At 36.4% G+C, this 72,089-nt stretch overlaps 2 protein-coding genes across 3 annotated transcripts; both read right to left on the bottom strand.

Annotated features, from left to right (window-relative positions):
• Window positions 1-16,896: 16,896 nt before the first annotated feature.
• LOC114356004 (leucine-rich repeat-containing protein 24) lies at window positions 16,897-68,817 on the bottom strand. 2 transcript variants are annotated; one of them, XM_028309078.1, is made up of 2 exons: window positions 68,719-68,817; window positions 16,897-19,040 (listed from the first exon to the last, which is right to left on the bottom strand). In XM_028309078.1, exon 2 carries the CDS (start codon window positions 19,005-19,007, stop codon window positions 17,244-17,246), a length of 1,764 nt encoding a protein of 587 aa, XP_028164879.1. In that variant the 5' UTR covers window positions 19,008-19,040; window positions 68,719-68,817; the 3' UTR covers window positions 16,897-17,243. The 2 variants fall into 2 exon arrangements, with proteins under 2 accessions (XP_028164879.1, XP_028164880.1); XM_028309079.1 differs by lacking the exon at window positions 68,719-68,817 and adding an exon at window positions 20,023-20,095.
• On the bottom strand, window positions 37,050-37,850 carry LOC114355971 (non-receptor tyrosine-protein kinase TNK1-like). The gene is made up of 2 exons (XM_028309038.1): window positions 37,704-37,850; window positions 37,050-37,173 (listed from the first exon to the last, which is right to left on the bottom strand). Exons 1-2 carry the CDS (start codon window positions 37,808-37,810, stop codon window positions 37,050-37,052), a joined length of 231 nt encoding a protein of 76 aa, XP_028164839.1. The 5' UTR covers window positions 37,811-37,850.
• Window positions 68,818-72,089: the final 3,272 nt, after the last annotated feature.

Raw genomic sequence — 72,089 nt, 5'->3', positions numbered from 1 at the left:
GTATACAATTTTCATTTAACTTAGAAATACTTTTTCCTACGGATAAGCCTTGCTTTGAAAGTTGACAAATTCTTTTGTAGGCCCCACGTACGAGGGTGCAGTAAAAATTTAACGGCCATAACGCGCTAAGCTTTTTGAGGTTGCCTCTTATATTACCACCGCACTCCTTTAATACCATAACACAAAATCCTGAATTTTGAGTAGTTAGTGTAAGGTAGGTTGGTAGCAATACCTTACGAGTCAAAAGTAACAAAATCTTTAAAAGTATCAAGCTAACAAATAACGAGTTCCTTTCCCGAATTCTGAAATTCTATTTCCTGTGCAGCTTTTCCTTTTTAAGATAATTTATATTGTGTTATTTTCCACCGGTCGTGTGGACGTCTACCCATAAGGTGGACCGACGACATCGTTTAGGTAGAGCAGGAAGGCGCTGGACGCAGGCCGCTACCAACCGGGCAACATGGAAAGCATTGGGGGAGGCCTATGTTCAGCAGTGGACGTCCTATGGCTGAGATGATGATGATGATGATGCTTGTTTTGGCTCTGCGAGATATTGCTGGCTCTTCTGGTTATGCTGTCATGTCAGAAAGCTAAGGGTTAACAATGGCCGGCCGTTATTTCGTGTGAACTGATTTGCCGCGCGTGATTTCACTTAACCCATGAATTTACGGCTGATTGACTCCGGAATCAGGATCAAAGAGTTTATGAGCCGGAGTGGGGCCAAACTCCAAGTTGAAAAGAGTGAACAATTTTATTTATGTTGCTCGTAATAAAAATCTGGCTAAAAAGCTTTCTGAGTCTAAACACTCGCCTATTTGAGTAAGCTTACCCGTTGTATTAAGTGAACGACAAACGCGGCAAAGCACTGATTTGAAAATAGTGGCCTACGACGTCGCCCAATATAATATAGGTACGTCACGTGAAATATTTATTGGTTTTACGTCGCGCGACGCCACGCGCATTACGTCGCGTGGCGTCGCTTTATGTCGCGTTCCGTCCCTTTATGTCGCGTTTCGTCGCTTCATGTCGCGATCCGCCGCTTCATGTCGCGATCCGTCGCTTCATGTCGTGTTCCGTCGCTTCATATCGCGTTCCGTCGCTCATCTAAAATAATGGGTTAGTAGGTACGTACTCAGACACATAAACAATCAAAGATTGATTAACATGCTATTTAATAAATGCTGGTAAGGAAAAAATCAAAACTTACAACTCCATCCTTCAGATGGAGGTTGAATCAATTCAAAATTTATGCAACATACCTAGTTCATAATTCAAATTCAGCAAATCAGTATGCAATTGTAGAATATGCAATAAGCACACAAACTTTAACACAGCAGTTACAAACTATAACCAACTAGGGGTCTTATTAAGCAACGAAAATACTCAAACTCTATCAACAAATGGAATCGCTTTCAATGAGATAGCGATTGGGATAGCGATGGACTTATGATGTCTTCATAAATAACGTTTGAGGATGAACATTGAACAACCATTTAATAGTTCTCACTAAATTCAACTGTCTATTCCACTTCGACAGCTTTTTGTAACATTTTCTCAGGGTTGATTTTTATAACTATCAAAATGCGATCTTTGATAGATTTTGTATAATCAGTAGAGAGTAGAGGGAAGCTAAGATATCACTATAGTTCTTTATAGAAAAAAATATAAACCAAGTTGGTTTTCAAGGCTCGAATATTTTTTTTGAAAATACTTAGGTGTCTTGGAATTTTTGGTGTCGACTAATTGGGATTATGACTGGGTAATGAGATCGAAATTCTATTTAGTCCGTCAGACAGATAATAAGAAAATATTGGACACGTATTTTTCATTTTTTTTCATAATCGAATCATTCCAGTATTATATTGAGTTGATGTCACGCGACATTACAACTCGATTTAGCACTGTTAATATTTAATTATGAAGGAATAAAAAATACGAGTCAAATATTTTCTAATAATTTGTCTGACGAACAAATAATTGAAATGTCATCTAGCCTATTCTTATGATTGCCGAAGATTGACCATTTTTATAAAATATGTTGTTGTATGTTGTCTGCTTGGTATTTTACCCACATACCCGGAACACCGGAACAAAACAATGTTTACGGAACACTGTACAAACAGCTTAGACTGTAACTGAGGTTTGTGAAGTAGGTTTCACTTTACTCACTTCACTCGCTACACTGGAGTATAAATTGACTAATGCCCGTTTTCACCATCAATCCCTAGTTTTTAAGTGACTCCTATGGTAACACTTAACAGGAATTTTAGGGTCACTTAAAAATTAGGGAGAGTAGTGCAGAAATACTTATTCCATCAACATTATTTATACAAAACATCCTAGATTATTACCCCAATGCATCATAAAATAAAGAGATGAAGGGATCGGACTGGCCAACTCCACATCCGAGGGATGCAGGTTCTATCTCCGCCGTCTCTCGACTATTGTGGTGAGCCCACTCGCAACACAAGCATTATTTATCTTGGTACGAGGGGCTAACGGGACTATTAGGAATTTGATTATTCTTAGAAAAAAAAATACTTGGGACAATTAAATAAAAATAAAAAACTCTACAGAATATATCTAAGTGGCAAGCAAGCCTACTCACCGTACCACGATTGCGTTAAAACTATCTCAGTAGTACAATAGGGGGCACCACCGTCCGCCATTTTGCCGGAAACGTGGTCGGGACGCAGCCACATCCTCTCCGCCATTGTCCGCATCTAAGACTGTGTTAAGACGGTATGCTTACTTGGTATAATTTCGTGATGTGTAATCTTTTGATTACCTAAGCCTATGTTATGTTAAGTCGAAGCTCAATTGTTGGGTGAAGCTTTAATGTTGCCTTGACGTTTACAATCTGTGAAGTAAGCCTATTAATTCTGATTTCCGGGTACAGCAACAATACCGTACTCTCGTTTTCACCACTGCATATCCTATAAACAAATTGACCGCTATAAATATCCTTGGACATTTTACACTGCGCCGCTAGCCCCAAACTAAGCAAAGCTTGTACTATGGGTACTAGACAACGGATATAAACATACTTAAATACTTTTTTTTTTTGTAAATACATACTTATTATACATAGAAAACACCCAGTCCAATACAAACAAATATGTTCATGCAAACAAATGTTTGTACTGTGCGGGAATCGAACCCACAACCTCCGGAATAGTAGTCCGATTCGAACCACTACACCAAACGGCCGACTATGGGTGAGAGAACTACCAAACGCTAGTAACTTCATATATCTTTGAGGAACTTCAAGAAGATTTAGGCTGAGTTGTACCACCAGACTTTGACCGTAACGATAAAGATAAAGATAAAGATAAAGATATTTATTTACATAAACATGTGTGAAAACATATTACAAAGCAACATGATTTGGTCTTACAGTTTTAACAGGTGATAGGTAGGTACAACATGTTTTACCAAGATATTGGCATGTAAATGATATGTCAAGTAAGAATGTCAATAATACATTAAAATTCATAATAACAATAGGTACATCTGATAATCTATNCAGTATGATTTTTCCAATTCAATTTCTTGTCAATTTGTACACCTAAAAAACGGATAGAATCTACCTGACTGACTGTATGGTCTTGGTATGATACTATGATATCAGAATGGGTTTCTAGTCTTTGATTAAAGTGCATTATATGCGTTTTGTCAATATTAATTTTCAAGTTATTATTATTTAACCATGCAATTATAGATTTCAAAGATTCATTAATGTCAAATTGATAGGAATTTATGTCATTACAATTAATAGTCACGGTACTGTCGTCAGCAAATAATGTCATTGGTTGATATGTCACAGAGGGTAGATCATTAATATATATTATAAATAACCGATAACCGGTGATTTTTGTATGGACTTTGACAGATTATTGACATTAATTGTTACAGTCAAAGTAAGATAGTGCAATTCGGCCTATGTTTAAGTAGTCAGTCAATCATGAGTTATATCGCGTTTTATGTCACTGTATTTCAATTTATTGAAAGACTAGTGTTCTAATAAATATTTTCTCTTCTTTTCAGATCTCGGCAAGTCATCTTTCAGGTAAGTTTCCTAATGTCTGTTTTCTTTTCACCGATCCATTGATTTTCTGCTGAATAGGTGTCCTCAATAGAAAATTTTTCATGGCTGTTTGCAGTCAGCACATTCCCGAATAATCAAGTCGTCGGTCCATTTGGCACTAATTGGGTAGCCCGCTTATTAGTAGAAAACAAAATTAATTGAAAGAGAAATGAGTCCTCACTCCTCTGTGACACCAAGTAAGTACTTTCTAAAAACAAAATAATTTTAATAACATCGCGTGTATCTAACTCAACTAAGTTGCAAACTAGAATATTATTTACAACAAAATCTAAACATGCAAATACACGGGGACGTAGCAAGTCAGTGGCCGCATCACGATCTTATTCTCGGCCGCGAAACGTTGCCGCAGCCTTATCACCGGCGCCGGTTGTTAGTTTTTATTGGCGAGCACGCTTGTTGGAAGCGATAGTGGGTAAAGAATATACGGGAGGATATCTTGAACGGACCTGCTGCGACTTTGATTATAATACCTTGTTTGGAAATATGTGTAAACGGATTTCAGCTCTGCGAAGTACAGTACATCAACCTTGGTACCAACCAATATGTCCAACCTGTTCAAGTTAACTGAGCACCTGGCAGTTGTAACGTCACATCGACTCTCTGGTACGGATAGGGTGAACGAGGGGAGGTGTGCGGGTGAGTGCGAGGAAGAGACGCACTCCAGCGAGGTACGCAGTTAACTTGACCGGGTTGTTGTAACATAGGCGAGCTATAAATATGAACATTATTATTATGATCCACCATTTATTAATTGCTGCAGCTTCACACTTATTAAAACACACTTTATCCCTTTTCCAACACAACAATTTATGAGTTTTTGGTTCTACCCTGTAAGTTAAAATTGATATTAAGGAGTTCACCGCCAGTTAACTACCAGAGCGGGGAAGCACATACTATTTCCCCGTATGTTTCCACAGTTGCATGGTTATTGCAGCAATATTAAGTCGTAACCACCCACAATACAGCTGTTTAGTGATTTGAATGCGTTAAAACACAATTACAATTGTTAACACGAAGTTAAATTTTAATATTCGATTTAGAACGAAATTGGATGGATGCTGTAGAGCTGCATTACAGCGATATCTACATAGTTATTTTGTAGCTGAAGTAATTTTGTTTCAATTTGAAAAGCCCTGCTAGCTAGTTACACAAATATGAGAGTTCTTCACTTCAAGTTTCTACGTAAATACGAGTACAAAGGTATTTAGATGATTTTATGACTTTATTGCTACATTTATTTTCCAGTTTTTTTTAGCATAAAACATTATATTGGCTTTCTTCATTCTTTCTTGTTACGAGTACTTTACTTTACAGTCGTATATGAGAAATGTTCTTTGAAGCTATTTTTAAAATTGACTCTATCCCACTTTAAAACTTTTTTATTTTGAAACAAAGTTTCAGTTGCGTGCGTTGCATTGTTGCAGGGGTTGTTGCAGGTTGCAGTGTGTGTTTTTAAAATGCCACACCATATCTATCATTTTTATTTTCCAAGAAGTAACACAGTCGGCGTTTATAACAGTTAAAGGCATTCAATAATAGCACCCATTTCCCTTGTTTTATCCAGTTTCCACGGAAAATAATGTATAGTATTTCATAGTCACCACAAAGTAGATATTGGATAGAAATACCGCTCAAGAACGGGTTACTGAGAATCAATATCATAGTTTGATTTGATTGTTATTTCAGTTTCAAATAATATGTGTCCTGCAATTTTAGATATTGAACAATGGTAGAATGAGAATACCATAACCATAATGGTTACGACGATATTTTATAACTTTTTGTTAATCGATATAGAGTCTTTTGGGATCCCGGTAAATACGATATAATACTTTATGGGCCTTATTAATAAAGGTTACACTCTAGTTTGACTCTGGTTTAAATTTTCATTTAGTATGGAAATGTAATTTTAATACAAGGTTCATCCTAGGTGTAACTTTTTATTAATAAGGGGGTATAATTGTACCAGTAGTGAATTCAGTGTCATTAGTTAAAATAGTGTCGCACTACGTCCAATCAATCCGAATTTGTGAAAACACAGTCTGTAATAGGCGTAGAACTATTTTCTAGGTTAGGCACTATCCGATTTGTTTTGTTAGTTTTCTAGATCCTCATAATGATGGATCTGACGTAGCGCAAAACCGTTACGATGAAAAATTACTGACATTATTTACACTATGTTGATATCGTTCCATTTACATAGTCCGTAGAGCCCCTAGGCCCTAGGTTATAACGCAGTTACGTAAAATGTCCGTAAAAGTCCCGATACTAAGCCTAAAAGCCTTTGAATTTTCTTGCGAAACCTTCACACCGGGATATGGAAGGTTATGAAAGTATAAAATTACATGAGAATTTCTTAAATTCTAGGTTAGGTACAAAGAAAATTAATTAAGATTAAAGGCTCTAAACACGGTGTGGTAGCTTTGTGTTGAGGCTAGAGGCATTATTTTGCTTATTTATTAAAATAAATTAAGAATTATGTACTTTATTACAAGCATTGCCTCTCCAACCCGTCTGGTCAGAGCAGAGTGTGGAGTATATGGCAAATTTTTCCAGTTACCTCTGGTAAACTATGTAGTAAGGGTAGTGCTTCAGTAGTAAGACTAAAATGACCTGCCCCCCTAGACAAAGTTACAAAATTGACAGTTGTTGTTCGAAAATCGCTTCTTTCCAGCGATTTTCCTATGTGCATTATTTTGTTTAGCCTCTTAGCCCTTAACCAGGCTAAAAAAAAGTCATTGGTTTTCAACCGTATCTTCACAGCATAAAGTTCAAATTGATGTAGGCTCTATTTAAATAAGACCTGGTTAAGGGTGATGACTTAAGTTTTGAAAACAAATTAGTAGGAGAGATCGAGGTGAGCTGTAACAGAGGAGAGTTGTGACATTGTCGCTTTTGGGACTTATTAACTACTAGCGAGCTCGTAACAGTGCGCGTTTTTTGGTTCAAGTCTCGAGCTAAAACATGCGTGCTGTTGCAAGCTGACTGATTGTTAATAGGTTTCCAAAAATCGACAACGTCACAACTCGCCTGTTACATATAACTTCGGTCTTCCCTAACCATCAGAAATACGCACAAAACTTATATTGATCCCTGTAGAGATCAAAGTGCGTACACTTGACACTTGGCAGAACTACTGGCGTGGATAATTGTGTCAATACTCCCTGAAAAGGAAGAACTAGAGGACTACTTATATTAGATTTGTCAACTTTCATGTCGTCACTTCTTATCCTTGTCCTACATTTTCCTTGAGTACTTATTGAATATTGCTATTGACTAGTTTAGTCGTTCTATTGTTAGTTTTAACACTTAAATATCAAGTTGTCGTATTTAATAGTGACTGAGTTTCTTGCGCTGCTTCTTCTTAGCACTGGCCCATTTATTGTCCCGAAGCAGTGGTAGGGTTAATATTGAGACGTGTAAAAGTGCTTTTTAAAAGCCTATTTGCAAAAATTAATCAGTTTTATGAGTTTTCACAGACCATGCTATTCTGAGTCGCGAGTTTGAATCCCGCTGGATGCAATTTTAATGTGATGAGCTAAGTATAAAAAGTCATCACTAATAATGGACGTATTATGTTAGATGAGTTGAGTTTAGTATATTCTCATTTTTACCTAACTATATTTTTACAAATTCTTTGCAATAAGTCTACTGCAAAGCTATTATCTATTTTTAGAAACTTCTGATAATTATAATGACTAATAATTCTTATCATAATTGTCATTCATCTTAATATCAATTTTCAAAATGTTATCCTTGTTGCATAGGTATCTGGATACCGCAAGATATTTTAGTTTAGAATAAATCGATTTATAAATTCTAACACTAGGCTAATCCGAACCCAGTGGGTTCGATGAATGTTTTAATTTCCCAGTTAACAACTTCCCTGTTAATTGGAATCCCCACAGTTTATTATAAGCTAATAAAACGGTAGGTATGATTTCCCCTGATATTTGATTTCATTACGGAAACAGTGGGCCACGGGTTCTATTCCCCGTTCTAGTTTACGAGCCATTGTCACTATAAATAAGCGGAAAGCGGGGAACTGTGTAAGCGTAGAAGTAGAATTATGGTGTCTTTATACGCCTAGGCGCAGACCATCGATTTTTCGTCGGCCGATAGTTTAGTCGGGCAGTTGATCAGTAGTATGGGCATTTATGGAAGTGCGCACATTACACCGATTTGATTTGGCCGATTCTTCATACAAATTAAAATCGGGCCCAACTATCGGCCAACTAAAAACTTCTGTCTGCGCCTAGTCTAAAACGCTGGGTACGATCTTGATTTGAAAGTATACTGCCACTTATTGTCTTGAAGCAGTGGTAGGGTTAAAATTCTACTGGGACATGTAAAAAGCTCATTATAAAAGCCTACACAACACATTATGAAACAAGAAATGGTCGCAGTTTCAACTCTTGTACCTTATTTTAACTTATTTGCTTAAAAAAGAAATCAAGTTTCTGGCGACACTTATGTAACGTTGTAACTCAGCTGTATGTCAGGCGGCGGTTCAACGCCGGTCACCAAGTTACCTAGTTTTTACCCTTTCTTGCACTTACCTTATCGTGGCTTGAAAGGAATTGTACTTTATTTGCTAGCAGGTTTTTAATTAGATTCCTAGATAAATCAAGGAATTGTACTATATGTATTTACTAGCAGGTTCTAGATACAAGAGATAGACTGTCAAATTTTAATGACCATTTTTTATTTTTTTATTTAATGGCAACCAAATCTCTCTGGGAGGTTTATTTGTACATTTCGAGTGAAAAATTGACATAATTTATCAATAGAACGTGCGTGTTTCAGTTCTATTGATTTTTCATGGATTCCGTGGAGTTAAGTACGCCCGTAAGCAGATTTCAAGACGCCACCGGGTCCAAAGCGGGTTGTTCACACGATAACCCACTCGACACTCGATGCAAATGAGCATTTCAATGGGTATCAAAGAAATAACTCTTGGTTTGACACTTCTACGGTATTTTCTATCACCAGCGAGTTTATGACATATCAGCAACATCAGCTGTTTATTATTTGACTTTATTTAGAACATTGTCTGTTAAGATTTACTTTTGTTATTCTTCGAAGGCATATAATACCAGATTTAATTTAATTTAGTATTGTTTTATCGAATTGTGTTTTCCAATAAAACCTCTTATCTATTTGAGAAAGGGCAAAGTACCCTGAAAAGGTTATGATAAAGTTTTTGAATTTCAATGATGTGGGTTGCTTGAAAAAAAAAACCTTTCAGTGATAAGCCCTCCCTAAATAATTGTGACAGACGAGGCGAAGAAGATCGGCAAAACTTGGAGCGAGATCAAACACATAGCTCAAGACCGAACGCGATGGAGGACTGTTGTGGACGCCCTCTGCCCCATCTAGGGGACATAGGACCATAAGTCAAGTAAAGTCAAAGTAAGTCAAATAATTGTGAAGTTTCAATTTCATATTTTGTTATTTGTCAGTTTTGTGTAGAGTGCACAATGCACATCATCAGGTCATTTAGTCTCCACTGCAGGAGCATTCATCATCATCATCATCATGTTTAGCCACAGGACGTCCACTGCTGAACATAGGCCCCCCCCAATGCTTTCCACGTTGATCGATTGGTAGCGGCCTGCGTCCAGCGCTTCCCTGCTACCTTTACGATGTCGTCGGTCCACCTTGTAGGTGGTGCAGGAGCATTAATCGTCTTTGATTTACCGCAGGATTCGGCCTACAGTCCTATCTGTCTATTATAATAAAAAAAATCTAAAAATTACATATTTTTTATGAATTTCATATTTATTTACAAATCCATACGTACTTAACATCAATCAATTCATATTATTTGGGGACTCACTTCAGGCCAAAGCTACCAAATTTTATCGATACCATAATAAAGAACTGCCAATATATCCTGAGAGTTCCAAAAATCACTTAGCCGTGTGTCTGTATAAAATAAATCTCAAGTCGGATCGTCCATCATTAATTCCTTGCCAAAATAGTACAGACAGTTCATTCCAAACAATGACTATAAACTTAGTATCAACCAACGTTTGGTTAACACGGCTAAGTGTAAGTGTAACCAAAATTTGGTTGATACTAAGTTTATAGTCATTGTTTGGAATGAACTGTCTGTACTATTTTGGCAAGGAATTAATGATGGACGATCCGACTTGAGATTTATTTTATACAGACACACGGCTAAGTGATTTTTGGAACTCTCAGGATATATTGGCAAATGCCGTCCACAGCTGGACAAAGAACTTTTTACCTTCACTACATATATCATAATCAGCTAAACTTAGTAAGTCAGCATTAATTAATATCGTCTGTTGAAGTTTTAAAGATAATGTTTGTGGATTGACGTGCAGATCCAAAATCATTCATTGTATTATTTTGGGAGACAAAAATGAATAGAGTACGAATATGGAATCATTTTAAAACTTGTATTGTCCTCAATGGAAAGCATATACGTTATTTGAGATTAATCAACTCGTAAAAAACCTTGCTTGTAAGTACATTAAATTAATAACCAGTAAGTATTTAAGCTGCTAAATTAAATGGTGGTTAACTTAGATAGTCGTGTAATGGAGTTAATTAGCGATATATGTAGGGTCAAGGAGGCAACAGTGACTCGGTCGGCTACAGTGGCTCAGTCATGTTTCGACCTGAAGGCATAGGAATATATATTTGTCTCTTTTACCGATTCAAAGGTCTTGGTACCCGAACACGTTTAAACCAGTTTGCTCGCCGGTCAAGTGCCGTGCGGAAGGGTGAGGGAATGTTTTTTGTTTTCGCGCCCACTAAATTACATTCTAANCACTTCAGGCCAAAGCTACCAAATTTTATCGATACCATAATAAAGAACTGCCAATATATCCTGAGAGTTCCAAAAATCACTTAGCCGTGTGTCTGTATAAAATAAATCTCAAGTCGGATCGTCCATCATTAATTCCTTGCCAAAATAGAACAGACAGTTCATTCCAAACAAATACTTCTTCTTCGATCAACCAAATGCCGTCCACTGCTGGGCAAAGACTTACCTTACCTTCACTACATCATATTTTATTCAGATAAACTTAAACTACTTAGGTAAAGTAGGTTTAACTTAATAGGTATCGTCTGCTGAATATTGACGAGTTTTTAAGATAATGTTTGTGGATTGACGTGAGATCCAAAATCATTCATTGTATTATTTTGGGAGACAAAAATGAATAGAATACGAATAAAGAATCATTTTAAAACTATTTTGTCCTCAATGGAAAGCATATACGTTATTTGAGATTAATCAACTTGTAAAAAACCTTGCTTGTAAGTACATTAAATTAATAACCAGTAAGTATTTAAGCTGCGAAATTAAATGGTGGTTTACTTAGATAGTCGTGTAATTTAGCGATATTTATGTATTTATTTTAAAATCTGGCTGTTCTATTTGGACTGCGATTAATGCGAACATGCCTAGATCCGGGCCCATTAATCTTGTTGTCAATACAGACTGTCTGAAATAAATTGGCCGGTCCTAGATTATTGCGAACAACTTGCCGAACTTTTGTCAATATGGTGGGGTACTTGAAAGAAACTAGTAATATGAAGTTTAATATAGGCTTATAATAACAAAAAAATATTTCTCATAAGCAGAAAACAATTTAGTCTATTCTATCGTATTTTCATTTTATTTGACAAGCAATTACTATCATAAGGATCGCAGGAAGATTTAATAAATGTTACTGACAACGCCACTCTTGTAGCAAAGTTTTGGGCTAACACTGTATAGGTTTGTTACTCGACAAGAAGAAGAAAAAGTAACATATTTTAAATTAATTCCAATAAATAAAAAACATAATTAACGCTCTTTCTGGCGCAGTGGGTCAAAAATAGCTCTTAGATTGCTGTCCAAACAATGTGACATAGCGCCCAGAATGCTGGCTGCTTTTCTACGATGCACGCTGTATGGCCAAGAAATTCACCAATTTTCACCCATCACTGATGAGTGATAAGCACTGGGCCCCTATGAACCTAGACTCTCGGCCAAAAATCTCAAACATGTAGGCTAGTAGGTACTACTAAAATCCACATTTCTTGAAAGATATTCAAAAATTCAAAATACTATTTATTCTCATGATAAAGAATACTTAAACTAAATTAGTGTTATCAAATTGTTAAGAGTGAACACCTGTAAAATAAAATTGAACTATTAAAATGAAAAGGGTGCCGTAAGGGCCCTTTACACGTCCCTATATTTTCTTGCACTTTGACCAGACGAGAAATAAATCTCTTGCTCCACCGGTTAAGGTGGTTTATGTAAGTCCCGGATCACGAAAGGTTTTAGAGGAAATTCTTTATTTGCCTGAGAAAATGTGGCTTTTATCGAGCAGCCAACGTCAAACCGCATTTGGATAGTAAGTAGTATGCTAATCATCATTATTTCAGCCAAAGGATTTCTACTGCTAAACATAGATTTTTCTCAATGATTTCTGTTTGGTAGCGGCCTGCATGCAGCGCCTTTTTTTTTCTTTTTACCCAGGAAAATGTCCTATCCATACTTACTGCCAGGGGCGGCAGGTTATGTGGGGCTCGAACCCACTAAAAACCTGGTGTGTTACCTCTGCCGAACGACTAAAGCGCCATCCGCGAACGTCCCGCCCTACACGGCGGGACCCACTACGCCCCTACTTAATGGGGGGCATGTAGCGCCTTCCTGCAACCTTTATGATGTCATGTCTGTCCACCTAGTGAGTGGACGTCTCACACTGCGCTTACCGGTACAAGACTTCCATTCTAGAACCTTGCTGCCCCATCAGCCGTCAGTTCTGCGTGCTATGTGCCCTGGCCATGCCTCATTGCCACTTCAGCTTGTTAGTCCGTGAGGTTGTATCAGCGACTTTTGTTCGTTTACGGATCTCCTCATTCGTGGAGTCATAGCATATACCTAATTACGAGTTCGTTAACAGACTGAAATAGTTAAAATGGAACAATATGTTAATTTGAAGATACGAATTCGTATATCGCGTGCGCACAGTCAGCATTAAATAGTTCGTGACACCCAAAATAGCCAATAAGTTCGCAACTCGTCTTTGTTACAATTGGAATAAGGTTGTATTGTTCACTTTTTGGCCACCTTTTAATGCTGACTGTACATACATAGGTGCGTGTGTTGATATGTATGAGTAATGAGGCAACAAAATAGCTTTATAATCTGCATGTTTACGAGTATTTTAGAATAGCTTAATGAACTAAAGGTAACCAACCAAAGCCACAACCAGTCGAGCTAGCATAACAATGGCTGGACTGTCTTGAAGATTAATTTCAGCTTTGAAATTCTAATTCAGCTCCAACTATGGCCAGTTTGTCCAGTAATTTCTAGTTAAATGTAGAGTTAGGCATTATTCGGTTAATCTGAAACGTAAATCTCAAATTGAGATGTTCTCTTGAGCACCGGAAATGTTAATTCACTTAGTTCCGGAATTTAAGTTACAAAGTGAAAAGTAAGTTAGTTTGAATTGAAGTGATAGTGTATCTCGCGAAACTATTTTAATTTAAAGTTATTTTGAAGTTTCAGGTAAAATACTTTCAGATTATTTAGCCTCAAATGTAGAACTAGAAACCACAATGAAGATAATACCTTATAATGTATGTTAGATATGGGAATCATTATATTTTTTCAATTGCAGTAACCATCCCAAAAAACAACCAACATTTTCATAGAGCACGTAACGCTTGTAGTTCTGTTTGCACTCTAAACAAAATCCGTTTCAAATAAATACATGTAAAAGTTATTGCACTAGGTACGTTCTTGCTGTTATAACATAAAAATAAAACATCAAAAAATTAAATCTGGTGCCCAAACTAAAAACTGACACGTTTCGTATGAATTGCAAATAAAACTCAATGTGAAATCAAACGTATCTATTTCTCTGATAATTGACAAGTTGTCAATTTGGCATGGGTATCAAATAAAACGACGATATTCGCAAATATATTTTTTATTTTAACGATATTTGAAAAATCTTTGTGTCGATGCGTTTGAAATGATTGCAAATAAAATTCTGAAGCTTCACTGACTTCCTTTTTTTAGTATCGCTATGTCAGTCTATTCTTTATCTGGTAAGATTTTGGAAACGTCTGCTTTTCCATCACTACCACTTCTCCAGTGAAGGCTGAAAGAAAGAAGAAATGAAATGAGTTCGAAGCTTAGAATCGACTTCCATTCACTGTAAAGCGTTTCATACGCTGACTGTAAAATTCATAATCAGAGGTGGAATTGTGTAAAGCAATCCTAATCATTTGACAGTTCATAACGTACGATTATTCTGTCAAACGCTTTGTTTAACTGACTTTATCGTACGTTATGAACTGTCATATGATTACGAATGCTTTACACAATTCCACCTCAGGGTTTCTAGAAAATATACTAACAGGAATCTGTCTCTAAGATCATTTTGCTTATCTCTATGTGAGAAATAACCAGAATGCAATAATTACACCTACATTACACAGCAATTTCACTCTGGGTATCGCAATCATGAGAGAAACTGGCAGATTTCCACCCGATTCACATAGATTTCTCCTCAATTCCCGCTAAAATAATCCTAGAACACCTTGCGCAATTTCAATTATGCCCCACATTTCTCACCGCCCAATTGTCGTGTAAGCATATAACAAAATCGTGCTGACGTTTCAATTTGTATAAAATAATGTATGTCGTTGCCAGGCGCAGGGCGTCCGAAGGCAAACGTCGCGCGCATACAAAGTGGTGGTAACCAAATTTGGCCCTACTTTGTCGTTTTATACGGGAGTTTGTGCTAGGGTAACAGTTTAGCACTGTCGCACAATTTGGGAAACTATTTCGGATGAAATATGGTTTTCATTTTTTGGGCGATCTTTGTCGGTGGAATGGTTATCTATTTGCATGAAATTACACAAACTGATTGTGATATTGTGTGGATTTTAAAAGGTTTTTGACGGACTGGCTTGGTAGAGTTTATTCCAGGTGCGGTTTACTTATCATCATCGTCATTTCATTCAACGTCCACAACTCAACATAGGCCTCCCCAGGTAAGGTTGCGGGTCCAAATTTCTAATTTCTAATTCACCATGAACCAGAGACGTTAGTGTAAGAATATTCCATCAAAATACTTAAAAGTAATCTGTAAAGCTTCCAACACGAAACAAAAGTTACGATAGTGTGTATATCCTACTATGTAGTGTGATTCGCTTCCCAGTTCCATAATAAAATTATATTTCAAGTTTCACTTTAGTAACTTTAGCTGTTTCTTAACAATCCACTGGACCTGCCAAGTCAAGTCCGGGTCATTTCCTAGCCTGTATCGCGTATGTTCGATTTCTTCCAGCTTTCCGATTGGACGTCCGAGATAATGGCTGTTTGAGACTTCCTTAGAGGAAATACAGGCGATTTCGAACAACGTCAGTGTTGTGATTTATTTATCGATAATGTAATACTTGTCCAAGATAAGTCAATAATATTTACCATCTAAAATACTCCATTACACCCAATTTTTGTTTCGTAGTTCTATGCTTGAATTTAAAATGAATTTTTCCGCCATTTCTTGCCACCGGTTGATATGTCTCGAATAATTTTATGCAATTAATTATGTCCATACTATGTACTTGGGAATTGTAAGTGCCCTAAAGTGGACTAATAAGCACAGCTTATCTATTATTTACTAGCATAGACTACAATTTGAAATGAATGTTCACATAAATACTTCTGATTCTGCAATTTCGTTGTATCAGTTGACTTAAATGTATCATTATGAACTTTCATTCGTTCATTATTGCCAGCCTGTAGATCTTGCCTACAGCTATAGGGGAATAGCGACGGCGAAGAAGAATTCCACTTTTAAACCTGACGGCAGTTACCAGCAATTTTTTTCAATGTGCCTGGGAATCGAACCCACGATCTACATTTCTAAAGTCTGTATCAAGCTACAGTATTCGATAGTAGGTAATAAGTACTTCTTATTCTATCGCAATCGCAAGTGTCAATCTGTCGACTTCCAAACATCACTAAACTAAAATGTTGAAAACCAGATGTTATCCAGAAAACGCCGTATGAACTGGAAAAATAAAACTAGATTTTTCTCGCGATTCGGAAGACCCTTTTGAATGAAACTCCTTACGCCAAATTGCTTTTGATGAAGATTCTTTATAGCGAGTGGCTCACTTCATCTGTAGTGGCCTAGAAACATACCTGTGAGTTTACTGAACTCGACATCTTTGCGAGTTAGTCGAGACTTTTAGAAACTCCATTACTGGATGTAGACCGTCTATTTGAGCTACCAAAGCTGGCAGGCGATTCAAAACCTTATCATAACTAAGTTGCGGTACAATTTAGTAAATAAACGTTTGAGACTGACATGCAGTCACTCGATTGATTAAATTGAATGGATTTTAATCAAGGGCCAATTTTCTTCACTATTAATAACTTTTTATGTATGTGCTATCATCTCAAAATCTTGCTTGTCATTTAGCCAGTGTCAATAGAGAAGCTTTACTTTGTGTGTAAACGTCCATCAAGGCTAATGGACGACATTATATTATTATAGCCATAGTATACTATGACATTTTAGGTAATTATATATTAAGATTAAAATTCTCAATATTATTATGATAATTTCTGTCATCTGTGATAGCCACAGATGTGGTAAAATGTGTGAGGATAACAAAACCACAGATATTGTTGCACTCTTTATTCTCTCATAGATTTTAAAGCAACGATTGTTGATCAAAAATTCTTACAAATAGAACTATGAATAGAGGCGTCAGTAATTAACACTAGTTGTACAATCTTTGTATAACCAACGAAATAATCATAAAACTGTCTAAAACTTCATATAAAAAGAAGCAGTATCAGTAAAGAGAAAAAATTTACAATAAAATTCAACATATTATCGATAGTACAACACAAACATCAGCTTCGTATACATACAAAAATTCAGTCATTGTTTATTTGAATTTAATTTAACGTAAATATTTATCTATAAACTATCTTCACTCGTAACGATAACATAAGCCATTTTTATTTATCTACGAATTGATATGTTAATATAATTCATTGTATTGTACACACGCAAATCATTAGTAATATTAGTAAATCCAAATTTATTTACAATGTCGCTGGTAAAATTAGTATTTACAGAGCAGTAAATTCTGTTGAGAACGTCGACAATGGCATGGGGTTTTCATTGTCTTTTTCAACTCTCTTGGTGTTGTCACCATTGGCACCAGGGAGGGACCAAGTGGAACTACCAGCAGCTGTTATTCGAGGACCCATATTATCGTAAGCTGACTTTAAAAAACAAGTCCTACTTCGTCTAGGGAGGGTTGCTCCACCACCCAACAAGTCTGGATACTCATCGTTGTGCCCAGACACTTGGACTGATATAAAAATATTCCCATACGGAGCGGGCAAGGCAAACTCCGCAGGCGGCGGTGGAAAACTACCAGGGGGACCTTCTATCGTAATTTGAACTGGGTCCATACATCTCTGTGTATCCTCACTCTCCATCGACATAGACCTATCTAGCATTTCGAAACCATACGAAGAACCTAAATCTGCGCTCGTTCTGTCACAACTAGCGGCGAGAGACGTATCAAGTAATTTCTTCTCTTGATCCGTAAAACTTCTGCTTGGTGGCACTCTTCGGCGTCTAGTCTTCCAACAGACACAGGCTGCAATAACGCCCGCGCCCGTCATCGCTAGCATAGAACCGCCTAAAATGAAAAAGGTCGAATAGTTCGGTGCAACTCTAGCAGTCGCAGCTCTCGCTTTAGGTAAAAATATTGTCAAAAACGCTGATGCCTCCCCCACAGCACTCTTGGCACTACATTTCCATTCCCCTGCTAGGTCACTAGTAACATTATTAATAGTCACATTAGCCCATTGAGCACTTTTATTCACGTAATCGTCTCTATACTCATCGAAATGGTCCGTCTGGTACTTATAAATTAGTATATCACTAAATCCATTTGTGGAATTGATAATGACGTCAGTATTGTGGAAAGACCACGTTAGTGTAGGCTTCGGATCTCCGCTTGCAAAGCATCCAAAAGTCACATCAGCTCCTGATTCAGTTCTGATGACGGTTGGACTGGACACTGCCGTTGGAGGACATACCATATCACTGCCTTTAAGCGTTCGCCAAGAAAGCTGGGCTTTCCTCTCGGGGCCTCCGCAAAATACTTCCTCGTTCCCCAGATTGCTACTCAAAAACCATTCGTGAAATTCTCTTAATCTACAATCACAGTACCAAGGGTTATCTGATAACGTTAAAGTTTTCAAAACAGGCAAGTTGAACGTGTTTTGATGAAGATACGCCAACAAGTTTTGATGTACGTGAATGGTCTCCAGAGCTCGTAGGTTTGCGAATGCGAAGGGATGAATAGTGTGGAGTTTACATCTTGATAATTCCAGCTTTTTGAGATGTTGTAACGGAGGAAATTGCTCAGCAACTAAAGTCGTCAATGGATTGTCGTTTAGAACTAGCAGCCTTAATCGGTCGTTCCCTCTAAAGGTGTCAGGTGATAGTTGATACAGTTCGTTTTGGGAGAGGTCCAATTCTATAAGTATGCGCAGTTCTCTGAAAGCATTTGGGTGTAACGATCGTAGGTTCGTCGAACTGAGATTGAGTCGTTGCAAGTTTAATAGTCCCGTGTTGATGAAGGCATCTTGCTCTAATGTCCTTAATTGGTTTCCGTGTAAGTCTAGGACTTGAATATCGGCTGCCAAATGGGGTAGTCGTCGGAGGCCAGCGGTGACGCACGCCGCGGTTTTCTTCCCGGAGGACCATTTGCAGCGGCATTCCTGGATGTTGGCACAGCTCAACCAGTCGCTTCCAGACAGGTTTATCAGCATCAGAACCAGCCAGCATCCGCTCCGGATCGCTCTAATGCCCATTTCATAGCAGGGCTGTGCACTTTATGCGTCTACCTGTAACAAAAAAAAGTGCGGTGAGTTTATAGCATTCTGGGGAGCATCCTGATACGGATTATTCTTTTTATCGAGAATTCCAGATTTTTGTTTCTTGATATGAGACCGAAAAACGTCTATCTATACAAACAAACAGAAGTAAATATTATAGCACAATTACGAGTAGAGTAAAGTTTTTCTGTAGGTTTTCTTTTCTCACTTTTCACAATGATTGACGAGCTTTAGAAAGAAACAATGGAAGCATTTGTTATTTGTTTCCGGTATGCGAAATGCTTTTAATTTCTAAACAATACGTGTTTGTGATATCTATTAAATTTTATGAATTGTATTGTATTATATCGTGTTTAAGTCACGCTGAAGTAGGATTCGTGCCTGAGGCTTTTACTCTTTGATTTGACGTGACGTCCGAGGAACAAATTAGCGAAATCAAAATCAAATATCAAAGATCTTTGGACAGGTCTTTGAACGACGTACTAATTGAACTCAGTGGCGTAGTGTACGAATATCTAACTGACCTATCTGTACGTGGTAATGAAGATCAGACGTTGTTACCGGTTTGTTTAATTACCGGAACACAAAGGGAGACGTCGAGTTTGCTATGACTGGCATTTGTTCAAAGGGATGGCAAAGGTATTAACGTCAGTTAGGTCGCTATATTGGTAGCTTTGGTAATAAACCTTGCATAACAAATGACGTACGTATTGGTTAATGGAGAATGGCTCGGGTGATATTATAGGGTCGGTATTAACGTTATGGCCACATAAACAATATTTAGTTACAATGTGTATGTAATATCGAGTTTATTGCCTTGATTTTATGTAGACTCTAGAATTATTGTGGTAAGTATCTACTTTCTTAATTTTAATGTGATGATGAGTGATTGGCCTATGTTCAGTAGTGGACGTCCTATGGCTGAGATGATGATGATGAGTGATTGGATGGATTGGTGACTCTTTAGAAGCCTTTTATGCCTGTAATTTACCTAAACTTTGTGTAACATTGCTTTGTAGTTGTTGACGATCTCAGAGACTTGAGCACAAAATATGCCAAGAGTATTCCGATCCCGAACACGAGTTTATTACTTACATTTCCAATTTATTCAGATCTTAGGAATAACCGCATATCCAATTGGCAAACAACAATCAGTCAACCTTCCACACTTCATCTAAATAAAGATGAATACGTTTTCATATAACTAAAACCGTCATTACTTCTCTACCCTTTGGCACTCCAAAAGTAATATTATCGCCACGTTCCTAGCTTCATATTTCGGCCGTATTTATAAACGCTACCGAGTCCTGGCCATCAGACGTCTCGTTTCGAGACTGATTGGGGACTCTGACCCGTCCTGATGCTGGAATATTATTAATGCCCAGACCCTAACCGAATTAGGTGCTGGCCGAGTGGCTGATGGCAAAAAGAAAGGCTCTGGGTATAAATGTGGCTTAGTAACGTGATATGAAATTGTGAACATAGTTTTATTTCATTTGATTGAATGATTCTGTATTTATGAAATGTTGTTAGCAAAATTAACCTTTTAGACCTTTCGCCTCAGTGAATTAAATACCAATAGACTTGGTTGTGATCGTTCGTTCGTTTGTTCGTTTCAGCCGAAAGACGTCCACTGCTGGACAAAGGCCTCTCTCAAGGATTTCCACGAAGACCGATCCTGCGCCGCTCGCATCCAGGCACCTCCCGCGACCCTCACCAGATCGTCGGTCCACCTAGTGGGAGGCCTGCTCACGCTACGTCTTCCGGTTGTGATCAAATCTTTAGAAACTTAAAATACATTATGTTAGTTAAGTATGTTAGTATGTACGATTACAGTCGACCTTCATATTAATACATNTACATGGTAAAATAAATCTCGGAGGCGAAAGCAGGATAATATTTTAAGGATGGAACTTTGTACTGTAATTAGCGCTTCATACATCTTCATGTTACGTGATATTAAGAGCTTTAAAGTTTTAACAAAGTTACACAACAAATTAAAAATTAATACAGGTTTCAGGACAAAATGAAGTGCTTTTTAAAGAAGTTAGGTCTTGGAATTCTTGGTTAGTGATGACAATTAACAATGAAATACCAATTAATGCGAGTGTGGCAAAGCACTTTTTTGGATGAGACCCATTTTGATCTTTATTTGATCTGATCTGATAATAATAAATCCTATTCTCTCTAATAAACAACAACAAGCTAAACTTTTTGAACAATCCACAGCGCTTTTCCGACATCAAAGCCATCAAATCTAAGCGAATTTTCACTGAACGATTTCAGCCGCTTCATTAAAGGCGCTTTGACCTGTCCGACTAGGGCAGTGGTTGCCAAACAGTGGTCTAGAACAGGATTAGAATAGAATATAATCTATAATTTCAAAGATTTCATCATCATCATCATATCAGCCACATAACGTCAATTGCTTCCCCAATGATTTCTAGATTGACCGGTTGGTAGCGGTATGCATCCAGCCATCCTGTAACCTATTGGGTAGACGTCTTACGTTGCGTTGAAAGATTTATAAAAGAAAAGTGCTTTCCATTCGTATAGGACGTAGAAAAATAAAAAAGATCAACTGGGTGTCATGTGTGTGATTGACATGCAGAGAAAAGTATTCAATGTTTAGTGCCCATTTTCACCATCAATCCCTAATTTTTAAGTGACCCATTTGAAAACAAAATTCATTTTATGTGTTACCATAGGGATTATTTAAAAAATAGGGATTGATGGTGAAAACGGGAACAGGACTCCTTTAGAACAATATTGTTACTGCAAATTTTATTACGATGACCTTTCGATTAAACATTATCTTATCTCTCTTTATTTTTATATCGTGGTCCCTGCGAATCACAAAGTTGGGAACCACTGTACTACTGGCTAACGGCGGCGGAATATTATTAATGCGCACCCCTTAACCAAATTAGCCTGCGACGAAATTTACCCCCCGTGACAGCTAAAACCACCCGCCAGGTTAATACATACCTACACTAATGAAGTGAGCTGCAGTTTGGTGAATGCAAATTATATTTTGATGCTATCAACGAAGTGGGCGACTAAATTCTGTTAGGTATTAGAGATAATGTGAGTTTATTCAACTTTGTGGTTCCAAAAAGCTGTTTGTGTTTTGTTTTTTGGACTCGAATTATTTCTACTATGTATTCTCTGGTGATAGCTCATGAGTGTCGTAGATTTAATAACCTTCTGTTGGTGTTTCGTTATTATTTTAACTCGAATTATTTAGTAGAAAGTTTGTTAAAAACTTTTGTGTTGCCCTTGCTTGTTTTTAAGCTTTGTGCAATGATTGACATGCCACTTGTACGCCGACGATCACTAAATTCTTGTTCTACGAGATGAATACAAATTCGTATCAAGTGCCTCCCCTAAAATTCAGAACTTTTCTTTTAAATACACAAGGTCATAATAAAATTACACAAAATTTTGTTCTTCCCTTAAGTCGCGATACCGCAATTCACAGTAAGAACCTATCTAACTTTAATGTTTGAGGCAGTTTAATATTTCAACAATTATTAAAACATCTAATTAATAATGCAAATAAATCATTTCGAAATGTTATTCCGGAATTACAAATAGAAATTACCAACGGCTCGGCCACCGCTTCATTATCGTCACCGTGTTTATTAATGCTCTCAAATTCTGTAGATCATTTGCTTTTGCGGTAGTAATTCCGCAAAATTAATATTGGGATTTGTTTAATGGTACAGTTCAAATACAGATGGAATTATACTTCTGTCTTTGACGACTTTAGAAAGAAAGAAAGAAAGAAAGATACATTTATGACAATGGACATCACACAAATACAGGCAATTACTCGTACATAGCCATGACAGTGGCACATAATAATGGAAGAAGAAAAAAAAAACAAGAGCAAACTGAGCAGTGCCACCCATTCACCAACAAGATGCCCACTGCAACGGGACCCCACTCAGCATATTATGCCGTGGCCCACGGTGACGAAGGCCACGGCGCTGGTTTTCAGTGTGCCCCATGCCGAGTGAGGGTCACGGACCATTGGTAAAATAAGTGAAATAGTAAGCTGCATAAAATTGTCTAGATAAACATACATAAATAGTCAGCATATTGAGTTCTATGAAAGTTGTTTAGTCACTTGCAGAATGTGTTCTATTAAATAAGCTTTATTAAATTTCCAAGCTGCAGTTGTGTTCTTTACGTGACTTTTACTTTAGTGCACTAGTAATTTAACAGCTTAATTTAATAAACCTACTCTCAAATGCTATACAGTTTTTTGTTCGCTTTAAAGCCACTGAAAGAAGTAAAGTACAGTAGTATCGTTTTCATGGATCGCAAAATTAGTGATTTCAGTAAAAAACACGTCACTGGATTAATTAAGTTTTAATTAAAGCAAGGAATACGACTGAAAATCTAGTAAGTATCTAGATATCAATAGGGTTTATTTTACAGAAAAACCTATAGGTATTGGAGCAGTATTTAAACAGGCTTCTCATCGTAATATATTTTTCGAACTTATCATCGTACTATATTTTTCAAACTGGGATGATTTTTGTGACAAAAACGATCCTGTTTTATCCAAAGTCTCAAACTATCTCTATACAAAATTTCATAGAAATTGGTTCAATCGTGAAAAGGTTCCTAGACAGACAGACAGAGCTCCCTTCGAATTTTATTTATATTAACACGTCAATATGAATTCGAAGGTAGCTGAGTATAAAAGTATGGATTTATTGACCTGTTAACTCAGTGTCTTCACAAGAGTAATATGAATAATAACTAAAATAGAAAGACACGGATCTTAACTGCTATGCAACAAGCTGACTATTTTAGTTGTTTCTACTTTAGTTGAAATGGAACACGAAAGTTTAAAATCTTATAATATGAATAATGTTATTATAATACTAGATACATAAACCAGCCATAAAAACCAAGATCGTATATCAAATAAGCTTAGTGTCACATAAACTTAGCATTTTCAGCATCAAACTTTAAACATTATTAGTTTTCACAGACACGCTTTATACTGTACTAAAGAGACACAGAATCCTAAAGAATTAGGTACTGCTATTGTGTCCATTCTCAACAATTTAATTTATTTTGCGACGAATTTTCTCACTGCAATTAGCTTCGTGACTCTAGTCTAGTTTAATTTTGTATTTAAATGCAAGTCTTGCCAAATTAAGAATTGCGCTAAGTAGATGAAAGTACAAAATTTGCATACATTACATTCAACAGCAAAATGCTTCAGTGGTCCGACGATTAGATGGTGGAATTTCTCTGGAACCAGGCGTTGTGTAATACACAAGTGCTTCAACATTAACGTAAAAAAGTTAATATATTGTATCTACATTAGAAAATTGGCTTGAATTACATGAATAATAAAAAGAATAACAAATAAAAATTAAAAATTATTAGGTAACGTTTCCTATTTTTGTAATATCTGTCAAACACCCAATTTAAGGTATTAACTGAGTAAAATCAAAATTAAATCTCTGGATAGGTAAGTAAAATCAGAATGAAGAGAAAAAAAACAGGATTTTCTTTGGTAACATAGAGACTGAAAAGCATTTGAATTACTAAAATGTTGTTATTCAAGGCATGGACAAGATTTTACCGCAATGCGATGAGTTTTGACGCATAAAATGTTTTCCGGCCCTGATGTAGCAGTAAATGGAAATATGATATTTATAATATTTGCTCCTTTGGGTTAATTACGAAATTACTAATTTTCCGGATTATTAATTTTAGTAGTAGTCGAATTACCAGTTTAATTAGAGTCAAAAATAATGCTTAACAACTTTAACCGTAACTTCAACGATTACCGGTGTTTTATTAAAGCACCGGTTATCGTTATAGTTATCATTAAAGTGAGGTGGTGCAACTCAGCCTTAGTTTTAACTTATGTTCTTCAAGATATGAATTAATTATAACACGAAAATCCAATCTTTATCTTTACTAAATAAAACAGCTTTGTAAATGCAATGAAAACTAATGACGATTTAGATTTTGATCAAAATTTTCTGTCTTATAACATTTTAGTTGTTCAATCCTCTTGAATGGTACAATTTGGCTAATTTTATTATATCTGCCTTTTGTTATTACAGAGTAGATGTTCTTTAATGTATATTTAATTTGGTTCATTTGATTAAAGAAGAGCAAAAGCTTTGTTCATTATGAAAGTGCTAGTAGAATAAAATTACTATTCTCTATCTTTCTCCAGGTTTTACTGAGATACCGTATTGAAAGCATCATCTAAATAAGTCGACGAATAAATTAATAATAATGACGCGATGTCATTTTTTGGTAAGATGGTAAGATGGCAAAATAATCCTACTAGTCCTATCCTACTAATATTATAAATGCAAAAGTTTGGAAGTCTGGATGTCTGGATGTTTGTTACTCTTTCACGCAAAAACTACTGAACGGATTTCGATGAAACTTTACGGTATTATTGTTTATAACCAAAAATAACATATAGGCTATAATTTATGTCGATCTGTGACAAACTAAATTTCACGCGGGTGAAGCCGCGGGCAAAAGCTATCCTACTAATATTATAAATGCGAAAGTTTGGATGTCTGGATGTTTGTTACTTTTTCACGCAAAAACTACTGAACGGATTTCAATGAAACTTTACAGTATTATTGTTTATAACCCAGAATATCATATATCTAGCTAGGCTATAATTTATGTCGATCTGTGACAAACTAAATTTCACGCGGGTGAAGCCGCGGGCAAAAGCTAGTAATAATTTATATTGATTTTGTTCATACCTTTAAACCCAGTCAAAAGTAGGTGAGTCAACACACGCCGGGTTCGTAACTAGTCAAGAAAATTAGACAAAGGTCGCGAAACTTGACAACTATCCGAGTCGGGATCCTATTAGGCTTACCAAGTTCCGGTATGAAAATTTTGAAGTTTATATGGCCTCACTTTGAAGGGTTACGTTCAAAATGTCTTGACAGGAAATTGTGTCAGTAAGTAACTTTAGTGTTTGATGTGATGTCACGTTATGTTGTTATATTTATAACATATCGATACCTATCTAATCAATATTTATGAGAAAGAATGTTTGTTTATTCGTTCTTAAGTACATTGTTGAGTTAGGCGAAGAGTTAGATTGTAATTGAAACATATCTTTTAGGTACAAAGCTTAAAAAAGAGGACATGAACAGCTAGGGACTGGAATTCAGTGCCTGCTACTGTCTATCCCGAAGACTATAATCCGGGCCTTTTCAAGGCGAGTGTGAATAGGCACTTACAGGGCAGATATGTACCATCCTAGACTGCATCCCACTTAACACCAGGTGCAATTGTTGTCAAATACCTGACTTGTTAAGCATAAAAAATGAGATACTAAATGGGAAATTGTTGAGAAATGAGAAACCAATTATTTCACGTGATGATCAATGACATTATTATTATTATACGTTGATGGTCTTACAGAATAAAATGATGATGACATAAAGAGAATACGAAAAGTCTGCCAAAGTCGTGATTGCCAAAGTTACGTACTAGGTATCTCTAAAACACAATGACAACAGTCTGAATTTTAAATTATGTANTAATACATATACGATGCCGTTTTCTGAACCTGCTAAGGTAACGCTCGTATTCACAAACATTACTATGAGGTCTCACAGTGCGCGTGGACGCACAGGGTGACACACGAACCAATCACAGAGCTCTATTCAACGCTGTGCGTTCGATTTGCTACTACACTTAAGCAAACATCGTTTGTGAATACGGCGTAAGTTGTTTTTAATATTGTTTGCATGATATTTAATTTACGTATCAACTGCGATTTTTAGAAAGATACTGGCTCATGAAATACAAATATTCAGAGTCAAAAACTTCATGATTGATGAAGTCGAGTTCACACGCAATAATTAAACTAATGTAATTAAATAAATCCTCAGTCCTTCAAGCTACTTAACATTTTACTCGTTTATACGATTATAATTATTAATTATTAATTATTTACTTCAGATGTGATAGCGTTCGCGCGTCTGCGGAATTCCATTATCACATTAATCCATTACCATTTATAATGATATCTTGATTCAATCATGAGGAGCATTGTATGTTATAGGCTAACTGAATAGGTTATTGATTAGCACTGAAATAATTAAGGAGCTATCATTGATTACTTGGTTAGGTAACTAAGAGTGAGTTTCTTCCGCCACTGCTTCTCAGCACCAGCCCATATTATGTTGTCCCGAAGTGGTGGTAGGGCAAGCTATATTTGGGACGTGCATTGTGCCCTGGAAAGGGCCTATGTACTGAATAAACTATTTTATTTTAAGGATGGAACTTTGTACTGTAATTAGCGCTTCATACATCTTCATGTTACATGATGTTAAGAGCTTTAAAGTATTAACAATGTTAGATGTACATCAAATTAAAAAATAATACAGTTTTCAGGACTAAAATTAAGTGTTTTTTTTTTTAAGAAGTTAGGTCTTGGATTTCTTGGTTAGTGATTACAATTGAAGTAAAATACCAATTAATTTGAGTGTGGCAAAGCACTTTTTTGGATGATACCCATTTTATTTAATAATAAATCAAATCTCTTCTCTCTAATAAATAACAACAAGCGCTGTGGATTGTTCAAAAGCTAAACCTTTTGAACAATCCACAGCGCTTTTCCGACATCAAAGCCATCAAATCTAAGCGAATTTTCACTGAACGATTTCAGCCGCTTCATTAAAGGCGCTTTGACCTGTCCGACTAAGGCAGTGGTTCCCAAACAGTGGTCTATAATAGGATTAGAATAGAATATAATTTAGAATTTCAAAAAGATCAATTGGGTGTCATGTGTGAGATTGACGAGTAGAGAAAAGTATTCATCAATGAAAATAACAAGATCTTTTCATTGATTGTCCTGGACACCTTCAAAACAATATATTATTGTTACTGCAATTTACGTTTTGATTAAAGGTTATCTTATCTCTCTTTATTTTTGTATCGTGGTCCCTGCGAACCACTAAGAAATTAAAGTGGTCCCTATTCCAGAAAATGTTGGTAACCACTGTACTACTGGCTAGCGGCGGCGGAATATTATTAATGCGCACCCCTTAACCAAATTAGCCTGCGACGAAATTTACCCCCCGTGACAGCTAAAACCACCCGCCAGGTGGGTAGGTACATACCTACACTAATGAAGTGAGCTGCAGTTTGGTGAATGCAAATTATATTTTGATGTTATCAACGAAGTGGGCGACTAAATTCTGTTAGGTTTTAGAGATAATGTGAGTTTATTCAACTTTGTGGTTCCAAAAAGTTGTTTGTGTTTTGTTTTTTGGACTCGAATTATTTCTACTATGTATTCTCTGGTGATAGCTCATGAGTGTCGTAGATTTAATAACCTTCTGTTGGTGTTTCGTTATTATTTTAACTCGAATTATTTAGTAGAAAGTTTGTTAAAAACTTTTGTGTTGCCCTTGCTTGTTTTTAAGCTTTGTGCAATGATTGACATGCCACTTGTACGGCGACGATCACTAAATTATTGTTCTACGAGATGAATACAAATTCGTATCAAGTGCCTCCCCTAAAATTCAGATTTTTTTTTTAAATACACAAGGTTATAATAAAATTACACAAAATTTTGTTCTTCCCTTAAGCCGCGATACCGCAATTCACAGTAAGAACCTACCAAACTTTAATGTTTGAGGCAGTTTAATATTTCAACAATTAATAAAACATCTAATTAATAATGCAAATAAATCATTTCGAAATGTTATTCCGGAATTACAAATAGAAATTACCAACGGCTCGGCCACCGCTTCATTATCGTCACCATGTTTATTAATGCTCTCAAATTCTGTAGATCATTTGCTTTTGCGGTAGTAATTCCGCAAAATTAATATTGGGATTTGTTTAATGGTACAGTTCAAATACAGATGGAATTATAGTTCTGTCTTTAACGTGGAATGCATGTTGGAACGACACGCGGTAAATCGAATTCACCATATTGAGTACTATGAAAGTTGTTGAATCACTACTAACGCCCCTATTCACAAACATTACTGTGACGTCTCACAGTGCGCGTGGACGCACCTGATGCATATGATCAAGACCTCCGTTTTCGTTTGGAAAATGTGAAGAAGCTATTTCGACCGCTTGCAGAATACAGTTAATCTTTATCCGCAGCATAATAAGCTTTATTAAATTTCCTTCCAAGCTGCAGTTGTGTTCTCAACGTGACTTTTAGTTTAGTGCACTAGTAATTTAACAGCTTAATTTAATAAACCTACTCTCAAATGCTATACAGTTTTTTGTTCGCTTTAAAGCCACTGAAAGAAGTAAAGTACAGTAGTATCGTTTTCATGGATCGCAAAATTAGTGATTTCAGTAAAAAACACGTCACTGGATTAATTAAGTTTAATTAAAGCAGAGAATACGACTAGAAAATCTAGTATTAAGGTTTATTTTAGTGAAAACCTTATAGGTATATTATGACCAATATTTAAACAGGCTTCTCATCGTTATATATTTTTTCGAACTTATCATTGTGATATATTTTTCGAACTGGGATGATTTTCGGATAAAAACTATCCTATGTTCTATCCAAAGTCTTAAACTATCTCTTTACAAAATTTCATAGAAATTGGTTCAAGCGTAAAAAGGTTCTAGACAGACAGACAGAGCTCTCTTCGAATTTTATTTTTATTAATACGTCAATATGAATTCGAAGGTAGCTCTAAGTATAAAAGTATGGATTTATTGACCTGTTAACTCAGTGTCTTCACAAGAGTAATATGAATAATATCTAAAATAGAAAGACACGGATCTTAACTGCTATGCAACAAGCTGACTATTTTAGTTATTTCTATTTTAGTTTAAAAGGAACACGAAAGTTTAAAATCTTATAATATGAATAATGTTATTATGATACTAGACGCAGAAACTAGCCATAAAAACCAAGAATCGTATATCAAATAAGCTTAGTGTCACATAAAGTTAGCATTTTCAACATCAAACTTTAAACATTATTAGTTTTCACAGATACGCTTTATACCGTACTAAAGAGACACAGAATCCTAAATGATTACTGCTGTTGTGTCCATTCTCAACAATTTAATTTATTTTGCGACGAATTTTCTCACTGCAATTAGCTTGGTGACTCTAGTCTAGTTTAATTTTGTATTTAAATGCAAGTCTTGCCAAATTAAGAATTGCGCTAAGTAGATGAAAGTACAAAATTTGCATACATTACATTCAACAGCAAAATGCTTCAGTGGTCCGACGATTAGATGGTGGAATTTCTCTGGAACCAGGCGTTGTGTAATACACAAGTGCTTCAACATTAACGTAAAAAACTTAATGTATTGTATCTACATTAGAAAACTGGCTTGAATTACATGAATAATAAAAAGAATAACAAATAAAAATTAAAAATTATTAGGTAACGTTTCCTATTTTCGTGATATCTGCCAAACACACAATTTAAGGTATTAACTAAGTTAAATCAAAAATCAATCTCTGGATAAGTAAAATCAGAATGAAGAGCAAAAAAAACTGAATTTTCTTTGAACATAAAGAATTACAAGCATTTGAATTACTAAAATGTTGTTATTCAAGGCATGGACAAGATTTTACCGCAATGCGATGAGTTTTGACGCATAAAATGTTTTCCAACCCTGATGTAGCAGTAAATGGAAACATGATATTTATAATATTTGCTCCTATGGGTTAATTTACGAAATTACTAATTTTCCGTAATTAATTTTAGTAGTAGTCGAATAACCAGTTTAATTAGAGTCAAAAATAATGCTTAACCAGTAAATACTTAGGCTGAGTAGCACCACCTAACTTTAACCGTAACTTCAACGATTACCGGTGTTTGATTAAAGCACCGGTTATCGTTAAAGTTATCGTTAAAGTTAGGCGCTGCAACTCAGCCTTAGTTTTAACTTATGTTCTTCAAGATATGAAATAATTATAACGAAAATCCCTGCCTTCTTCCAATCTTTACTAAATAAAACAGCATTATACAAATGCAATGAAAACTAATGACGATTTAGATTTCGATCAAAATTTTCTGTCTTACAACATTTTAGTTGTTACAATCCTCTTGAATGGTACAATTTGGCTAATTTTATTATGTCTACCTTTTGTTATTACAGAGTAGATGTTCTTTAATGTATATTTAATTTGGTTCATTTGATTAAAGAAGAGCAAAAGCTTCGTTCATTATGAAAGTGCTAGCAGAATAAAATTACTATTCTCTATCTTTCTCCAGGTTTTACAGAGGTACTGTATTGAAAGCAACATGTAAATTAATCGACGAATAAATTAATAATAATGACGCGATGTCATTTTTTGGAGGCGAACTTCATTCAGAATAATTTTCAGCCACAGACTAACTGGCTATCTAACTGCCGAAACACAACAACGCTGTTAACATTGTTTCTATGGCGACTTAGGTAAGATGGCAAAATAATCCTACTAGTCCTATCCTACTAATATTATAAATGCGAAAGTTTGGATGTCTGGATGTCTGGATGTTTGTTACTCTTTCACGCAAAAACTACTGAACGGATTTCGATGGAACTTTACATATTATTGTTTATAACCAAAAATAACATATAGGCTATAATTTATGTCGATCTGTGACAAACTTAATTTCACGCGGGTGAAGCCGCGGGCAAAAGCTAGTAATAATTTATATTGATTTTGTTCATACCTTTAAACCCAGTCAAAAGTAGGTGAGTCAACACACGCCGGGTTCGTAACTAGTCAAGAAAATTAGACAAAGGTCGCGAAACTTGACAACTATCCGAGTTGGGATCCTATTAGGCTTACCAAGTTCCGGTATGAAAATTTTCGAAGTTTATATGGCATCACTTTGAAGGGTTACGTTCAAAATGTCTTGACAGGAAATTGTGTCAGTAACTTTAGTGTTTGATGCGATGTCACGTTATGTTGCTATATTTATAACACATCGATATTTAATCAATATTTATGAGAAATAAAGTTTGTTTGTTTGTTTCTACATTGTTGAATTAGGCGAAGAGTTAGATTGTAACTGAAACATAATATCTTTTAGGTAAAAAGCTTAAAAAAGAGGACATGAACAGCTAGGCACTGGAATTCGCTGATAACCCGAAGACTATAATCCGGGCCATTTCAAGGCGACAGTGAATAGGCACTTGAAGGGCAGATATGTACCACCCTAGACTGCATCCCACTTAACATCAGGTGCGATTGAGGTCTTTATCTGCCTTGTTATGCATTAAAAAATGAGATATTACATGGGAAATTGTTGAAAAATGAAAAATCAATTATTTCAGATGATGATCCATGACATTATTATTATACAAGTATTATACGATGATGGTCTTACAGAATAAAATGATGATGACATAAAAAGAATACGATAAGTCTGCTAAAGTCGAGATTGCTAAATTAAATACTAGCTCTAAAACACAATGACAACCGTCTGAATTTGTGATTGNATTATGTATCTTTTTCAAAGTTGGCTGTCTTTGTAACCATAAATCAAACTAAAGTAAACGATGCCAGCGAATAAATCCTCTGCCAATATTAATACTACAGTTTCAATAACAGAAAGCTGTATAAGCTATGAGCTGTATAAATTAGAATCAGCGGAACATGAAATGTAGATGTTTTTGCTGTACAGACAACAGACGATAATGTAGCATTCTTATATCGTTGCAATACGGTCGTTTTTGCAACAAAAATGAATATTCCGATGTGCAGTCGACTGTACAAGTTTTCCCGGAACCGTTGATTGTTTCTGGAAATGTTTTAATTTTCCCGAAACGCAAATTACTTTTTCCCGGAAGTATTAGGTACCGAAAGTAGTTTTCAGATGGCGGTGGTAGGTATTGTAAGTCGCTAGAATGCAAGAACCTATTTTGTTCAAGAGATATTTACTGATTTTCAAACAAACTATTGCAAAGGAAGAGTAGGGATTCTACCAATTAATTTTACAAACTTTAGTTTATGTTGATGAAATAAAACAAACTAGTACAACTAAATTTTCAATGTCCAAATTGAGTTGTTTACCAACTTTCAGAATATTGAAAGTAGGCTGTACAAATTCTTAGAAAGTTGAAATTGTTTCACTCATAGATAGAACACAGAATACCTGGTCTACGCAAAATTTGATAAGCGCATGAAAAAGTTGACAGAATTTTACATAATATTTTTGCGTTTCAGCAATTGAAGGTAAGATAGCCAAGTCCTCTGTGGTTGAGGATTCCGGATGAAGCTCGCTTCCACCTTCAGCTTGATCATCACTTTCTATTGGGAGATGCAAGCCAAGAGCTTCTCCGTTGTATTTCGAAATTTTCATGGTGTTAGAAGCAAATTATTTCACTCTCTTTGTCAATTAAGATTTGTTAAATCTAAATATAACTAAAAGGTGACTAACTGACTTAGTGATTTATCAACGAACAGCCCAAATCACTGTACGGATCGGGCTGAAATTTGGCATGCAGGTAGATGTTATGTTATGACGTAGGCATCCGCTAAGAAAGGATTTTACGAAACTCCACCACTAAGGGGGTAAAACGGGATCCACGCGCTAGTAAGTCTGTATAACTAAACCCTTTTACCTTAACGGATAAAGCAAAATTCAAGTGAAAATGGTGAATTCTGGTTCATCATCATCATCATCATTTCAGCCACAGGACGTCCACTGCTGAACATAGGCCTCCCCCAATGCTTTCCATGTTGATCGATTGGTAGCGGCCTGCGTCCAGCGCTTCCCTGCTACCTTTACGATGTCGTCGGTCCACCTTGTAGGTGGACGTCCCACGCTGCGTTTTCCGGTACGCGAATTCTGGTTAGAATAATTTTATTTTATTATTAAAACCACTTTAGGACTACGATCCCTCATTGTTACATAGCCTAATTTGAAAATGCCTCAAGGGATAAACAGAGTTTATAATAATTGAAGAAAGTTTAGGTAGTTAGGTATTAACGTAACGGAAATAAATGTAGTGCTCTCTGTGTGAATTTTTTTAGGAAGTTATTTTACTTATTTCATGGATGGTTATCTATACTAATATTCGTCTGTCTGTCACGTTTTCACGCGTAAACCACTGAAGCGATTTGATTAAATTTGGCATAGAGATAGTTTGAGTCCCGGGAAAGGACATATGATAGTTTTTATCCCGGTTTATGAAACAGGGACGCGCGCGATAAGGTTGAAAAGCTATAAGTATGTCTATAACTGACTATGAGTAGGACAAGTACCTAAATGAAGTTTCCTATAAAAATCACGAAGGGTACTTGCAAAATTACTAGAATTATAGTTTTCTTTTAACTGAATCAGTGTCCACCTACAAGGTGGACCGACGACATCGTAAAGGTAGCAGGGAAGCGTTGGACGCAGGCCGCTACCAATCGCTCAACATGGAAAGCATTGGGGGAGGCCTATGTTCAGCAGTGGACGTCCTGTGGCTGAAAAGATGATGATGATGATGATGATGAATCAGTGTCTGAGGTATAAGAGGTACGAGGAGCGGCACGGGAGGGGTGGATGACAGAGCATATATTTTTTTAAAACATTATTAGCAAATTGTATTTCACCCCTCGTGGTAAGCTAAGTAAGCTTGTATTACAAGTGGGCTCACCACAATAGTCGAGCGGCGGGATTCGAACCCGGATCTCGAGTCGGCCAGTCCGACCCCTTCACCGTTCGGCTATCGTAGTTAAATTAATTTAGTAATTTAGGGGCAAACCTACTAAATATCTCTGTGTTATACTCAGGCCGACATTTAGGCGATCTGATTAAACCAGAAAGCCCTTTGTTCAAAGTTGGNAAAGTTGTGAGAGAAAACTATAGCAATAGCCAATATACAACAGCAATTTAAAAGTTGGTGAATTATGTACAATATTATTAGTTATAGCCTAGTTTTTTCATAAGTTAATAAATAAGCCGTGTACTTTTATAGGTTTTAGGAACGATTTATCTAAATTTCATGAAGTTTTGTCTGCAGTTGGTGATAAAAATTGTGGAAAATTGATATTATATTTGATAGTTTTGTAAAACTAACGTTTTGAACGTCGAAAAATTATTTATGAAATAAGAGAGTGATTAAACTGAATGACTGATTGACTAAACCCACGCCCAGTGTGGTTTAAGTAACAAATTGTTTCGTTTACAAACGATTTGTTACAAAAACCAGACATTTATTTTTATGTTTTTAAATTTTAATCTTTAAGTAATATAAAATGCTCGATTATCATTCACTCACTGACTGATCAAGGGTGTTTTGGGGAGTTTTGGGGAGGNTGAATTTACAATATTAAATATGTGTATTAAGTATCTTGGGAAGTTTTCTAATTTACATAGTAAGTGCGTATTTTACGTTGTGCTTATTTTCAATTTCACGACCAAAACTTAATCTTCAAAAATACTTTGATTCAAAATCATGCTTACTTTTTAAACCCTAAAAAGTGACTCAAATTTTCGTTTTTGGTGTCTTCCAAGTGGATCAACTTTACGTTGATGATATCATCATGTCTTAAAAGGCTGTGACTGCTGTGAACCGATTGACACCATACATACATTAAGGCTACTTGTACACGAAGTATTTACTACACTTCGTAACATGGGACTTATATGATACCCACAAAGTTTCGCTTGTAGCACTTACAGGGCAGATATGTACCATCCTAGACTGCATCCCACTTAACATCAGGTGCGATTGTGGTCAAATAACTGCCTTGTTATGCATAAAAAAAAGATCTTTGTTTACATCCTTTTTGAAGCTATGGATGCAAACTGTCAACCAAAAAGGAGAACTAGAGGTACAAAAGTGGTTACCGGATTGGTTTAAACAGTTTGCAAGTCACTGATTTGTGTAAGCAGTAGAAAAAGTGAGTTAATAAACTCAATTTTTTTTTCACTGATAAGATCAAACATTATGACAAACATCCGACTCTCGGACTTATTAGCCACTCCGTAAGACTTGTCCGTAACCGTAAGTCCAAGTGTCTCATATGCCTTTTTCCTCATGGTGGAAACCCAGCCTAAGGACTGCAAGCAATGTTTACTTATGTAAAGCATGTGTGGGATATCACGTTCACGTCACAGTCGTGCCCATTGTATGACGCCATACATATTCAAGCAGGCCTGCCATGTTTATTCAGGATACCATATAACTCAATTAGTCACTGTACGCTATCGATAACACATCTATTTACAAGATTAGCGGCACTCAATGCCAAGCCAAAGTGACGCTGTAAATGCTGTAATTCCATAGTAAATACAAGGATTAATATCGAAATTCGCATGACGGTTATGTTGACTTTTTAGCTTGATTTTACTAGAGTTTAAGTTATTAAACCTTTATGCGGTAATTTGTAATAACACTCTGCTTCTAAGTCCATATCCATTTGTATGCGCGTGCGTACTCATTCTACTAGAATACTAGACGTTGTCTAATAGCAAGAAGCGGTATTTACATGTTTGTATTATCACGTGTATTGTTTTGAAACATTGTACACGAATACCACCAACAAGGTGAAGTCTTGTAAGAATCCTTGTTAACTACTGTATTTATGGCTCAAACTTGAAACTAACGTAACATGACATGTCAATTGTTTTTATGTTACGTCTATTATTACTTATTTTAAGACAAGCAATTTTTTTAATGTGTATTCTAATTAGACGCGATAAAGCTTATTACTCTTTGACATTAAGACTTCAAATTACGAAGTCATAACATTTGACACTGATTGTTCTAGCGGTAATTACAATTAGCATTGAAGACTCTTAACCAATGAAAGTAAAAGCAATTGCGTACTCGCACCTATGAGGTTTACGATTGCTGTAAAAGGAACACGGACGATACCCTTGCATAATAATGGTGACGATTATTGCAGTATAGTTCTTGTAACAATGTTAACTAACTCTAGTAAACATAGTATAATCTTTAGTTTAGGGCTTAGCTAATAAATAAAGACATGTATCGTTTTCAATGTCTCGTTTTAAGGTCTCATAGACAATGTTACAAAAAAAATATATTCCCAGGGTTAATACTACCAATTTTCAGTTATTATGATTAGAGTTTCCAAAAAATACGAACCTTTACGCACGGGAGAGTCCGTTTGTGGCTTTTTGCTCGTCGGAGTGTGCTTGCTCTTCCCTGACGCCACTAAAGTGCTGTAAAATAACAATTATTATGAAAAACATTTGATCTAATATCTACTAATAAATTATACCGCAATACGATGTGCATGTTTATTGTTCATAAAACAAAATCATAAATGTATGGTATTCGATTATATGTTTATTCGAAAATTGATAATATTGCGGTATATGTATTTAGTGGCTGCTGATTATATGGGAAATACCAAAACCACTAATTAGATTGGATTATTTTCCTCCTTCCATAATAATTTTCCCTGTAAATTACATAAATATTTTGCCCACAACATTCAAATATGGTTTATTTCTATTTAGAAAGAAAGAAGAAAGAAAGAAAAAATGTTTATTCAGTATCATCGACAATACACTTACAACAATACTTAAAATTATTTAATGAGTAGGTAATTACAATGATACTGAAAAGGTCCACTCAGCATGGTGTCGTAGCATCTCAGTAGATAATGCCACGACCCTGGTCTTCCGTGGACACCCAGACAAGGAGAGCACTACTAAGCATGTAAATAAGGAGTAATTATTATATTTACCTGGGAAAAAGTCCGACTTCCAACGTCCGTTGGTTCTGCCCTTTCCACCAGTGCAGCTCTTGTCTCTTGTCTATGAGAACAATCGCGTCTCCCGACTCTATGGTCATTTGACCTTGTCTTCGGTAACTGTAAAACAATAAAATTGCTAAAAAAAAGGCTATAAAATATACTAATTACTTCATTTGAACATTTATCATCATGATCACGACAGATAATTATTCGAAAGCGCGGTATTTTACTAAAAATGTTAATAACCATGAAATTACTGGAAAACGCGAATTGTTTTTGCTTTCTACACGATATTTTAGCATTTCATAACAAAACTGGAGTCGGCATTCATAAATAATTAGATTATGTATTATGATATCGGCAATTAAATGCACGCACATAATTGACATAATAGTATAGTAATAGTTATTAACATTATGATAACAAAGTGAACATTGGATTAAAATGCTATCCTCATTATAATTTATCTGCAAATATGTAACTAGAAAAAATTTAATGTCATTAAGGCCAATATAAATTGTAGGATCGATTTGTAAAGCGAAATAAATAGCCATTTGTTTATGAATCATACATGACAAGGCACACTTGTCAATTATAAATCAATCATGAGATCAAATGTATTATGGTATAGATCGTTTCATCCACGAAGACGCGCCCCACCACTCTTCCGCTAATGGTTGAGTGTTATCGGTACATGTTAAATTTATCCATGAGTGCACACGCACACTACAATAATGATGCTCGGATTGCTCGGATCAAACACGCCGCACCCCGCGCTTCCCTCGATCAAAAATTGGGGGGCGCGTCTTCGTGGATGAAACGATCTTTACAATATAGGGCTATTATACGATTTCTTTGCAAAATAGCATCTATTACAACTGTATAAGATGCGTCAATGTTCTTACCTAAACACCGCGATGGCCGTCTCAGACTTATTGGTGTCCATATACCGCATGATGCCAGCGAAAGTCGGCCTCTCCTTAGGGTTAAGATCCCAGCTCTGCATCATTAGCATGTATTCATGTAGATCTAATAAGGTCTACATTAAACACAATAGTGGTTATCTGTACTTACCTAAGTGCTNTGGGGAGGTGAGACTTTTAGTCCAGATTGCACCATTGAAGTAATATTACTACGTACTCGTAGTACATTATAACTCAATGGATTGCACCACCTTACTGTAACCGTAACATAACCATAACTAACTTAACTTTTGACGCTTGTTAAAGTTAATGTAAGATGGTGCAACCCAGCCTCAGTCTACAATGTTCAAAGGCTACATTTTGTCACCAGACATAAACAACGTATCAACACGCTTATTTGCACCAACAACAATAGGCTCGTGGAGTTTGTACGTTACGTAGTAGGATAACAACGAACATTACTCGTTGGTTAGGAGTTGTTCACGTTATGAGCGGTAGTGGTACCGGGAGCTGAATCTTTTGTAGAGACAAATGGACATCATCAGTCTTTCTGTATTAAAATTAATTTTACAAAATATGTAGTAATTTATAGACCTTCATTAAATTTTGAATTTTTTTAATACCTACTCATTAGAAGCTATATTATTTTGTAGAGACAAATAGACGTCATCAGTCTTTCTCTATTAAAATTAATTTTACAAAATATGAAGTAATTTATAAGTCCAGCTGATTTTCATCATAAGCGTATAGGTACCTAGTTAATTATTTTCGTAATGTTTGATGAAGATTTATTACAAACTTACTCATTGGATCCTATAGATTACAGCGTTGCAAGTAATATTATTGTTATTTTACCAATATCCTTAAGCATCCAAGCAGTTGTGGGAGTTCGAGATCCAAGCTGTTATCATGGTAAAGCCTGGTCCGTGAGCACGTAGAATTTTGTCCAATGACCCCAAGCTACCCATCCTTATCGCTCGCGTGTAATTATATTGCTGTCGCGACTGTGCGACGCGCGCCCGCAGTGAGTGTGCGAGCGCGACAGCAACATATTTACGCGCGAGCGATAAGGATGGGTAGCTTGGGGTCAGTGGACAAAATTCTACGTGCTCACGGACCAGGCTTTAGCTGTTGACTGGTGCTATTTTCCATTTATTCATTCCTTTATTTTATATCCTTCCATCATTGCCAAAATGAAATAGAAGAACAATTAAATTATTCAGCGTCCGCGTCCGCTTCAATCTAATTTGAGCCTTATTATCGACTCGCTAGCGTTTGGAACTCTAATAGAGATCCGTCAACAAGTCGGCAGATGCCACTTAATGATATTACCGCACAAATTAATGACAGCCATCCAATTAGGCATAGCACTATCATTACTGTGCGCCTGAAATGTAGGGGTCTTATTTTCAGTAAGCTAGCGTTTGAGCGTGAGTGTTTAAAGATGCCGTAATTAAATGGGATTGCACTCATAGATAAAAGAAGAAGAATAAATTATAAATAACTTTTTTGCCGAATGGATTTGCTGTTACGAGTACATACTACTCCTGTACTGACAGTAGAAAAAAAACTATTCGGCAACAAAAAAAAAAAACATAAGCTAGAGAGAGGTTAGGTTATTGTATTATGTATTTGTTTCTGTTACTTAAAGCATAGAAACACAAGGCTCTTGTCAAACTTGAATGACTCTACCAGTCATTTTTGGAAGAAAAAATATCGGCCAACAAAAATACTTGAATGTTCTTCCTCAAGGTCTAAATATAAATGTTTCCACAATGGCCGGGCTGGTGGCGGCCTGCATCTAGCGCCTTCCTGCTACTTTTATGAGGTCGTCGGTCCACCTTGCGTGTGGACATCCTACGCTGCGCTTTCCGGTACGTGGACTTCACCCCAGAACCTTTCTGCCCCATAGTATTTATTTACAATGCTGCAATGTTACATTGTCACAAGCCTATTTACTGGATTTGCTATTTGTTCATCACAAAATGTCACCGATCAAATTCTTACATAATCACTCTGTTATGACCAATTTCCATGGAACATAACAACTAATTGGATAATTAATTCCAGTGTACTATTACGATTATTTCGTTTACCCATTTGACGCGAAAACAAATAAATCGGAACTTTATAAGGCCCGGTTTCCACCAAAGCGGAGCGGAGAAGAGCGGAGCGGTGCGGAGACGAGAGGAGATGTGTGATCTGTGCGTAGCTGTCAGCTGTCAGTTGTTGCGCCGCGCCGCGGTCGCTGTCAAAGTCTTTGAAAAACAAGTGCGCCCGACACTTCTCGACTCTTGTCCGCTTGATCCATTTCCACCGAAGCTGAGCGGAGTGGAGATGTGCAAATAACGGAATGATTGGTTATTCACAAAACTTCTCTGCTCCACACTTTCTTACTGACTGAGTTTGTTCCGGCGTTTCTTCTCAGCACTTGCCATTTTGTCTCGAATCGCTGGTAGGGCCCAAAAGTTAAGGAGACATGTAAAGTGCCCCATAAGGGCTACCTTTTTTTTTAATTTACTGTATTTTGACGTTCATAAGTGCCACTACTGGTCTGAATTGAATAAAATATTTTTGATTTTGATTTTACGCACCGCTCCGCTTTGGTGGAAACCGGGCCTAATGCCAAAACGAAATGCAATAAAGTCTAAATTGGCTTGATAATTGCCATGTTTGTTGCACGGTACACTGGATGCAAATTTAATAAAATAAACACGCATCGGATAACAGACATAGTGGATTTGGGACACAACAAAATAATTCCCATGTAGATAGTATTTAAACAAAATACATTACCGAAACTGCGAGAGATTATTAAGTTAAAAGCTTTTGATTTAGTGTAAAAATGAAGATTTTGTAATGTATAAAAATAATTGCATTCACTTTATTTTCTATTTCACTATTCACATTAAAAAAATCCATACTTAGACCAAGAATAACTGCGGCTAGAAGGAAAAGAAAGCATTTGAAGGAAAGAAAGAAAGAAAAATTATTTATTTGACAACTAAAAAGTACAAAAACAATGAGGCGGAGAAAAAAAAATGTTGCCAAAGAGGTCACCCACTCAGTATTATCTTGACAGTTGACATTTTACTGCCAAGTGCCAAGACACTGGTTTTCAGTGGGTGCCTTGTACGCAGGGGCAAAAAAATATGATAAAATAAATTCAAATTAATTAAAATTCACATTTGGAATTAGAAGGCCTACAAGGCTCAAGTGAACAGGTCTCTTTTCTCAAGCTCGCTCCACCATAAATCGCATCTGCACCTCTTGTGTGAGAACAAAAAATAAGCTCATAGGTAGTAGATATTTTTCCTCAAGCGGAGATGATTTTCCCAATGACCGTCTGTAGTCAATGGTTTCCCGCAAAATCGACAACCTGATGACCCGATTGGACCTACGTTTATGACCTTCGACCCTTCAAGATCGGATCATGAAGTCGTGTATCGCTCAATCAGAATGTTTCTTCAACGTCCTAACCAAACTGTGGATGGTCAAACTGTAGCCCTTATCACTATGCAAATAACTTAGCCTCTGCTACTAGTGGCATGTACTGTCAACGAAATACTTTAAACAATAATTTTGCTACACTTGTATTTGTCCGCATCTTCGCCCATGTGTTCAGTTTGTTACAGAAGACCGAGTTACTTGACACATAATTTGATTAATTAACTTAGTTTCGTTAAAAAATATTGCCTAGGTTATATGTTATTCTGATGTATGTTTGTTTCGGCGTTTCTTCTCAGCACTTGCCATATGTTTGTCTCGAAGCGCTGCTGGTAGGGCCCAAAAGATAAGAAGACATGTAAAGTTTACTTCTACTTTTTTTTATTTACTATATTTTGACGTTCATAAGTGCCACTTGTGGTATAAATTTAATAAAATATTTTTGATTTTGTAAAGAACAATAAAACTGTAAGATTTGATAAAAATCCATTCTGTAGTTTTTAGCAAATATCCATCTAGCTATCCATACATCTTTACAAAATGTTTACATTTTTTATTAAAATACAAAATTGTTTATTCAGTACCACGTTTGCAGTTTTATATTAGTAAGAAGTAGGATAATAGCGTATAGCATTTATTATTATAATCACAGAAGATGCCATAATGTTTCGCTTTATTTGCTGTGACCCGTACACGTATAATATTACGTATGAGGTAATGACGTTGATGTATGGGTCTCGGATATCCGAATATTGATGGCAGGTCGAATGTATGAAACAGACTCCGTTTTATAATGGCCACGATTTATTTGGAAGGGATTTAAATTTCATATTAAATAAATGCAACATTGGCATTGGTGGCACGATGTAAGTAATTACATAAAATATATTTGTATTTACTATGATTAAACCACGGGAGTTTCGATTCTTTATTTGAAAATAATGAAAACGTATTTTATTGTTATTCAGGATACTTTACGTACTAATAAGGTGTAGATAAAATGGTTACTACGATTTTTATTTAAAATGATAAAATAATCTGTTTAACAATGGATTTTTTTAATAGAGTCCAACTTTTAGCCATTTGACTTCTTCGAATAAAAAGTTTTTGTAGAATAATTGCAACTAAGAAAAAAATAATCCAAAATTCAAGTAGAAAGTATTCAATGGACTTGAATATAAAATAAATAAATAAATCTTTGGACAAATTCACACAGCGCCAGCGCTATTCATAATTTATGATAATTCATAACTTCTATAATTAATATAAACCATAAACTAAATTGGAACGCAGTTTAACGAAAGAAAAATACCAATTCAAAAAACTTCAGACAAGAATCGTCATATTCCGCCTCACACTGCCGACCGCGTCCGTCCCGGCTCTTTTGCCCGTAATTCCCGATAACCGTGTTAGTCGCGCCACATCCCTATCGTGTGTAAACTGATTACCGGTAATACCGATCGTCTGGCTTTCGGTCGAATTCTTGCTAGTTTTGCCATAATTGGCGGTTTTACGTGTGAACGGTTTTATAGCTTTTTGGTTGGGTGTCGAACGAAACGCTAGAGGTGTTTGGACGTGTCGAAGTAAATTATGCGACGTTCCTTGCTTAGACATAAAACATGCTTATACAAAATTATGTTTTGATATGTTTTTATTACCCGGCGAACAGGATATGTTAACTTTTTTAAAATCAGTCCAGTAGTTTCAGAACCTATCAAACATCAAAAATCATTCCTCTTTATAATATTAGTGAGGATAATTTTTATGATGCTTTAATAACATGGACGTGGATTTGTTAATTTAGATTAGACAATTGTCTCTTAGAAACACAGTTCATTGGTATCAGAACATCGTAATAAACAACGGATAAGTTAAATAATTACCGCAACTCCTGTAATACCAAAAACCTTTTATTAGAATAATAAATCGACTTTGTGAGACGACGCNTGGGGAGGGGAGACTTTTAGTCCGGATTGCACCATTGCAGTAATATTACTACGTAGTACATTATAACTCAATAGATTGCACCACCTTATTGTAACCGTAACATAACCATAACTAACTTAACTTTTGACGCTTGTTAAAGTTAATGTAAGATGGTGCAACCCAGCCTCAGTCTAGAATGTTCAAAGGCTACATTTTGTCACCAGGCATAAACAAGTATCAACACGCTTATTTGCACCAACAACAATAGGCTCGTGGAGTTTGTACGTTACGTAGTAGGATAACAACGAACATTACTCGTTGGTTTGGAGTTGTTCACGTTACGAGCGGTAGCGGTACCGGGAGCTGAATCTTTTGTAGAGACAAATGGACATCATCAGTCTTTCTTTATTAAAAGTAATTTTACAAAACATGCAGTAATTTATAGACCTTCATTAAATTTTTTTTTTTTTTTTAATATATACTCATTAGAGGCTTAATAATTTGTGGAGACAAATGGAAGTCATCAATCTTTCTATTATTAAATATTTTTGCAAAATAAGAAAATTATAAACCCGGCTGATTTTCATTAACCATTACCAGCATCTAATTTGTTATTTTTTGTAATGTTTGATGAAGATTTATTACATACCTACTCATTGGAGCCTATAGATTACAGCGATGCAAGTAATATTATTGTTATTTTACCAATATCCTTAAGCATCCAAGCTGTTGTGGGAGTTCGAGATCCAAGCTGTTATCATGGTAAAGCCTGGTCCGTGAGCACGTAGAATTTTGTCCACTGACCCCAAGTTACCCATCCTTATCGCTCGCGCGTAATTATGTTGCTGTCGCGCTCGCACACTCACTGCGGGCGCGCGTCACACAGTCGCGACAGCAATAGTGGACAAAATTCTACGTGCTCTCACGGACCAGGCTTTAGCTGTTGACTGGTGCTATTTTCCATTTATTCATTCCTTTATTTTATATCCTTCCATCATTGCCAAAATGAAATAGAAGAACAATTTAATTATTCAGCGTCCGCTTCAATCTAATTTGAGCCTTATTATCGACTCGCTAGCGTTTGGAACTCTAACAGAGATCCGTCAACAAGTCGGCAGATGCCACTTAATGATATTACCGCACAAATTAATGACAGCCATCCAATTAGGCATAGCACTATCATTACTGTGCGCCTGAAATGTAGGGGTCTTATTTTCAGTAAGCTAGCGTTTGAGCGTGAGTATTTAAAGATGCCGTAATTAAATGGGATTGCACTCATAGATAAAAGAAGAAGAATAATAATAAATAACTTTTTTGGCGAATGGATTTGTTGTTACGAGTACATACTATTATTGTTATTATTTATTTCATTAGTGTCGACACCGCCTTCCCCTTCATATTTGTACTTCATAACTGTCCTCTCCATAGGTAGTCTGGAAGAGATCGCTTCATAGCGATAAGACCGCCTAGTTGTACCTTATGTGTTATTTTTTTTCTGTTCTGTTCTTTGGTGTGCAATAAAGAGTATTTATTATTATTATTATTATTATACTACTCCTGTACTGACAGTAGAAAAAAAACTATTCGACAACAAAAAAAAACATAAGCTAGAGAGAGGTTAGGTTATTGTTTATGTATTTGTTTTTGTTACTCAAAGCATAGAAACACAAGGCTCTTGCCAAACTTGAATGACTCTACCAGTCATTTTTGGAAGAAAAAATATAGGCCAACAAAAATACTTGAATGTTCTTCCTCAAGGTCTAAATATAAATGTTTCCACAATGGCTGGGTTGGTGGCGGCCTGCATCCAGCGCCTTCCTGCTACTTTTATGAGGTCGTCGGTCCACCTCGTGTGTGGACGTCCTACGCTGCGCTTTCCGGTACGTGGACTTCACCCCAGAACCTTGCTGCCCCATAGTATTTATTTAAAATGCAGCAATGTTATATTGCCACAAGCCTATTTGCTTTTTGTTCGTCACAAAATGTCACCGATCAAATTCGTACATAATCACTCTGTTATGACCAATTTCCATGTAACATAACAACTAATTGGATAATAATTAATTCCAGTGTACTATTACGGTTATTTCGTTTACCCATTTGACGCGAAAATAAATAAATCGGAACTTCATAAGGCCCGGTTTCCACCAAAGCGGAGCGGAGAAGAACGGAGCGGTGCGGAGAAGAGATGTGTGAGCTGTGCGTAGCTGTCAGCTTTCAGTTTATTGTTATTTTTGAAATACCGCACCGCTCCGCTCTTTTCGGTCGCTGTCAAAATCTAAAGAAAAACAAGTGCGCCCGACACTTCTTGACCTTCTCCGCTCGATCCATTTCTTCGAAAACCGCGCGGAGTGGAGATGTGCAAATAGATTGGTTATTCAAAAAACTTCTCTGCTCCGATCCGCACCGCTCCGCCTTGGTGAAAGCCGATCCTAATGCCAAAACGAAATGCAATAAAGTCTAAATTGGCTTGATAATTGCCATGTTTGTTGCACGGTACACTGGATGTAGATTTAATAAAATAAACACGCGTCGGATAACAGACATAGTGCATTTTGGGACAAAGCAAAATAATTTAATTATTTGAACGAAATACATTACCGAAACTGCAAGCGATTATTATGTGAAAAGCTTTTTAAATTTATTTATTTATTTATCATTTAGTGCCATAATTTTAACATCAGGTGAACTTAATGCCATAAGGCATTCTCATCCAGTTTACCATCGGGATAACCCGACCAGAAAAATTAGTATAACAAAAAAAAATTAGTAATAGTGTAAAATGTTTAAAATAATAATCAGTTTCAATTTCACTATTCACATTAAAAATCCTTTATCACAAAAAGAACAATGCAGGTATTTAGTCACGGTTAGATAGAAGCGAGTAATTTTTTGGAAAAGCTCACTCCACCATAGATCTGCAGGTGAGAACAAAAAGTAAAGAGAAAAAATATTTTCTCCCCAAGCGGAGACGATTTTCCCAATGACCGTCTGTAGTCAATGGTTTCCCTCAAAATTGACAACCTGATGACCCGACCGGACCTACGTTTATGACCTTCGACCCTTCAAGATCGGATCATGAAGTCGTGTACTCGTGTATCGCTCAATCAGAATGTTTCTCCAATGTCCTAACCAAACTGTGGATGGTTAAACTTCGGCCTTTATCACTACATGCAAATAACTTAAGTTATTACGCCCGTATTCACAAACATTACTATGAGGTCTCACAGTGCGCGTGGACGCACAGGGTGACACACGAACCAATCACTGAGCTCTATTTAATGCTGTGCGTTCGATTTGCTGCTTCACTTAAGCAAGCATCGTTTGTGAATACGGGTGTTAGCCTCCTATTAATGGCATGTACTGTCAACGGCAGTATAATTTTGTTGCACTAGCTTATGCTCGTGGCTTTGCCCGTTTGATTCAGATTGTCACAAAAAGACTGAGTTACTTGACACTTATCGCTGTAATTTGACCAATTATCTCAATACCGTTATAAATAACAGACTATATTTTATTCTGATGTATAAATAATATAAACACTGTAATGTTTCATCAGAGTCCGTCCAATAGTTTTTGCCTGAAAGATCATAAAAAAAACTCACAAAACTCATTTATTTTTGCAAATAGGCTTTTAAAAAGCACTTTTACACGTCCGAGTATTAACCCTACCACTGCTTCGGGACAATAAATGGGCCAGTGTTGAGATGAAGCAGCGCAAGTAACTCAGTCACTATTGTCAGTTAACTATCAGTTATCCATCCATCTTCTTCACAATATTATTAATGTTCACATTTTTAATATAAGTAAGAAGTATAAAGCACTTATTATTACAATCACAGAAGATGCCACAATGTTTCGCTTTATTTAGGTACTGTGACCCGTACACGTATAATATTACGTATGAGGTAATGACGTTGATGTATGGGTCTCGGATATCCGAATATTGATGGCAGGTCGAATGTATGAAACAGACTCCGTTTTATAATGGCCACGATTTATTTGGAAGGGATTTAAATTTCCTATTTATTAATAAATGCAACATTAGCATTGGTGGTACGATGTAATTACATTATACCTATTTGACACAGGAGTTTCAATTCTTTATTTGAAAATAATGAAAACGTATTTTATTGAGTTATTCAGGATGCTTTACTACGTAATAATGAGGTGTAGATAAATGGTTACCTACTATGATTTTTTATTTAAAATGATAAAATAACCTTTTTAACAATGGCATAAGTAGTTATTTTAACAGAGCCCGACTTTTAGTCAGTTGACTTATTCGAATGAAAAGTTTTTGTAGAATAATTGCAATTAAGAAAATAATAATACAAAATTCAAGTAGAAAGTATTAAATAGACTTGACTATAAATAAATAAGCAAATCTTTGGACGATTTCACACAGCGCCAGCTAGCCCCAAGTCATAATTTATGATAATTCATAATTTCTATAATTAATAATATAAACTATAAACTAAATGGGAACGCAGTTTAGCAAAATAAAAATACATATTCAAAAAACTTCAGACAAGAATCGTCATATTCCGCCTCACACTGCCGACCGCGTCCGTCCCGGCTCTTTTGCCCGTAATTCCCGATAACCGTGTTAGTCGCGCCACATCCCTATCGTGTGTAAACTGATTACCGGTAATACCGATCGTCTGGCTTTCGGTCGAATTCTTGCTAGTTTTGCCATAATTGGCGGTTTTACGTGTGAACGGTTTTATAGCTTTTTGGTTGGGTGTCGAACGAAACGCTAGAGGTGTTTGGACGTGTCGAAGTAAATTCATGCGACTTTCCTTGCTTAGACATAAAACATGCTTATACAAAATTATGTTTTGATATGTTTTTATTACCCGGCGAACAGGGATAATGAGCATTCTAGGGGTGTTTTTTTTTAAATCAGTCCAATAGTTTCAGAACCTATCAAAAATCAAAAATCATTCCTCTTTATAATTATTAGTGTGGATAATTTTTATGATGCTTTAATCCCGTCTACGTACCTATTGCCATCTGGCGGATTTTTCAATCGCGAAAACCCTCATTACATGGACGTGGATTTGTTAATTTAGATAAGACAATTGTCTCTTAGAAACACAGTTCATTGGTAACAGAACATCGTAATAAACAACGGATAAGTCAAATAATTACCTACCGCAACTTCTGTAATACCAAGAACCTTTTATTAGAATAATAAATCGACTTTGTGGAACGACGTTGAAGCAGCACTTCATAATAAGAATTCAATCGTACCTTAAACTTCCGAAGATTAATTAACAAACTTCAAATACAAGAATAATTTAAACAAAACTTCCAAAATGATGTCCAATAAAACTTAGGACATCTCAATTCCGAATTGTTAAATTCTCAAGTATGACTCCAACTGTAATAATTTCCGAAGTTGATCCAACAAAATTATCTTATACAAAATCCTTATCCGGCAACTTTCGCTCGAAAATTTCATCCGACCAAAGAGTTTACTTTAAATTGAACATTCTGACTTGACCTTGCCCATGGTTAATTAATTTCGAACAGCTTCGAACAGCTTGTGGCAGAAAGTCGAAGTGAAAATTTTCCGTGTTCGTACAAAATCACGTCGCGGAAACGAAAACTAGGCATGACCATTGAAGCATTCTTATCCAGAAAATAGTCTAAGAACCAATGGACCGCAAATCCAACGATCTAAAACAATATTAATGGCTGTAGCTCCACTGCAGCGTGGAAGTGCGAGCGAGATGTCAACAGTTTTCTATGTTCGCCTGCAAACAGGTTTTGTGTTAGAGCGAGCGAGAGGAGAAGCGTAAGTTATTAAATCGAGTCGTTCTTGAGCAAAACATGGATTGCTTCATAGTACAGTTTGCCGGGAAATTCTGGCCTCCCGCCAGCCGCACTGCCGTATCGGTGAGGTTGATTTAATTTTGCTCGAATTTAACAAAGTGGCCTGTTAATGAAAGGGCCCCCGGTCTTTGAGAAAGAGGACGGATTCAACAATTGTATTTTTTAAATTAGATAATTTTATTTCGCGAGTTTTCCGGGTGACAGGGTTGCCATAAAAAGGATTTCTCCCCGCCAAGTTATTAAATTTTTTATAGGTATTTCAGTTCGAAAAATGAACCTGCTTAAAAAGTTAAGCATTTATTTTATTTAGGTAACATAAATCGAAAGTAATAATTATGATTATGTTGTAGGATTACCTAAAGCAGTTCATATGATTTTTTTAAGAAACAATTGACGCGCAATATGTGAATTCAACACGCTTGACAACGCTGCAAAAAGTATGGCAACACATGTGGCAACGACGCAAAGCACGACCCGCGTTGTATGCGAATTAGCTGTAAGTTGCTTAGTAAATACTGTCTTGTTTTAAAAAATCTATTAGTTTCATATCAAATATACTTACTTGCCAGATTCATTTCACCCAATAACTTTACTAACTTAAGTCTACATCGTGCAATAGACGTTTAAATCATATTCTTTGAGTACGCCATTTCCATTTTCAAAGCGCTTTTAAGGAAATCGAATACCCGATTGATCTATCACCTTGCCTTGGCTACACTTTAAACTTGGCACCGGCTTGTAGCGAGGTGTCCAAGTTCCAGAAATTAGATTGGAACTTGGCTACGCATAAATCTTACAGAAACGGAAACAATGTAACGGTAACGAATACAAAATACACAGATTGCTGTTTTTGAGCTACTTTACAAAGGTATTGCTTTGGTAATTGGAAGCTACTCGTACTTTGTTTGAAATTAATTGGGAAATGGTTTTTTTTTTTGCAATAGAATATCTTAACTCTAGTCATAATAGAGATATTAGTTCACAGGAATTCGACCATATTATACCTACTTAAATGACTATAGATAGATACGTACGTAAATATTTATGTCATCTTTTTCGTATAAGGACTATTCCCACGGGGACAACCTGTATTTTGCAGGAACTGCTTTTGACAGAATCCCGTTTAGTAGTACGTGTTTCAGTGTCCTACAAATACTGGATTCCACAAAACTGTATTGCCGTGGGAACGAGCCCTTAGAGAACCATATACCTAAACCAGTCGAAGTAAATAAAAAAACACTGTGAAGTTAAAGCATCGCCAGGCCTAAGACGCTTTATTTACTTTTATTAAAATTAAAATAAGACTATATTAATAGTAACCGAGTTTGCTTGCACTGCTTCTTCTCAGCTCTGGCCGATTTATTGTCCTGAAACAGTGGCAGGGTTAATACAGGGACGTGTAAAAGTGCTTTCTAAAAGCCTAATTGCATAAATGAGTTTTAATACACACGGATATGACAATGGATGACATCGTTTCAATGCACTCTAAAACTCCTGACAGTAATACTCATCTCACTTTGCGGAATCACACAGAACGCGAACTTGCAAGCACCACTCACAAGGGGATACTTCGAACTAAGCATTCTTCCTAAGCGTCCCCTTAAGGCCAGAGCACACGACGCGTTGCGGCGCCGCACCGCAAAGACTTATTTTTATTTATTAAGACAACCAACAAGACATACACAAAAAAGAAACAATATTTACAACGTTAAAGTTAATCTAAGTTATTAAAATTTCTTAGCGATTGGAGTCGCTTCTCAAAGTTCGATTTTTTCAAGTTGTTTATTTAAAATTAAATCTAAGTTCTGCCTTAATTATAGGTTGCCACGGCATGCAATAGTATACTTATAATTATTATTACACAGTGTCCACACTAAAAAATAAAGTTTCTTCAGCGAGTATTCTTTAGCTATAAAATGCTGTAATAACATTTCGCCAGTGATCGGATGCGAAGCTGTTTAGTATTTTGCGCTTATACAAAGGTATAGCTTGTCCCGAAAAACATCCAGATCCAGATCACCATATCCACGCTATATCCAGAATCCAGATCAGAGATTTAGTATCGCGCGACCCAGCTTCGCACCGCTCGTGTGGCCCGCCACAGATATTTCTATGTAAAGCAACGCAGCGACTCCGCTCCGGCGTCGCACCGTCACCGCAACGCATCGTGTGCTTTGGCTCTTACTTAGAGGACATGTTTGTGCAATTTGCGTCGTAACCATGGATCCATGGGATTCGGGACTCGGAAAACTTTCAAGGATACATGGAAATCTCTTATTACAGATACCGCTTGAACGATCTTAAACAATTACTTGGAAAAGCCCTAAACTCGCTTTCAAAGGAAAGTAGATAATAGTGCCGTTGGGAGAAAGACTACGTAAGAATATCTGTATGATTTCACCAATATCTGACTCGATTCTCAAGAGACGCAGACATTTTTATTCCGAGATCCTTTCTCTCAAGTTTTCGAGATACTGCCAGTAGATAAATTCGGGATAAGCTGAAATCTACGTGTACCTAAGCATTAGTATTACTTCGAAGAAAACAATAAAGTACTTTTGAACGTATCCAATGATTTTGTCAATAAAACTCTTATCTTACGCCCGTATTCACAAACGATGCTTACTTAAGTGTGGATCGAACGCACAGCGTTGAACAGAGCTCTGTGATTGGTTCGTGTGTCACCTTGTGCGTACGTCACGCCGTCACGCGCACTGAGAGATCTCATAGTAAAGTTTGTGAATACGGGCGTCAATATACAACAAAATTGTGTCGTTACTTAATAAGTACTTTCAAAATAAAATAAAAATACATGACTGAACAGGTAACGAAGCGTGTGATATGAACATGACTCGACTCATTCGGACCAACAACATGATGTGCCTTATGAAGCACAATAAATATTATCATCTAAAAAAATCAAATGGATTTACATTTTTAATCTTAGTGGGCTAACCAGATTGTCAAGTACATGGAATGATTTTTCAAGTCAGGGCATCACACCATGGATCTTTAGATCGAGAGAGTCCAACTTTCTAACCTAGACCTAGGATACGCGCCACGATAGATTTTATCGATTTTGCACGACAAGCCCATTTGTTGTCATCATCGATAAGATGGCCTAGCCCGGCTGGCATCCAAAGTGATAAATGAGAAGAATACAAACGCCCTACAAATNAGCAGTTCAAAAATGATTTTTTAAGAAACAATTGATGCGCAACATGTGAATTCAACACGCTCGACAACGCTGCAAAAAGTATGGCAACATACATACATGTGGCTACGACGAAAAGCACGACCCACGTTATTGTGCGAATTAGCTGCAAGTTGCTTAACAAATACTGTCTTGTTTTAAAAAATCTAGTAGTTTCATATCAAATATACTTACTTGCCAGATTCATTTCACCGAATAACTTTACTAACTTAAGTCTACATCGTGCAATAGACGTTTAAATCATATTCTTTGAGTGCGCCATTTCCATTTTCAAAGCGCTTTTAAGGAAATCGAATAACGGGTTGATCTATCACCTTGCCTTGGCTACACTTTAAACTTGGCACCGGCTTGTAGCGAGGTGTCCAAGTTCCAGAAATTAGATTGGAACTTGGCTACGCATAAATCTTACAGAAACGGAAACAATGTAACGGTAACGAATACAAAATACACAGATTGCTGTTTTTGAGCCACTTTACAAAGGTATTGCTTTGGTAATTGGAAGCTACTAGTATTTTGTTTGAAATTAATTGGAAAATGGTATTTTTTATTTGCAATAGAATATCTTCAACTTTAGACATAATAGAGATATTAGTTCACAGGAATTTGATCTTAATATACCTACTTAAATGACTATAGATACGTTCGTAAATATTTGTCATCTTTTTCGTATAAGGGCTATTCCCACGGGGACAACCTGTATTTTGCAGGAACTGCTTTTGACAGAATCCCGTTTAGTAGTACGTGTTTCAGTGTCCTACAAATACTGGATCCCACAAAACTGTATAGCCGTGGGAACAAGCTCTTAGAGAACCATATACCTAAATAAATCAGTCAAAGTAAATAAAAAAAACATTGTGAAGTAAAGCATCGCCAGGCCAAAGAAGCTTTATTTACTCTTATTAAAATAAGACTATATTAATAGTGACTGAGTTTCTTGCGCTGCTCCTTCTCAGCACTGGCCAATTTATTATTCTGAAGCAGTGGTAGGGTTAATACTGGGACGTGTAATAGTGCTTTCTAAAAGCCTACTTGCATAAATAAATTAGTTTTATGAGTTTTAATACACACGAGTACGACAATGGATGATATCGTTTCAATGCAACCTAAAACTCCTGACAGTAATACTCATCTCACTTTGCGGAATCACACAGAAGGCGAACTTGCAAGCACCACTCACAAGGGGATACTTCGAACTAAGCATTCTTCCTAAGCGTCCCCTTAGAGCCAGAGCACACGATGCGTTGCGGCGCCGCACCGCAAAGATTTCTCTTTATTTATTATGTTAACCAATAAGATAAATTACACTACACAAAAAAAAAACAATGTTTACTACGTATTTAAACTTATTTTAAGTGTTGCCTTACATAGGTTGCCACGGCATGCAATCTTCAGCGAGCATTCTTTAGCTGTAATAACATTTCATCGGCGACCCGATGCGAAGCTGTTTAGGATTTTGCGCTTAAACAAAGGTAGTTTGATCCGAAAGACATCAAGATCCAGATCACCATATCCACACTATATCCAGATCAGAGATTTCGGCGTATTGCTCGACGCAGAATATTTCTGTATAAGGCAACGCAGCGACACCGCTCCGGCGTCGCACCGTCACCGCAACGCATCGTGTGCTTTGGCTCTTACTGGAGGACATGTTTGTGCAATTTGCGTCGTAACCATGGATCCATGGGATTCGGGACTCGGAAAACTTTCAAGGATACATGGAAATCTCTTATTACAGATACCGCTTGAACGAACTTAAACAATTAGTTACTTGGAAAAGCCCAAAATTCGCTTTCAAAGGAAAGTAGATAATAGTGCCGTTGGGAGAAAGACTACGTAAGAATATCTGTATGATTTCACCAATATCTGACTCGATTCTCAAGAGACGCAGACATTTTTATTCCGAGATCCTTTCTCTCAAGTTTTCGAGATACTGCCAGTAGATAAATTCGGGATAAGCTGAAATCTACTTGTAAGCATTAGTATTACTTCGGAGAAAACAATAAAGTACTTTTGAATGTATCCAATAATTTTGTCAATAAAACTCTTATGTTATTCTATGTACCTACTTACGCCCGTATCCACAAACGATGCTTGCTTAAGTGTGCATCGAACGCACAACGTTGAACAGAGCTCTGTGATTGGTACGTGGGTCACCCTGTGCGTGCGTCACGTGCACTGACGCCGGTATTCATAAACGATGCTTGCTTAAGTGAAGCAGCAAATCGAACGCACAGTGGGGTGTGAGAGACCTCATATCTAGAAAAGTTTGTGAATACGGGCGTTAATATACAACAAAATTGTGTAGTTACTTAATAAGTACTTTCAAAATAAAATAAAAATACATGACTGAACAGGTAACGAAGCGTGTGATATTATGAACATGACTCGACTCATTCGGACCAACAACATGATGTGCCTTACGAAGCACAATAATTATCATCTTAAAAAACCAAATGGTTTTATATTTTTAAAGTTAAACTAACCATTTTGCCAAGTACCTACATGGAATAATTTTTCAAGTTATGTGACCCTGTGACCCATCAGGGCATCAAACCATGGATCTTTAGATCGAGAGAGACCAACTCTAACCTGCGCGCCACGATAAGCTTTTATCGCGTCATTTTATCGATTTTGCACGACAAGCCATTACATTTGTAGTCATCATCGATAAGATAAGTATATCATGGCCTAGCCCGGCTGGCATCCGAAGTGATAAATGAGAAGAATACAACGCCCTACAAACAAAATATCTCAGACAAAACATTCGAAAATAAGAACAAAGCATTCTGGCAAGTTGAGTGAACATGAGCTTTATTATTTTAATGTAGGCTACGCTCGAAGGGCGGGCCGGGTGCCAAAGTTGTCGACTCAAAGTTAGCGCTTCAATGTAAGACAAATTCAGTACTGACCCGAGCCAGTAAACTTTGGCTTAGCCGTGGGGCCATGGAATTAGCGGGCTTTCGTTCGTTTCAGCCGAAAGACGTCCACTGCAGGACAAAGGCCTCCCCCAAGGATTTCCACGAAGACCGATCCTGCGCCGCTCGCATCCAAGCACCTCCCGCGACCTTCACCTCATCGTCGGTCCACCTAGTGGGAGGCCTGCCCACGCTACGTCTTCCGGCTCGTGGTCGCCATTCAAGAACTTTCCTGCCCCAGCGGCCATCAGCTCTACGAGATATGTGCCCCGCCCACTGCCACTTTATTTTAGCGATTCTGCGGGCTATGTCAGTCACTCTGGTTCTCCTACGGATCTCATCATTTCTGATACAATCACGTATAGGGAAACTCCGGGCAGGCTTTATCTTTGATGTAATGTAACTTCAGTTTGCTAATCCGTAGGCAGGCATCCGCTGGGCAGGGCACATAGTACGCAGAACTAACGGCCGATGGGGCAGCAAGGTTCTGGAGTGGAGGCCGCGTACCGGAAAACGCAGCATGGGACGTTCACCCACAAGGTAGAACGACGACATCATAAAGGTAGCAGGAAGGCGCTGGACGCAGGCCGCTACCAACCGGGCAATATGGAAAGCATTGGGGGAGGCCTATGTTCAGCAGTGGACGTCCTATGGCTGAGACGATTATGGAATGTAACTCCAGTGAAAATTTTAAAGGCAATCTTAGACTTAGGGTGCCTTCAAATTAGAAGCGAGGTACTGGTGCTACAACTGAGCTTCTAGAAATTGTATGAAAACTAGTAGTGGTGCGGCAAGCGGGCCTCAATGGCGTCACTGCAGCGCTTCCCCACAACTCAATTTGCAGGCGCCTTTTAAAAGGCCAAGTGATTAGTTTGTAAGAAACTAGATGGAGATGTTTTATAGTAGTTGTGGGATTTATCGACATGGTTTTCTCGTAATATTATGTTCCATAATGAAACGTAACTGTACTCGGAGGCGACAATACCCTCAGACTGCTGCCTTGAGAGGTTTTTATTTACCCCATTTTTAAGGCGTTATAACGTAATAACCCTTCAAATCACAATCGACATTGAAGAAAGATGAATAAATAATTTTTAATTACTTTTAGTATTACTATACACAAGTATTTTTCTAAAATTTGAGCTGCGCTAGATTGGCATTAATAAACGATGAGAAAAATCTTACCTCTACATTTTAGTTGAAAACTTGAAATAACAAGTAAAATTACTTTAATTTCAGAACAGACTGAAGGTAAATTAAATAGGTAAAACACACAAAAAGGAAAAATATTACGAAAATCCCTTATTGTTTCTGAAACCTAATAAGGAATTTGCTAGTAAAATATTTTATGTAGCAAACTTTTCCAATCAAGTAGCGAAGATCAACAGAAACTCCCCTCGAGTTGCCAAAATAAACTGAAGTGTCTTTGACTGAATTATATCATTTATCGTAAAGATTGTTAAGTTTCTTCAGAGATAATGGGTTTAATTAAATTTTAATATTAATCCGTTCATAGCAAGCATTTCATTTTGTCTTTACACAAAACTTAGCGAGTTAAGTCAAAATTAAATTGGAATTATTAAATTTTCATTTGACATTGCAGATTTGAATCAATTTTATTTTAGAATCTAATAAAGACTGATTGAGATTTCTTTTGTAGTATTATTTTAAGAAATAGAAAAAAAGAACAATAGTTATCTAAACGTAGACAATAGTAGCATCTAAAACTCAATTTAAACCCACTGAAAATCCAGAAAAATCTGTAGTAAGCTTTGATAAAGCTGATTAAGAGAGAAAAAACTTTATTTGATAAGTACAAGCGGGCTTTTGAAACAATTTCATTGTTTCGCAAAAAACCTTTATAGTATAATACCCGCGAGTCGCGTAGCCACTGTCGAAAAACAAACCAACATTCGGCTAGATGAAGGGTGACCAACATTTGCGGATATTGTTTGTAAAACACCAAAGAGAACTCGTAGGAAAAAAATATTATTAATATCTAACACGCTGATTAGGATTGAAGTTTGTTAAGTGAACTAGTAAGTGCTTGCTCAGACGGTCATCAAAATGGTTAGTTTCACAATCAGCTTTAGTACTAAAGTATTTTATTGAAATGTAAATGGTATTGACATATTAATATAATGACTCTATTATTTCTTACAACGCAATTGGCTGAACGATTGTAACGTCACACTGTACTATCGGCAACAGTGTTAACTGCCCATTGCCGGTCATGTCGTCTCGTTCTATCGCAAAGAATTACCATTTGATGAGAGCGAGAGCAATGGATAGTTGAAAGGAAATGGATAGTTAATACTGTGGCCGTGTGTACAAGCTACCTCGCATCTGAAATGTATGGATCACCCTAGTTAAATATGTCCTTGGCTCTTACATGGAAAAGAAAAATCTTTCCTATTGAAAAATCTGATAAAAAAAAATCATAACAAAATCCAACCAAAATTGTGATACACAAAGCAATTTATCATTAACAATAATGGAACTCTATGAGAACAAAAACCGGCCAATACTCCTGAATCACGAAACCGTGGACGCCCCATCCAACGCCCAGTCTTTGGGCTTTTTAAACAAAAATCGACAACAAAAGGGGAAGCAATTACTGGTGCCTTGTAAATAATGTGCCAAAATAAAATACGAAGCTACGGTGCTGACAACAAAAGTACCACTGGGTTTTATCGCGGCTATTTATCCTTTTTTGTGCGTATTTACATATAAAAGCTTTCAATTCCGCGTCGAATTAATCTGGGTAATTGCCGTTTAAATAATATTAATTCTAAACTTTGCTTTTTTGAACCTGATGGAACATAAAATTGATCACAAATATTTAGTTATGCTTTGCATATTTGAACGAAGTAACTGGTTATTAAAATTGAATGCGGAGCTTTCATTGGCTCTACTTGAAATTAAATTCTATTATTGATGAATAAAAGACCCTGCCTGCATGCATGAAAATAAATCGGTGCTGCAACACAACTTTCATTGAGACATAACTATCCTATCCTCCTTTACTCTTACAATTACTTCTTATTTATAATACAGTACAAACTTTGCTGAGTATAGGAGTAGAGGCGCAGTGTAAAAATAATGTCCAAGGAAATTTAATTATTAATTAATTTATTATTCGTACGCGTGGATCCCGATTCACCCCCTCAAGGGTGAAGTTTCGTAAAATCCGTTCTTAGTAAGCTCTTAGGTTCCAAAAGGAACCCCCATGCAAAATTTGAGACATAGCACTTGTAGTTTCTGAGATTTCGTAATGAGTGAGTCAGTCCATCAGTAATGTGCCTCACGCAGGACCTCCCTGAGGTCCAAGAGGGCGCTTAAGAGTTATAGGGATTATTTATTTACTTTTTAGCAATAAAACACACCGGTTTTAAAGATGTCAAAAAATTTGTCAATTACAAAAAATATATGGCAAAAGAAAAGAGTAAATTATAATTATTAGAAAATCCCTAAAAAGAACGTGCGTTCTGCACAAGTGACCCTTCGTTTTTATAGATATAGAAGATTATGCCTTCTAATAATAAAGTTCAAACTCAATATTAGGTGCTTTTTTAGCGTTTTTCAACGCGTATTTACTGGCCACCCGAACTCCTGAAGCGTGCGGTTACTGACGGCAGAACTCCCTCCATCGGCCGATATGGGCCTCAGAAAACTGGTTAAGACGACATAAGACTCGGGATTCGAAGGAATACTTTCTGGAATAAGTTGTTTATTCTGTTATGTATAGCGAAATAAGTGTAAGATAGAATTAGAGTAGGTCGTAGCTAAAATGAATGAAAATCGGTAGCAAGTAAGATTTTACTTATAGAAAACTTAATGGAGACAACACGTACCTGTGTCTTTATCAGACGAAAAGATTACTTCAAAACTAAGCCAAATCGAAAGATATAAAGTAGAGGTTTAATCGAGATAATTACCTAATCTAAAACAACTCATTTCATTTATTTAAAAGCCACCATTTGCTTAAAACCACGACTGTAGCACAACTCAGGTGAATCGTCAAGCTGTGGCTTACTCATAATTTAAGGCTATATTCTGTCATTATACATGTGCACTTATTCTAGCTTGTAATAACTATATACCATTTATGCAAATAAAAAATTATTCTATTCTATTCTATAATTTAAGCAGGAGAATAAGAACAATGTCAAGTTGATTGCGAGCCTCAAAAGCGCCAGAATGCCCTATTAAAATTTAAAAGCTAGAAGTGAATTCAAGAGAGATGGAAAATTTATTCCCTCTCTTAAGTACATAATAATACACTACACTACAAATATGTGAGTGTATGTTATGTAACCTAAAAAGTTAAAAACAGCTAAAAATAGTCCGGCAAAGTATACCGAAGCCTTGTAGGCTACTTTTATTAAATCAGAAAATTTTGGGTATATTTTCCCTAAATATACCTAAACCGGCTCGCTGGAAAATGTTATGAAGGAAAACACGGTACGAATAACACCGTAGGTACACTGAAAATAATGTGCTATCTAAAAATTCTTATGTGCACTCTTGTAACGTCAACAAAACTAAAATTATATAGCCTGAGTAAAAATGTATTGTCTTTATGTGTAGAAGCGACTACCTACTTTTTTATGTTACGGACAATATTATGGACAATACCAGCAATATGCCCTTGCCCTTTATATTAATAACCCTCCTTCTGGCGCAGTCGGGTAAAAAGAGCCATCCTCCTTCCTACTAATATTATAAATGCGAAAGTTTGTATGGATGTCTGGATGTTTGTTACTCTTTCACGCAAATACTACTGAACGGATATTAATGAAACTTTACAGTATTATTGTTTAAAACCAGAATAACATATAGCCTATAATTTATGACGATCTGTAACAAACTAAATTGCGGATGAAGCCGCGGGCAAAAGCTAGTAGCCATAATAAATAAGTATTTAAAGACTTGAAACTGAAAATTGAATTTCCTTAATTTTCAATTAAATTTTCACGCTGTTCTAATTGTGGCCTTCCTATCCTATATTCGAGAGAGAAATTCATTACATACAATAACATAATAATCATAATAGTCGTTCAAAATAAAGCATTGTCACGAGTACCCGAAATACAATTCATAGTTCATGAGGGTCTTCCAAGCCCGGAGATTCCGTAATCGGGATCAAACGGCTACAATGAGATGAATTTAATACCCCGTTCAAAATAATCCGGATCTGTTCGCCGCAGATATACGTAGTATGACTGTTACAGTGGACTGAGAATGTAGAGGGCTCAAAATCAAAATGTCTTTATTTGTGTGGACTAATTGAATCAGTAGTTTCATCGTAAGTAGATGTTTTTGCAATACTTCGACACAAAACATTTTAGAAGTGCTGAGAAGGAGCGCCGCAACAAACTCAGTCACCACCGTGTGCCTGGTTTGTCGTTCGGCACATTAATTTAAAAAATGAATTATCTTGTGAATTTATAACTGGTAATATTTTGATACAAAGACTGTAACTGTAAAATTAATAAATGCTTGTAAAATAAACAAAAGTAGAAAAATAAAAGGTGTTTAAACATTTCAAGTGTCTAGTTAGCGTTTTTTTTATTGTCAAATGTGATTATTTAGTTTTATACTTGATGATATAATGTGAATTATTTATTATACTATACTATAATACTTGATAGTTCAATTGCATTTCTATATAAAATATTTAATGTTGATTTATAGGTAGTGATAATGAAAACAATTTGTTTTTGGATCAAATTTTTTTATGAAGAACATGTAGGTACATCATTTCTCGCAATCTCATCTGATGTTAAGTGAGATGCAGTCTACATACTAAAAAAATCTGCATTTATTTAATAAAAAAAGAAAACTCAGCTATTTAATATCCATTGTATTAAAACGTAATACTGGAACCTTCTTAAACTGTCTCTACTGTAGCCCAGATACAAAGTACGTTATAATATTATATTATGTTATACATAGTTATAGACGGTGACAATAGTATTCAGATCGCTTTGACTACTTATTTATTTACCGTTCAAAGTTTTTAGAAGGCTCGCAAATATAAAGAGATAGCAATAGAGAGTTCGTTTTTGTATTCAAACGAAAGAAATATCGTTTTTGGGGAGGAAAATGGATTACTTAGGTGTAGCAGAAAAAAGGTAATAATATAATTTTTCTTCTTCATAACTGTTAACACTTTTATCAGAGTGTAGTTGATGTTATGTTTTGGTGACTAGTGGATGTTGCTCATTTATTTTGCCATCTTCATATCTGTTGGTGGTCAAATGAATTATTTGTGTTTTCTTTTTACCCGACTGCGCCAGAAGGAGGGTTATGTTTTTCAAGTGTATGTATGTGTGTGGGTATGTATGTATGTATGTATATTTCTTTGGCACCGCCTACAGCCTAAACGGCTTGACCGATTTTAGCGTGAGAGGTATCGTTAGATTCGTCTTAATCGTGAAAATGACACTGGCTATATTAAAATTGAAAAAAAATATCTAAATTTTAGGCGGCATAATGTCTTATAATTTTTTTTTCAAAACCTATCTAGTGGGGTATTAAAATAAAGGGATTTTTAAGTAGCTTACAAAAATATATGTTATTTAACTAAAAAGATTAAAATATAATTATTATTTAATAAACAAAAAACCCAACTGCGTAAAAATGAACTAAAAAGATAAAAACAAGCCTTAGTGTTCACAAATGCAGTCGGAGGCATCAAATATATATCACCGACAAAAGAATTAGTCATTGATGCCTCCGACTGTTTGTGAACACTAAGGCTTGTTTTTATCTTTTTAGTTCATTTTTATTTTATAGAAATAATTAACAAATACTTCGTTGTTTAAGGAAAAAAACAAAAAGTAACCCGTAAATTCACATTACTCTTGAAAGAGAGAAAATAAACTGACTGAACCAAAAACACAACTTATTTTAAAAACACAATCAAATAGGACTGTCAAAGAAAACATTCCAGCATTAATATTTAAGCCTTTGATCCTCGTTAACTCACATAATACAGAATTCATTGTCTGTGACCGACATGACAGTTAATGTGTTAAAGAGCATTAACGTACAAACAATTTGTTTTTATCGTACTACCTTCCATTCCGCAACAATTACTATAAATGTATTTTGCGCGGAAAGTTTATATTTTAAAAAAGCTGCAACTGGCGCAGCTTCCGTGGCAACTTTGGAACTAGTTTTATACTTTCGTCTAGTTATCTTTCTTTTTAAGTTTTTAAAGCAAAAAACGGGCTTGAAGCACTCCGTGGCTGAGTCATTGGAACGAAAATGAAATATAAAGTTCTTGGCGCTATCTTTCGCACAAATAGTGTTAACGTGTTAAGTGCACTAACTTTCACATAGTGAAATCATAATATGGTTTATTTTAGAAGATAATAATATCAATATAGTACAGTTAAGTCCTGTGTATTATTGTCGAATAAAACAATTTAACCAATAAGAACCTCGTTCACCATCTCTGAGTAAAGTATCAAGTACCTACGCTGATCGTTGCTTAAAGTCACGAGTAGTTAACTAAACCATGACACTGAAAAGTCTGACGCCCTAGTGATATACGGCCCGGGCGTATTCACAAACGTTGCTTGCTTAAGTGAAGCAGCAAATCGAACGCACAGCGTTGAATAAAGCTCTGTGGTTCATGTGTCACCCTGTGCACTGTGAGACCTCATAGTAATGTTTGTGAATACGGGCGTTAGTCTCCATTGCAGAATAACGACTGTCCCTAATTAGGGACAGTCGTTCCGTTCCGTTTCGTTCCGTTTTTTACCGTTATATTATTCCGTTAAAAAACTAAGGGCAATCGAAGGACTTTGCCTAAACTCCCCACGCTTGTATTAGGTTGTTATTCTCAGGAACTACTGGTCCGATTTTAAAAATGTTTTTTGTGTTGGATAGCCCGTTAATTGAGGAAGGCTTTAGGCTATAACATCATCCTATAGGCAATAGGGACGGAGCAGTAAAGAAAAATGTTGCAAAAACGGGAAATATTCCAACAATTTTCACCCGTACGAAATCGCGGGAACAGCTAGTTAATTTAATAAGGCCATTTTATATCAACATAGTGACAAAACTATCGGCCAATACAGTCCAGATAGTTCCACGTATCAATTGATTCAGTGAATGAGGGATTAGGGATTATCCTTGTCGCGTGACCTTACAGCCCTCGCGCGTCCTACACACACACACAACCACAGTACATGTACTTAACTACACTCGGTGTCAAATAAATCGCACCTCCCGCGACAAACACTTTCAAGTGTATGATTCTCCACTTCCCACCAATATTGGTATCATTTGAAAGCAGTTCTAAGCTTTATTTCACTAAAGGAAAGGTAGGGAAACCCCAAAAATGTGTCTATAGAAGGATCCAGTGTCTCTTCTTAAAGCGACAGTTAGTTACGCTTAAGCCAACTTTTACGGTTATGAAACTGTTAAATTGAGATTAATCGCTATCCATCTGTTAAAGAGGACACGTGAGATCATTATTATCGTTTTAAAACCACAAAAATTGGCCTAATTGGTCCTAGAGGTGAGCACCAAGTGAAGCTTTTCTCAAGTCATATTTATTTATTTATGGAAACTAAATGTGTTTTTCTTTAAGTTTATTTAATGAGCTTTTAAATGATACCAATATTGACGGATAACCATGTTTGTTAGAAGAACATCTTAAAAGTAATTGTTGCAGGAGGTGCGGTTTATTTGGAGCCGAGTGTACATAATGTACACACAGCTGGGGGCACTTTTACGTCCACACTCCCAGGTGTGAGTGTTGACACATTTCAAGACAAGTGGGAATAAACGACATCGAAATACTCGACCTCACTTCACTTCTAAAACGGGTGAAAATTATGTAGGGTTTTCGAAGTGATGACGTTCGTCCGACGACGTCCTCTTCTATTTTTTTGTGGGAGGAAAATTTTAAATTAAATTAATTTAAATTAATTTAATTTTAAATTAATTTAATTTTAAATTAAATAAATTTAAATTAATTTATGTTAATCCCATAAAAGTAGAAATAAGGTATTTATTCCTCCTACTACGTTATGATGAGAAACTAACTTCTTCTTTCTCTGGAAGAAATTTTCTAGATGTTAATTGTCGGTTGAAAGATTTTTTGAGATTTCAACATTTCCCTAAAGAAAGTTGCTGTATTTGTGTAATAAAATCTCCATTCGTCGCATCCTAAATCACCGTGTACCTACCTACGGTATGCCAAGATAAGTACTGAGTAAATATTTAGTTGTATTAAGTACTATTTCGCAAAAAATAAAAACATAAGACTAAAAATGTTTGTTGAAAAACTCGCACTTATTTAAACCACATCGTGTCACGGTATTTAGCTTGATGTACTGTCGACTCTACATACTGTTATATACAAGACATAACGTGCAAGTCGTAGTAGAAGGAGCCTCTGCCGGAGCTTAAAGATCTGGAGTACCCAGCTTGTATGTGATCCAGGAGTCATACACCGAGCTGACCAGCCCCAAGCCGCATGATGAGCCTCTAACTAAAGTGTGTCGACGGCTGGACGACGTGGGTCAGCAAGCACACGCCCGAGGCGGCTCCTCGCGGGGAGTCCGTAGACAGCACAAGCCCACGCATCCCCAGAAATAAACAACATTCGGAAAATGGATGTAAATCTTCGTTATTAAGAAGCGATTTAACGACCGAAATCTGGTGCGACACATTAATACAAGAGCCATAAAGCAACGGTCGATTGCTTTTCTAGGTTCATTAGTTTTATGTTCGCTTATTTGGCCGTTGTTATTGTGATTGTGGGATGTTATTGTGTTTGAGAGATGTTATTAATTTTCCGAAAGGACATTGCTTGTTTATCGTAGAAAGGATAAATAAGAATGTCCTTTTTCCTGTATTCCATGTTGAAAATGAAGGAATATTTAAGGAATAAATAGGTGGGACGTTCACCCAGAAGATGGACTGACGATCTCATGAAAGTAGCAGGAAGGCTAAGGATGCAGGCTGCTATAACTAGGCGATGTGGAAATAATTGAGGGCCTATGTTCAGTAGTGGACGTCCAGTGTCTGAAATGATGATGGTGATAAAATGGGTGATCAAGAACAATGTGCACGTTACATAATAAGTACATAATATCATACAATATGCGAATGTAATCCTGTCTGTCTGTAACGCTTTCACGCCTAAACCACTGAAACGATTTTGATGAAATTTGGTATAGAGATAGTTTAAGTCCCGGTAAAGGATATAGGATAGTTTTTACATCGGTTTTTGAAACAGGGACGAACGGGACAATGTTTTTCTGTGACAGACAAAAATTTTTTACGTAGGCGAAGTCGCGGGAAAAAATCTAATAGATTATATTCGAGGAAAACCCTTTGAAGAAAAACCCATTGCTTGTATGGACTATGGATCATATTCTGACAATACCTACATTGTTGTAGCGGTGTGGTAGGTTAAAATATATTGACGCGGACGTGTAAAAGCGCTTTTGTAAGGCCTTACAGCGAAAAATAATTACAGTATGACGCAAAAGAGGGTGATGTATTTATTTTTTACCTTTACTAAGTAGAACATAGCTTACATAAAAACCAAAAGGTATATTTGTTGTATACTTTGACATGAGTTTTATCATATTTAAATTTATGTAATAGAGAAAGATATCAATCTTAGTCTGTTTGCTGTATCTCTCTTAACAACTGAAATACTTAGGCTGAATTGCACCACCTAACTTTGACAGTAACTATAACGATTCTTCTTCTTCTTTTCGTGTCGACAACAAACCTACACAGTGTCAGCCCAAAACTCCGCCACAAGAGTGGCGTTGTCAGCAGCACTCATCAAATCCTCCTGAGTGCAGTTGCTTGGGCACTCAGGGCACGACATCAGGTGCTTCATCGACTGGGGAACAAAACCGCACCTGCACTCCATGTTTAAGCCATCCAAGAATCCCCACCTGACCAACTATAACGATTACCGGTGTTTTTGTAGGGAGTTTGACAGATTTTTGACGCTTGTCAAAGTTAAAGTAAGATGGTGCAACCCAGCTTTATAGTTTTCTAAAGCGGTGACAAATGTTACCTACCTAAATAAAAACACGTTACAACAACAAAAATGACAATACAAACTTTTAGATTATTACTTCGCTAAAATGTAGAGGTACTTATGTACCTACTTACTGAAATAAGAAATATCTATAATAAATTGTTTTATACTGTCATTAAATCATAAAAGTTATACGACTTTCCTCAGTAGTCGACAAACAATTAGTGAGTAGGTTTTCTCAAGATGTTTTTCCTTTTGTTCTCGCTGTCTGCGATTGTTTTTTTAGTTTGTTTGTTGTTTATGTTTACTCAAGTAGTGTTTATAAGTTAATGTTTAGACTACAGATTGCGATGCTATGATGATTTCCTGATTTTTCACTTTACTGTTCTTATCTGCTCCTGGTTTCGTCCGATGGTTGAATAAATAGATGATAATATTAACTTATAGAGTTCTACCTATAGGTTCAAATCAAATCAATTTGTTTTTTATTCAATTTTGACCACTGGTGGCACTTATTATCTTCAAATTTGGTTCATGTATCACCTTGTGCGTCCACGCGCACTGTGAGACCAATCTATGTATTTATTTCCGATTTGGTTAGAATACTGCAGGCTTAAAATAAACACGATTGTATATTTCGGAGGCCACGTCAAGCTTTCATTCCAATTCGCGGCTCACCAGGTTTGACACCTTAAAATGTTGCTTAGCTACCCTTTGTAGTTTTGAAAAATTGTATTGTGAAATCAATTCAGAATAGGAATCTAGTGAAATATCGCTATACACCTATACAAACTGTATGTAATTGCTTATCAAAAAATGTAGAGAAAATCTTTTAAATAAAATGGATGAATGCTTCTCTAATATTCCTAGATTTTATTTTTAGGCAGTGAGCCAACTTAGTACTCTTACTTATAAAAGCAACCATTTAGCACGTTTATCTATCTTTACAAAATCGTTTACGGTGATATTTTATGATAGTTGCTTGCCCTGAAGTTTACTTCGACTTTGGGCTAGGGACATAGATTCAATTCCTGGAGGGGCCAAAATTTGGTAGTACTAAATATAACATCCTCAACTTGATTCATGTGCGTAAATATTTCATTTTTGCTTTAAATTCTAAGAACATACTTTATTTTTCTAAGATAACACATACAAGAATATATTTAGAGTCAAAGTTTAAGCGGATAAGATTGATTACACATTAAAAAATATAAACATCAAACATATTATTATACCTAAAAGTAAGTGCCTTGATTTAAAATATTTGCAGCACCTAGTTCCCTCAAAAATGCTCAATATTCATATAAAAATACCTCAAACTTTAAAAGAAAGGTACTTAGATTGTGCCTTAGTAGGCGGTTTTCAGGCTCTAATAGTTTCTAAAGGTAAGCCATGTAATTAATTAATTACACAAGGTAAATCTTACCTTAATAAATTGAGCAGGTCTAATCTATTAAAAAAACTGTAACTTTTTTGTTTATACCGGTAAATGAACCCTTAGATGCGTTCATGCATTTAAGACTAATTTTTTTCTTTTAAAAGAGTGATAAATAAGAAATACAATTAAATACATTAATTATAACAAACTTTGAAAGTAATAACGAGAAATTCATTCAACAATTTTCAGTCAACATTTTCAGGTGACGATTTTCTCACGTGCTCACAAAATCAACTAACATAGATATTTTACTAAACACATAAAAATACTTACAACAAAACACAAGAGCACATCCATAACACACACCCACAAACACAATCCGGGTCTCGTTTGCCCGGGTCGCGGTGCACCGGCGTGCGGTCGCGGCAGGAGCCTGCGTCACTCTGCCGACCGGGTGCGAGTATACTCGTGTATATACGTGTATACTTGTGTTCTTAGGACCCAACGGCTTTTAAGTTGGACGATTGGGACGGTGTGAACGTAACGGGGGACGTTTCTGAGGAGTTTTTGAGATTGGGCGTGCTTTTGAATGGTTTGTGATGACGTGTATATGAAACGAAGCTGATAATCGGTGAATCTTAGGATAGATTCAAGTACAGTACATTTAACCTCAATTACACTCGATTTTACCTAAGGGTAGAGTCATACTTTAATTAATCGTATTTATACAGACCCGTATTACGAAACTACGCGAAGTTCAAAACTCTTTGTCAGTACTAAACTCAAGCAAAGATTTTGCCCTTTATTCAATAAAGAGATAATAATTATGGGATCGAAAAATACTTGATGCTTACGGTACCTACAGAGTGTAGTAAAATACGTCTCTGCTTAAAGGTCATTGACGAAAATCTATGATTTTGTGGATAATTGAATTAAATATTCTTAAAAGATACACCAAAAACGAAAACCAAATTCAGGAACTTTTTTACGTATGCGTGTAAGTAACACCTGTATTCACAAACGATGCTTGCTTAAGTGAAGCAGGAAATCGAACGCAGCGTTGAATAGAGCTTTGTGATTAGTTCGTGTGTCACCTTGTGCGTCCACGCGCACTGTGAGACCTCGTAGTAATGTTTTGTACGTACATACTAGGCTACAAATGTTTTGAGATGTAATAGGACCTATTTTGTAAGTAAAATGTATCCAATGTACTGTAGTCCGTACAATTTTCATTGTTCGTGCACAAACAGGCAATTTCCAATTCAATTACATCCACTTTTTGTTCGTAAAGTTTTTCGTTTTGCGAAAATATAAAACTCAATTGCTACATGATATTTTTTGCGCCGTGATTCTTTGCTGGAATTAGAAAATGTATATTAACATCTATTCAAGTAGTATGAAAATGAGAGAAAGAAAAATGTATTACAATGAACCATCAAATTAAGTAAGGCCTAAATAAGGACGTTAAGAAAACCTTGGAGGAGGCCTTTGTCCAGGAGTAAACANTAGGCTATAGCATCATCCTATAGCCAATAAAGACGGAGCAGTAAAGAAAAATGTTGCAAAAACGGGATATATTCCAACAAATTTCACCCGTATGAAATCGCGGAAACAGCTAGTTAATTTAATAAGGCCATTTTATATCAACATAGCGACAAAACTATCGGCCAATACAGTCCAGATAGTTCCACGTATCAATTGATTCAGTGAATGAGGGATTAGGGATTATCCTTGTCGCGTGACCTTACAGCCCTCGCGCGTCCTACACACACACAACCACAGTCCATGTACTTAACTACACTCGGTGTCAAATAAATCGCACCTCTCGCGGCAAACACTTTCAAGTGTATTATTCTCCACTTCCCACCAATATTGGTATCATTTGAAAGCAGTTCTAAGCTTTATTTCATTAAAGGAAAGGTAGGGAAACCCCAAAAATGTGTTTTTAGAAGGATCCAGTGTAGAGACACGACAAGTAGTTACGGTCGAAACTTTTACGGTTATAAAACTGTTAAATTGGGATTAATTGCTACCCATCTGTTAAAGAGGACATGTGAGATCATTATTTGGTCATAAAACCACAAAAAATAGTCTGAATAGTCCCAGAAGTGAGGCACAGCATTGTCTTTTTTCAATTTGTTTTTCTTTAAGTTTGTTTATTGGGCTTTCAAATAACACCAATATTGATGGAGAACCATGTTTGTTAGAAGAAACTCTTAAAAGTAATTGTTGCAGGGGGTGCGATTTATTTGACGCCGAGTGTATATAATGTACACACAGCTGGGGGCACTTTTACGTCCACACTCGCAGGTGTGAGTGTTGACACATTTCAAGACAAGTGGGAATAAACGACATCGAAATACTCGACCTCACTTCACTTCTAAAACGGGTGAAAATTATGTAGGGTTTTCGAAGTGACGTCAATCTACGTTTTCATGGGAAGAAAATTTTAAATGACATATACGAAAAAAATAATATAAATATTAGTTCCTCCGCTTTTTAATGACAAATCAACTCCTTCTTCCTTTGGAAGAAATTGTTTTGGGAGACTATAAAAAGATTTTTGAGATTTCGACTTTCCCCTAAAGAAAGTTACTGTATTAATTTGTGTGGTAGAATCTCTTTTCGCTCAAACACCGCATCCAATATCACCGTGTATGAACGACGTTATATTATCAAGGTAAAACTTCGGCCAAACCAACGCGTGCAGATCACGATCGCGAGTGTCTGATGGCGATCACTGCGCGTGCATAGATCGCCGCGACCAATGCGTTGATGTGAACTCATCGTAACTCATCTTCATACACAACCTCTGGGCCCCGATTACGCTAAAAATTTTCATCTTCAACGTGCCCGGTCAACGAACGAACATCAGCTGTTTTGACAAATCCGTATCGCGGTGTCGTTTTGACAGCTAGTTGAAACGAAGCATAGACGTAAACGTAAAGCTAAATACCTATTATCTCGTGTGACAATGAAAATACTAGGAAGGTACGTCCATTACCGTGATACAGAATTTGCACCTCATCTGGAATGAAAAACGGAGCAACTGGAGAAGAAGCGCGTGTGTATTGGAGACGTTAAAAATTAGCGTAATCAGGGCACTGATCGCCATCGCGCACGCAGGCTGCATGCGTAGGCTTGCCGGGACCTTAAGACTGAGTGGCATCTTAATAAACATACTAGTTAGGTGCTATGTTCCAGCAATATAGTCAGTTATGTACAGAGGACACACAAAGAAATGCATTTTGTTGCAAACTTGATGTACTATCGACTCTACATGATGTTTATGTACATAACCACTTGCCATAATTACGTGGAATCATAATATTTATACGCATCCACGGAAATAAAAGGCGTCCGAAGAATGGATGTAAATCTTCGTTATTAAGAAGCGATTTAACGACCGAAATCTGGTGCGACACATTAATACAAGAGCCATAAAGCAACGGTCGATTGCTCTTCTAGGTTCATTAGTTTTATGTTCGCTTATTTGGCCGTTGTTATTGTGATTGTGGGATGTTATTGTGTTTGCGAAATGTTATTAATTTCCCGAAAGAACACTGCTTGTTTATCGTAGAAAGGATAAATAAGAATGTCCCCTTTTCCCATGAAATCATGGCAGTTAAGAATCAAACATGCTGAAAATGAAAAAAATATTTAAGGAATAAATAGGTGGGATGTTCACCCACAAGATGGACCGA

Source organism: Ostrinia furnacalis, unplaced genomic scaffold (genome assembly GCF_004193835.3).
Source record: "Ostrinia furnacalis isolate ACB-3 unplaced genomic scaffold, ASM419383v2 OfSCF2600, whole genome shotgun sequence".
In the NCBI taxonomy this organism is placed as follows: domain Eukaryota; kingdom Metazoa; phylum Arthropoda; class Insecta; order Lepidoptera; family Crambidae; genus Ostrinia; species Ostrinia furnacalis.
This window is presented reverse-complemented; position numbering and strand designations above follow the sequence as displayed.

What these genes read in the sequence shown, in the direction of transcription:
- LOC114355971 (XM_028309038.1), bottom strand. Translation starts at nt 37,810, where the DNA reads ATGACCATAGAGTCGGGAGACGCGATTGTTCTCATAGACAAGAGACAA. An exon ending in GAAGTCGGACTTTTTCCCAG is followed by an intron (nt 37,174 to 37,703) that starts GTAAATATAATA and finishes GTTATTTTACAG; the next exon opens with CACTTTAGTGGCGTCAGGGA.
- LOC114356004 (XM_028309078.1), bottom strand. Translation starts at nt 19,007, where the DNA reads ATGGGCATTAGAGCGATCCGGAGCGGATGCTGGCTGGTTCTGATGCTG.